At 39.6% G+C, this 65,663-nt stretch overlaps 2 protein-coding genes and 1 long non-coding RNA gene across 4 annotated transcripts; 1 reads left to right on the forward strand and 2 right to left on the reverse strand.

The window, feature by feature from the left end:
- On the reverse strand, positions 2,224 to 3,233 carry LOC109821757. The gene is made up of 3 exons (XM_020387917.1): positions 3,141 to 3,233; positions 2,828 to 3,056; positions 2,224 to 2,741 (listed from the first exon to the last, which is right to left on the reverse strand). Exons 1-3 carry the CDS (start codon positions 3,231 to 3,233, stop codon positions 2,224 to 2,226), a joined length of 840 nt encoding a protein of 279 aa, XP_020243506.1.
- LOC109819949 (pleiotropic drug resistance protein 3-like) lies at positions 15,938 to 49,950 on the forward strand. Its single transcript, XM_020385956.1, has 24 exons — positions 15,938 to 16,883; positions 19,049 to 19,172; positions 19,553 to 19,638; positions 26,012 to 26,096; positions 27,808 to 27,967; positions 28,060 to 28,136; positions 28,248 to 28,301; positions 28,415 to 28,505; positions 28,652 to 28,953; positions 29,037 to 29,318; positions 29,410 to 29,723; positions 29,822 to 29,982; positions 30,216 to 30,319; positions 30,403 to 30,556; positions 30,719 to 30,859; positions 30,948 to 31,021; positions 31,108 to 31,440; positions 31,592 to 31,882; positions 38,263 to 38,346; positions 40,772 to 40,905; positions 41,079 to 41,306; positions 42,589 to 42,760; positions 42,852 to 43,106; positions 48,928 to 49,950. Exons 1-24 carry the CDS (start codon positions 16,525 to 16,527, stop codon positions 49,192 to 49,194), a joined length of 4,332 nt encoding a protein of 1,443 aa, XP_020241545.1. The 5' UTR covers positions 15,938 to 16,524; the 3' UTR covers positions 49,195 to 49,950.
- Positions 16,767 to 41,133, reverse strand: LOC109819950. 2 transcript variants are annotated; one of them, XR_002241668.1, is made up of 4 exons: positions 41,050 to 41,133; positions 39,682 to 39,847; positions 18,502 to 18,757; positions 16,767 to 16,854 (listed from the first exon to the last, which is right to left on the reverse strand). It is a non-coding gene; the product is annotated as an uncharacterized LOC109819950 (long non-coding RNA). The 2 variants fall into 2 exon arrangements; XR_002241667.1 differs by lacking the exons at positions 39,682 to 39,847; positions 41,050 to 41,133 and adding an exon at positions 24,913 to 25,966.

Genomic DNA, 65,663 nt, shown 5'->3' on the forward strand with positions numbered 1-65,663 from the left:
GCTCCAAACAACATAGTAAAAAACACAAGAGCAAGGAGCTACACAAGCTCCAAATAACAGCCACAAATCCAAACTCAATGAGCTACACAAGCTCAAAACAAAACCTTATATAATCCAAAGGCAAGGAGCTACACAAGCTCAAAACAAAACCTCATATAACCCAAAGGCAATGAGCTACACAAGCTCAAAACAAAACAGCAACAAACCCAAAGAGATTGAGGAGCTACACAAGCTCCAAATAACAGCCATAAACCCAAAGGCAAGGAACTACACAAGCTCCACGAACCTGATGGCAAAAAAACCCAAAGCCAAAGAGCTAAAAAAGCAAAAGAGCAACAACATATACGCGTGCACCTGACAACCAAAAACCCACGGCAAAAGGAGCAACAAATTAGCTTCACCTGTCATCAAAAGCAAAGGAGCAACATTAAGAACTCATTGGTCATGCCTATCCATACTTACCTGCATCAAAAGTTAAAAAGTACCAATTCATTAATTACATGACGTCATAGCATTTTCATAATAAGAAGTATTGCAACATTAATAGTTTGCAAATAACAAAACGATATATGTGCAACAACATATACGCGTGCACAACAAAATGCTTCATCAACATGTAATCCAAACCGAACAAATTAGTTAACAAACCAACCTTGGTCGTTAATCAGGTTGGTAATGTACCTCTGCTGACCTTCCTTGCCTTTTATGAAAAACCTTCTAGCTTCACGTTCATTGTCATATAAGTGATCTAAAATCCTACCTAGAAATTCATCAGAATATTCATTCCTATGTTCCTTCAACGCTGCAGCCAACTGCTCAGTCCAATGAACAATGTGTTGATTTCTCATGGACTGAGACATTGAGTCAACAAAGGCACATAACATTTCCTCTTCACGATTTTATTTTTTAGGTTTCTTGTTAGAAGATGAATTCATGTTATCTTTACTCTTAGACTTACATCTAGTCGATTGTTGTTGGTTACAAGCATCAGATTTTGGTGTAGTTTTACTCTCCTCTGGAATTTTACTATCATCTTCAGGAATAGGTATGGAGCTACTAGACCCAATGTTAGCATACACAGGCCTAAGAAATTTACCCTTAGCTTGGTCATCACCCATGGTAGTTTGTAAATTTTTGAAGTGAGGTAGGGGTTTGTTTATGTATGCTTTGAACTTAGATTTGGATTTGTCCTGCAATAACAAATAATCATAAGTTGTGAACCAAATGTATTAATTATTAATGACAATATAGATGCTGAATGTTATACCTGAGACCACGATTTCAAGGTTTCGTCATCCAGTATAATCATTTTATTTATTTTATCCCACCCAGCTCCACTTATATCAAGGCAAGCCTTCATGTCATTGAATTTGTTTCTCAAACATTTCAAGTGGTTAATGACATGTATATGAGTGAAATCAGTCCTGAATTGCATGTTGATTTTCATCGCTGCTATTTTATAAGCTTCTGCCTTGAAGTTCTTGTCTGGTTTTAGCCTATCTAATGCTAATTCTGCAAGATAAGGAATAAGAACGTCATCGTGCTCTGGAAGCCAAAACTTATTAGTCATACCTCTTGAGTTCAACCTTGTCCCCAGGACCAATTTCTTATGAGCTAATTTTTTTCTCTTTTTTCATTGGTGAAGTGTGCTCCTCACCATCAACGTCATGAATAACCTTCTCTGCTGAATCACCAGTGTTTGGTGAAAATTGATTAGGTCCACTACTTTGAGAACTAGCTGTGGGAAATAGCAAACCTTATGGACTGCTTAACATGCTCATGTATGACATTGGTTGCTGTGTCATTCCATCATAATTGACATCGTATAGTAAGAATGGTGAGAATGTATGACGGGGTGAAGAGAAAGGTTGTGATTAAACAAGCGTGAAGTTCATGTTTATGTTAGCAGTTGGATTTGGCGGGGCATTAGAATGAGAAGGCAGGGGCTGCTTATCTGCCTGATTGTTAGCCATACCTAATATATATTGAACAAATAGACATTATTATTAAAGAAATCTAAATCAATATATAATATACATGTATTTAGCAATTTGAGTTAGAAAAGGAATATATGAAACGCCTACATGTATAGAAACAACATGAAAAGAGAGAAGATGATAATCGTAGTAATGTTTAGTACATGCTAAGAAACATTAAAATGGATATTTGCGAACAGTAAGAAAATAATACAAGTTATTACATCGAGATAGAACAAACATCACATTAAGCTAATCCACTTTCTATTGTGTTACCACCATTATACTTTGCACAATAATCCACCAACATCACCCAAGCAATTTGATCTCGTAGCTCATTCCATTCATTTCTTTCATCTTGATCCTCTCTCTGTGTCCTAGTTTGAGTATAATCCACCACACTTGAGTCATCTTCATTTGTCACTTCCCCATTATCTTCATCAATTTCTACATTTTCATTTAAAATATCATTATCTGGATCTTCTATAGCAATAAAATTGTGTAACACGGTACACGCTAGTACAATGTCCACTTGAGTGGGAAATGGATAATTTGGCTTCACTGATAGTATTTTAAACTGGTTCTTCAATATACCAAATGTGCATTCAATTTTTGATCTTAAACTGGAATACCTTAAATTGAACAACTCTTTTCTATTCTTTGGTGTCCTACCAGTGTGCTCTTTTAAATGATATCGTACACCGCGATATGGGGATATGAAGCCTGACATTGTGGTGTATCTAGCGTCACATAGGTAATATTTACCTACATTAAATAGAACAATATCTTCATATCACACTATTGACAAGTATTTAATTTTTTTTTAGTTGTGAACAAGTAAGAATTAATACCATCATAAACTCGAAGCCCGTAAGGCTGTGGTCTCGACAAAGCGTCTTGTAATATCCTATAGTCATTTGCTGCTCCCTCCCACCCAGCTAGGACATAGGTGAATAGTTTATTAGGGGTGCATGCTGCTAGGACGTTTTGTGTCACACCTTTTCTCCCTCTAAAACGGGCAACTAGGTTACTGGGTAATACTGCGTCAACGTGTGTGCCATCTATCATACCAATATAATCCTATAAAAAAATATAAGTTATAAAATATTCAATAAAATACATATTCACTTAAAACAGATGTTGAGGTGTATGTATTATTTTTACCTTGAAGTAAGGAAAATAATTTGGGTTGTTTGCAATCTCTGCAGGAACTTCATTTGGAGCTTGCTTCATATAGCGATCACGTAACCCATTCATTGCTTGTAGGACTTTATTAAAATACCTACTCACTGTTTCTCCCGATCTTATGAACTCAGTCCTTATTATTCTATTTTTAGTTTTATGCCCCACTATACTTAGAAACATAGCGAGTTGTTTTTCGACTTGAACATGTCTGGAATCCTCTAATAAACCGTTTTCTTTCATTACTTCAGCAAGTTTAAAAAAGGCACTCGGTCTCATTCTAATGTAAGACCGACAACTATCACTATAGCCTTCCAATACACGTTTGAAGTGAGCTTCTCGGCAATAATTTTTTTTAATTTTTTCCTCCTTCGTACAAGATGAAATTATCTTGCGCTTAGCACGCATTCTCAGAATACATGTTATTATTGTGACCACCGTAGACACAGTTGTATTAGCACACATCCTCTTCAATTGTTCTTCATCTACGTTATCCATCTAAATCCATTGTAAAATTAGCATATATTTACAACTTAACAGTAATAATGTTTGGAAACTAAAGATAATTAAATAACTAATAAAAATATTAAAATCGTAAAACCATATATCTACATATCCACAAATATATATCAAGTAGTGAAACAACTATTTAACCCAAAGGCAAGGAACTACACAAGCTCCATGAACCTAAAGGCAAGGACTGCAATAACAAAAATTCCAGAGAACCGAAAATCAATAATCAACTATATACCAAAACCCTTGTTTCATGAGAGATTAGACATGTAGATGCTAAGCAGTTGCGAATGAAACCCCACCGACAAATAATTCTACTAAAATCAATAATCAACTATATACTAAATGAAACCCCACCGAACAATACCCTTGTTTCAATAATTAAACATATACCAAAATCAATAATTCCACTACCAATGTTAATTTCCTCAGAGCAAGCACAATGAAACGATCACATTAAAAGGGATAAAATAATTTATACCTGCAGATGCCAAGCAGTTGCGAATGGAATAATTAAGAAATTGATATCGTTGCCAACAAACCCCACCGGACGGAACAACCAGCAAACCCCACCGACAAATAAGCACTGTGCCTCGTCTTCGAAAAAGAAATCGAAGAGATGAGGTGGGATAAAGGGTCGCGGGAGAAGCCGAAGCCAAAATTTAGGGCAAATCCACCAACCGAACCCAAGAACAATATCGAAGAACAGCGGGAGAGGAGGCGCGAAGAAGCTTGGGGAGAGGCGGGAGAAGAAATGAGGAGTTGCGATTCCAGATCTAGGGTTCGAAGTCGAGAGGATTAGGAATCAGAAAACAAAGATGAAGAACGATGTCAGAATTCTCGCCCAAATCCTCTCAAAAACCTCCGATTTGGGTTTCTATAAAAAAACTCTTACTGTTGCACTTTATGGATTTTGTAATCCATAATTTTTTTTCCCAGCCAAACTCTAGAATAGGATTGATAAAGAATCCAAATATTACACTTTTGCCACAGTCAGATCCAAATACCAATTCTTTTCTATAAATTGGCTGAAACAAACACCCCCTAAACTAATCCACGGATAGGAAAATATTCTCGTTGCGGTACGGACACACTTAACGAGGGAGATGTAAAGCGGTTAGATATGATTGATTGCACATTAACTATCTTAAAATAAAATTTCAAAGGATTTAAATATATATTTTTAACCATGTAGTATGTATTTTTGAAACAGACGTTCCTGAATCCTTGTAGAGTTGCTTAGGGGCTGTTTGGTTGGTTTCCTAAAAGCCAAAAAAGGAAATTGGTACTAGGAAATCAATAAAATAATATTTTTATCCATTTCTATCCCTAAAACTCACCCACAACATCCAATAAAATATTCTTTTTATCCTCCAACTCATCTCATTTCATCTCCTTTCTTACCTTTAAAAATAAACCAAACACAAGAAACGTGTCACATCATCCAACTCATCACATCTCATCTTATCCCATTTTTAAAAATCACATACATCATCCAATAATATTGTGACAACTCATCTCATCTCATTAAACCTTCCTTTCCATTCATTTCCTCAAAAAAAAAAAAAACAAGAAATTGATTTCCTTAAGTATGTGTCACATCATCCAATAATATACCTCCAACTCATCTCATCTTATCTATTTTCTTATTTTTAAAAATGAACCAAACACAAACAACCTCAAAACACCATCCAATAATATACATCCAATTCATTTCCTTATTTTTTTTAACCAACCAAACAACCTCAAAACAAGTTTTTTTAAAAAATCACTCACATCATCCAATAATAAGGTGACAACTCATCTCATCTCCTATTCTATAATTTCCTTCTTTTTTAACCCAACCAAACAACCTCTAAACAATTATTATAGGAAATAGGTTTCCTATTCTTTAATTTCCAAGTTTTTTTTGCGAAACTAACGGACCCTTAATTTATTACGCATTGATATATGCATAAAAACATATTGAAATCATTGGGATTTTTATTTCTGGGAGGTCTGCGATCTACGTCACATCCAATAGCATGAATTTTCAATTCAAAAATTCTAATTTTAGATTCGCCTAAATAATATCTACACTTTGAATACCATGAATAATACACTAGCTTATATGACTGGTGTTTTATATGCGTGTGCGTACGCAGGGGCCGGTGCATGTTATCAACCAGTGAGGCACCTGCACCCCTTGATACGGGTGTATCTTCTCTTCGGGAGCTTAGCGATCCTCTTAGGAGCTTGAGGATAGATGATTCTCATGGTATCTTGAGAATAGAGTAGAGGAGTCGTGGACGAGGCCTTTGGAAGCAACGAAGTCGAAAGGATTCATCAAAACTGCAGAAATTACAGTTGGACTCTGTCCGGTCGACCGGCGTGGTCACGGCGGTCGACCGCATCGTGCACGGACCCCAACTGTGTCTCGGGACTGAGATCGGTCGACCGATGGTGGCACTGCGGTCGACCGGAGAACCCTGTAATCGATTTTCCAGATTTCGTCGTTCTGACCGGTCGACCGACTTGGGCACTGCGGTCGACCGCGTCGCGGATCCGGGCCTGGGTCTGTTTCCTGCTCCAGTTGGGATTTCTGTTTAGTATAAATAGAAACACGACTTTTCTAGGGTTTAGAACTCAGTTTGTAATCAGAAAAGAGATCAGGGAGGTTGTTCTTTGATCTAGAGAGATTGTGAGAGAGAGATTTGTAAAATCCAATTGATTCTCATAATCTAGAGAAGGTATTTTCCTTCGCCCTAATTCAACTCTTGTGTTCTTCTGTCGTTCTTCTTCTTTACCCACTCTTGATAATTCCGCGATCAAGAGTGCTCGCACGGCAACTCGTATCAAGTTGGTATCAGAGCACCTAGATCCTGTGAAGGGGGAACCTGTGTATGGTCCTTACTCGCTCACAGTACAAGAAGCTTGGCGAGATCCTTATTTCTTTGGAGAGAGTCCAGAAATTAAGGAAGGAGAAGATGACTGAAGCAGATAATTCAGCGAGACTTGATGCCATGGAGAGACAGATTGAGACGATCGGGACGACTCTTACCCAACTCGTGGGTCTAATCAACGGAGGTGACAAAAAGGAGGAATCTTCTTCGAAGGGCAAGAAGAAACTCGTCGAATCCGACGAGGAACACGAGGAATCTGATTCAGAGGGGGAGACTGAGATTGTCAAGACTGCCGGACATCAAAGGAGTAAGAACAATTACCAAAATCTGAAGATTGACTTCAAGGTTGAGATTCCTGTTTATGATGGGAGTATCAACGTGGAGAAGCTTGATGATTGGATCGAACGTATGGAGATGTACTTCACTCTCTACGGATATTCGTCCAAGGAGAAGATAGTGTTCGCGACACTGAAGCTTTCCGGGCACGCGTTGACGTGGTGGAAATCCTATTGCAAACAGGAGAGGAAAGTGGCGTCGTGGAACAAGTTCAAGGAACTACTTTGTAAACAGTTCTATCCAGTAGGGTTCCTTGAGGAGCATTGGTACAAGTGGTATGGCTTGCGCCAAAAGTTTAATCAGACCGTTCAGGAGTATACGACGGAGTTCCAACAGCAGGCGATGGTTCTAAACATCGTAACAGACAAGTATCCCATCTTTATGAAGTACATGGCGGGTCTGAATGAATACATCCGGAAGGAGATGAAGTTGTTTTCAGTGGAGACAATCGCAGAGGCGAGCGTGAAGGCCATTGCCATTGAGGGCAGGCAGAAGAAGGGCAATGAGACAAAGGGGGATTCCAAACCATCGGGGAGCAAGACGGGTGGCTCTCAGTCTAAGGATGAGAAGAAGAAGGTTGACTCGGGGAAAGCAGGATTGACATGCAATCACTGCAAGCAGACAGGGCATGTGGCCGATCGTTGCTGGGATAAGTATCCTCATCTGAAGCCAAAAGGATTGAAGAAGAAGGAGGAGAAGAAGGCGTACGTGATAGCACAGGGTCCGAAGGAGGTTCCCGGGATGACCGAACCCAATAGCAGTCTCAACCTTATGGCGGGGAAGCAGGCTACCAAGGAAGATGACGACCCGAGGGAGCAGCTCTTTGTTCTGAAATTGCAGGTCAAGACCAGCTTAGTGGATGCTATTGTAGATCCAGGGAGTCAGAAAAATCTGATATCTGAGGCATTAGTACAGAAGCTGGGATTGAAGATGGTGAAGCATCCAAAGCCCTATCCATTAGGGTGGATTCAGAAGGAGGCGAGATTGAGTGTAGTGAACCAGTGTTCATTCAAATTTGCACTCCACGAGTCGTATATTGACGAGGTCACATGCGGCGTGGTTCCGTTAGATGTTTGCCAAGTTATTTTGGGCAATCCTTATTTGTGGGATAGATACGCAGTATATGATCGGCGAGCCCAAAAGTATACGTTCACCAAGGATGGCGAGCAATTCGTTTTTTGTTCGGCGTCTCTTCCACAGGAGACGAGCTTGGTGACGGTGACTCAGGCTAAGAGGTTGGTGAATGCGGGCAGGAAGTTCGTTTTATTGTTCATTCGACCGTATGAAGAGCAGCTGAGTAGGATGTGCTTGTCCGCCTTGAGTAAGCTTCAGGAGGGAGATCTTGAAAGGTTAAAAGCAAAGTATGCGGACTTGTTTTCGGAGATCACGGGACTACCACCACGTCGAGGTGTAGAGCATGAGATTATGTTGACAGGGGAGAGTTCCTTACCTAACATAGGCCTATACCGCACATCAGTACTAGAGTCCGAGGAGATCAAGAAGCAAGTTCAGGAGCTCTTGGAGACAGGAGTGATTGTGCCAAGTTGTTCGCCTTGCGGGTCACCAGTGTTGTTGGTGCCCAAAAAGGATGGAGGTTGGCGCATGTGCGTAGATTATCGGGCACTCAACAAGATCACAATCAAGAATCGCTACCCATTACCGCGGATCGATGATCTTATGGACCAGTTGGAGGGAGCGAGGTTTTTCACGAAGCTGGATTTGAAGTCTGGTTACCATCAGGTGAGGATTCGGGAGGAAGACACTTGGAAGACTGCGTTCAAGACCAAGCAAGGCCTGTTCGAGTGGTTGGTGATGCCGTTTGGACTGTGCAATGCTCCGGCTACCTTTATGAGGCTTATGAATGATTTGTTGCGACCCTTTATAGAGGATTTTGTGATAGTTTACCTTGATGATATCTTGGTGTACAGCAGGACTTGGGAGGAGCATCTCGTTCATCTTGAGAAGGTATTTGAAGTATTGCAGGACGGACAGCTGAAGCTCAACGGGAAAAAGTGCGAGTTCGGGAAGGACGAGTTGGTGTATCTCGGCTTCATCGTAGGGAAGGGCCAGCGGAGGATAGATCCAGGCAAGGTGGAGGTGATCACAAAGTGGCCGACGCCGAAGACATAGATTATCGGGCACTCAACAAGATCACAATCAAGAATCGCTACCCATTACCGCGGATCGATGATCTTATGGACCAGTTGGAGGGAGCGAGGTTTTTCACGAAGCTGGATTTGAAGTCTGGTTACCATCAGGTGAGGATTCGGGAGGAAGACACTTGGAAGACTGCGTTCAAGACCAAGCAAGGCCTGTTCGAGTGGTTGGTGATGCCGTTTGGACTGTGCAATGCTCCGGCTACCTTTATGAGGCTTATGAATGATTTGTTGCGACCCTTTATAGAGGATTTTGTGATAGTTTACCTTGATGATATCTTGGTGTACAGCAGGACCTGGGAGGAGCATCTTGTTCATGTTGAGAAGGTATTTGAAGTGTTGCAGGACGGACAGCTGAAGCTCAACGGGAAAAAGTGCGAGTTCGGGAAGGACGAGTTGGTGTATCTCGGCTTCATCGTAGGGAAGGGCCAGCGGAGGATAGATCCAGGCAAGGTGGAGGTGATCACAAAGTGGCCGACGCCGAAGACAGTGACTGAGGTGAGGAGCTTCATGGGGGCTTGCCAGTATTTGCGCAAGTTCATTCGACATTTTTCGACTTATGCGGCACCGTTACATGGCCTCACAAAGGCTAAAGTTCAGTTTGAGTGGGGAAAGACGCATGAGGAGGCTTTTCAGTTGCTAAAAAGGAAGATCTCGGAGGCACCAGTGTTGGCGTTGCCGAATTTGCAGCGAACTTTCGAGGTAGAGACCGACGCGTCTAATTATACGATGGGCGCGGTGTTGACTCAGGATGGGAAACCGGTGGAATACCATTCTGAAAAGTTTTCGGGTGCTGTTGCGAACTACCCAACCTACGACAAGGAGTTCTATGCGCTATATCAAGCAATTAAGCATTGGAGGGTGTACTTGTTAGGGAAGGAGGTGGTCGTGCATTCGGATCATAAGCCGTTGGAGTTCTTACATGCCCAGACGAAGCTACAGCAGGCGCGGCACATGAAGTGGATGTCTTATTTGATGGCTTTCAACATCATTATTAGGTACAAGAAGGGGGCGACGAACAAGTTGGCCGATATGTTATCTCGCCCACCGATAAGGTCGTTGTTGGTGGCGACGCGTATTCAGCCCTTGGTTCCTTTTGAGTATGTTCAGTTGTATGCATCCAGTAGAGACTTCGGTAGTGTGTTTGAGCAGGCGAAGGCTGGTCGACGGGGGGAGTATGCACTTGGAGATGATGGCTTATTGTATTGTGGGGCATCACTATACATTCCGGAGGATGGTGATAGGTTGCAGTGGATTTGGGAAGCACATACCTCGCGTGTGCAAGGGCATTTTGGCATTCAGAAAACGCTTCTCAATCTACGGCGACATGTGTTTTGGCCACGGATGCTTGATGATGTGACCAAGTATGTTGGAGGGTGTAAGTTATGTTGTATTTCGAAGCCTTCTAACAGAAAGAGGGGATTGTACCTACCATTACCGGTTCCTTCTAGGCCGCGGGAGAGCATTTCTATGGATTTTCTAGGAGGGTTGCCAACTACGAAGCGCGGGCATGACTATTTGTACGTTGTGGTGGACTGGTTCAGCAAGATGGTGATATTGATTCCTTGTAAGAAGACCGTGACGGGAGCGGGTGCAGCACAATTGTTCTTTGAGCATGTGTGGAAGCACTTTGGGTTGCCGAGTTCGATTATTTCGGATCGGGATAGCCGTTTTCTCGGGCATTTTTGGGATTCTTTGTGGAGTTTGATGGACACCAAATTGAAGAAGAGCACGGCATTTCACCCACAAACAGACGGACAAACGGAGGTAGTCAACCGGACTATGGTGCACATGTTGCGGGGGTATAATTCTAGGCATCCTAAGACTTGGGATGAGAGTTTACCATATTTGCAGTTTGCTTTCAATCGGGCGATTCATGGATCTTCAGGGAAGTCACCGTTTGAGACTTGTTATGGATTTTTACCGCCGAGCCCGTTCGATCTTGTGTTTTCAAGTGAAGCCACAGTGGACGGCAAGGAGGGGAGTGAGAGACAACGTGCTCAGCGATTTCTTGAGAAGATTGCAAATATTCATGCCACGGTTGAAGCTCAATTGAAGAAATCGCAAGCTAAGTACAAGTCGCGAGTTCCCTCAGCTGAAGTTCTAACTTGAATGGGACTTCAAGTTCCTAAAGGGGGGACCCATGATACGGGTGTATCTTCTCTTCGGGAGCTTAGCGATCCTCTTGGGAGCTTGAGGATAGATGATTCTCATGGTATCTTGAGAATAGAGTAGATGAGTCGTGGACGAGGCCATTGGAAGCAACGAAGTCGAAAGGATTCATCAAAACTGCAGAAATTACAGTTGGACTCTGTCCGGTCGACCGGCGTGGTCACGGCGGTCGACCGCATCGTGCACAGACCCCAACTGTGTCTCGGGACTGAGATCGGTCGACCGATGGTGGCACTGCGGTCGACCGGAGAACCCTGTAATCGATTTTTCAGATTTCGTCGTTCTGACCGGTCGACCGACTTGGGCACTGCGGTCGACCGCGTCGCGGATCCGGGCCTGGGTCTGTTTCCTGCTCCAGTTGGGATTTCTGTTTAGTATAAATAGAAACACGACTTTTCTAGGGTGGAGAACTGAGTTTTGTAATCAGAAAAGAGATCAGGGAGGTTGTTCTTTGATCTAGAGAGATTGTGAGAGAGAGATTTGTAAAATCCAATTGATTCTCATAATCTAGAGAAGGTATTTTCCTTCGCCCTAATTCAACTCTTGTGTTCTTCTATCGTTCTTCTTCTTTACCCACTCTTGATAATTCCGCGATCAAGAGTGCTCGCACGGCAACTCGTATCACCCCTAGCAAATTTGGAAGTCGCAATTGAAAAAACTTCTAAAATTACAGTCTAGCCCCATGCATGCTTTTAAAAAATTACACCCAACCCTTACTTTTATAACCACTAGTTCTTGTGCAAGTGCAATGCAGGTGGTTAGATATCAAATTTATTTATTTATTTATTTATTTATTTATTTTCTTACTATAAAATAACTCAGATTCATTTTGAATTAAAATCTATAAACATGGATTATTACTTTTATCATAAATTTTATTTAAACATTTAAAAAAAATTATGAAATAGATTTGTGTGTAAAACTGGGATCAATATACTTTTATATATTTACATACATAACATTATTTTTTTAAATTTGTATATATCAAACTTCATGTAATATATTTGTTTATCGGATTAAATCATCGATGTCCAATTTGTTTATCCTAGTCATTAATGTAGTGTTAAGTTTAAAAAATACAATAATATATTGTTGATGTGTTAATAAAAATATAACCAGATATTTAATATTAAGATAACTCGTATAAGCTCAGCACAGAGCACATACTTTTCACAAGACTAGAAGACATCTTAATTATTGATAAACTTAAAATAAATAAAATAAATACTAAAGAATAATTGTGACTCCAGTATAATTTTACATGACAAAATCATAACATATTAAAAATTTTGCATGAAAATCCCTTCTAAATGTTCCTAATTTTACTCAGAAATTAAGTTTTACTATAAAATATTCAAAAAAAATATTATCCTTTATTCATTCTTTTTTCATATTTAATTGAGCAGAGATTAATCATTCTCTACCTTTATCTTTTTCCTATGCAATTCTACAGTAGTGCCTTCATCATCTACATCAATTGTGATATCATGTTGGTATATAATAAAGAGCAAAAGATAAGACAAGAGTCTAGAAATATATTAGGATATACTTGGATCAATCAAATTATATTATTACTCATAATTGATATGCATCCTAGACAAAATGTGTTGATAGTGTTAAACTATACAACAGACTATTTGGGCCCTCTAACATAACTTATTTAAATCAAGCAACCATCAAGCTTAATTTTAAAAATCTATTGGGGCCAAAACACTAACAAGTTTGCAGTAGAAGATAAGAGAACATAATACATTCTTAAGAATTATTAATTTTTACTTAATTTGTTTATAATGACAGGATCACATTATTAACTAACTACAAGACCTAGTACATTATTTTTTTATTGGGTACTGTTCAAGGTAGGCAGAGGACCCAAGTGAGTCCTCATCGCAATGAATGTTATACAATTTAAGTGTAAAGAAAAAGGAGGGTTGATCAATGGTGTAGTTTGTGAGGGAAAAACTCCAGCATCTTAATTTGGGTATGTGGAAATATTATAAATAGAGATGGAGAATGGTGGTTTTGAAAACAGTGATGTCTGGGGGTAATTAATATGGTTTTTGTTTGTGTGGTTTTCTTCGCTCATTTTTGAGATATTTATGGTCCTGTGGATATGTTTATATAGCTATAGTATAGCTACTCTCTTTTGGTTTTATGGAAGAGTTTGGATGCAAAAAAAAAATTAAATTATCTAATCCGGTTAAAGTAGGATCATATAAGTTAAGCCTATACATAAAATTTATTTTAACCAACACTCATATGTAAGTATTACAATTGGCATTGAGATCTAAGATACGTGTGAGATTCTCTTTGATTTTATACAAACAATATCTATTTAAATAATAATAGTATAATTAAACTTTGTGAACTGAAAAGAAAGATCAAATATATAATATAATTAATTATTTTAAAATAATCTAATCTAATCTAATAAGAAGAAAATAGATGAAAGTGATGTGAAAATTGTTGCAATTTTATAGTTCATAATTTTTAAACAATCTAATATTATCTAATAAGAAGAAAATAGCAAAGGCATATACCTGTTGAAGGAGATGAAAATGATATGAAAAATTATTGTAATTTCTGATCTGAAAAAAGATCAAACATATATATAGTTAATTGCTTTAAAATATATGAAAAATTATTGTAATTTCTGATCTGAAAAAAGATCAAACATATATATAGTTAATTGCTTTAAAATAATCTAATCTAATCTAATAAGAAGAAAATAGATGAAAGTGTAATGAAAATTATTGCTATTTTATAATTCATAATATTTAAACAATCTAATTTAATCAAATAAGAAGAAACTAACAAAGGTACACACCTATAGAAGGGGATGAAAGTGCTATGAAAATTGTTGTAATTTTTTGGCTTATATATATTGGTATGCGATGTTGCATGTGAAAAGATAACATTGTAAATAGGGTTCTATTTAAATAATAATAGTATAATTAAACTTTAAAACTAATTATACAGTACTATAAACTACTTAAATTTTTGTCGGTGAGAGATCGTCACGTTGTGTCCTTAGATCGTAGCTGTTTGTTTTAATTTTCCTTTTTTATAATTTTGAGAACAACTTTTGTCTCTTTAATTTGTTTGGTGGATTTTGCAAATATTCCATCCACACTATGTACATTTGTAGGTCTGTGCTATTTCTGGATTCGACCTTTAGGGCAAACATTATTTATCTCATTAATTTGTTTAGTTTTTGCATATACGCCCTTCATCTTGTATACATTTGTAAATTTGATATTCAATAATTTCATTAAGGTTTACATTTCAATTTAAATTATATCCTTATCTTCATACTATGTATATCCAATAAGAAATCATCAATTTATCAACTTACTATTACTTAATAGAAGGGTATTTTTGTCTACCGATTTTTCTGAACTCGTGTTTTTAAAGGGAGTATGACTAAACAAGTCTGGAGCCACATTTGCATTTAGCTCATTTGAATTTTTAAACAATTGGCTCATATAGATACTTGTTGTTCGCCCCCTAAAAAAGTTTTCGTTGATCCTCTATTGGGCGAACGTCAGCACGTGTGTGCGTGTTCGTGTGCATCTATATCTATACACATGCACACATGCACAAACAAAATATGTGCAATTTAATTATTATGAGTTGACGTCTTATTTTATTGAATGAGCTGCTAAAAATAAAGATTTGTGAGATTCATCCATCTTATTTAATTATGGCAACATGATCTTATTACAGGTCTATTTCTTCATAGGTCATTAGCAAAACGATTTCTAATGGGCATATTGGATCCAGAATTTCAAAAAACTGGCATCGGCATAATATTTTGAAATCTTAATGAAAAAAAAAGTATATAATCACATTATTGGTAACACTATCTGAAAACTAATTTTAATAGGTAAGGACTAATTCCAAAATATAAAATATGTAAGGGACTACTATAGAAAAAATTTATAAAGAGAACTCATTTACCCTTCAGGCAGTCTCTCTCCGCCTAGGTAAACTATGATATATCCAAATGGATCTCAATCTCACGTGAGGCCCAGTTCCCCCCCCCCCCTCTCCCCTCTTTATGCTGCGACTGAATTGGCGACAAATAATTATGTTTGAAGGGCTAGTACGCTTCATTATCTTGTGTGGGCCTTACAACCCAAGGAAACTGCCACTTGACACGCGGTTCCCAAGGGTGGATCTGCCCATGCTAACGGGTCGGGTGCACATGAACACTCATTAGGAGATGAGGGAGAGAATTAAGCCCAGTAGAGCCCATCTGAGTCGCACTAATCTCTCTCGTTAACTATCCTTCCTCTCTCTCTCTCTCTCATCCCTAATGACTAATGAGTGTTTGTGGGCACCCGTTAAAAGAATCCTTAAAAAATGAGTTGTCAACTTACACACGTTGTCTCCGGTATACGTATGAGGGCAATTAATTATGATATAAGTCTCTAGCAAGATACATGCTCATCCATTAAAAACCAACAAAAAGTGTAATTTCTGAGGGCATGTATGGCTGCAAATATTTAGAAGGAAAAGGCTGGAAATCGTCAATTTGTGGATTTCACACTTAAGAAGGAAACATGAAACATGCCAATGTGTTACTGATAACTGATCCCCCACCCAAAATCTACTTCAACAAAGTGGACTTCGCAAGAACTTGCAAGAAAGAAATTTAAAAAAAAATTGAAAATCAACGCAGGAAAAACTCAAAAGGAAAAAATGATGATGTGGCACGTGTACCTTTCAATATTGTGTTATACATCCCCAGCTTTGAATAAAAACACCCAAACAGGCCCAATTACCAAACCTACACAATTTATAATAAAATTTATAAATAAACAGGCGCTGGCATCTCAACTACTACTTTAGTTTATACACACAACACATCAAGACCCAGATTCCTCGGCAATCACAACAGACTCAATGGTTAACATCTTCGCCAGTAAACAACTATCCCTGTCAATATTTAACAACTCTTGTCCCCAGTTGTATCCCTGATTCACTGATTACTTGCTCCGCAAAAAAGAGACTGAGCTCCCAATGCTTAATATTTAACAAGTACCCAGGAATTTAAATATACCATCCAATCTTCGAAGTCAGATTTCATGACACAGATATATTCTTAATAACAGCATCCAGTCGTGGACCAGCTTTAAACAAAACAGGAGTTCGCCTGAAATTTAGATCTCCATCGCCGCTCCAGCTATTTTTCAAATGCAGTGACGAAAGCGCTGACGCAATTGTGTCGGTTCTTAATAGTCCAAGAACACACACTAGATATAGCTTTTAGCTTCGTCTTCTCCTTATGCACCAGCGAAAAATATGGCCAAGGAGCAAGCTGAGATGTCGGTGTTTGAGCTAGAGGAGCTAGGAAGAAGCTCAAGGTCTTCATTCCGTCTCCATGGCTCTATGTCTCGGAGAAATTCCAGCATTGGGTCAGCAAGGGAGGGAGATGATGAGTATGAGCTCCAGTGGGCAGCGATCGAGAGATTAGAAACCTTTGAACGAGTGAGAAAGTCTGTCGTTGATGGAGATAGCAGTGAGAATCAGAAAGAGAAAAAGGTGGCTGATGTCACCAAGCTCGGGGCTCCGGAGAGGCGTCTGCTCATCGAGAAGCTCATCAAGAACATTGAGAATGATAACCTCCGGCTGCTGCAGAAACAAAGAGTGAGAATAGACAGGTAACCTTTTAGCTGTTCTCACTGTGAATTAAATCACGTGTTTGTATGTAGTGCTAATGTTTATTGGCTACCATATACTAAAATGATTAATCAAGCTAGCTGAATCCATGTCTTGTCTGGTATCTGATAGTGAAACAGCTTCCCCATACACATACCAATGCAACATAAGATTTGAATTAGATCATCTCCGTGAATAAAAAACAGATAAAAGGAGGTTATTAATCAGTACAGGACCTATGGAGACTCGAAATACAGGGTCTTCAATAAAAAGGAGACCCCTCACATAAAACTACAAACAATAACAAAAAGATACCAGAAGTTCAAAAACATAATAGCCCACAACCTTTATTACCCTTCGTTCCGGCAAAACTTGATAAGAAACTAGTCAAGCTAGAAAGATGTAAAACTGTTTCCCAGAATTTGGATTTTTTTTTTCCATCCAAAAAATCCACCACGTGGCACAATTAGGTAATCCGCTGATATTGAAGTTTCTTTTCCAAGAGATGTGGAGTCACACAAGGGTATAATGAAGGGAAGACTATCCTCATGATTACAGAAGACATATTGGGAACCTCTCTCGACTCCTCTTCTGCCACTCTCTTTGATCAAAAAAATCCCAACTTGAATAAGAACCCACGTATGGATTTTGAGTCTTTTGACCCTAACAGGCTTTGGTTTCAATACACCCCTAGAATCAACTCTTGCTTCTCTATTTCAAATATCCATATAAAGAAAAACCTAGCCTTTATCCCAAAATTTCAAAATTATAGTTCTGATACATGAATCTTTTTCTTCATGTCAGTTCTCCTATGGATCACTTCAGTTAATTTGTCATCATATATCCTCCATCTAATTTCATAATAGGCGACCTCTAGTCCTCACTAATCAGTGAACTCGGCCCTATTGTTTCTCCTATGTGGTGCACCTAGAGGCCTATGTCGTACGTATCTGTAATAAACTAATTCCCAGTCATTTTATCCTCAACATTAAGGAAAAACCAATGGTTTCTTATGCATGTACTCATCATTATCGCTTAGTGACTAGTCCCTCGTCGATTTTATCATCCTTATTTTAGTAGTCATTTTTTGAAAAAGTTTCTTAACTGATCTATCTTTATTCCGCAGACCCTTAGTGGTGTCATAGCGATTCAAAGAACTTTTCTGCAATTTCATATGTATTCTATAATCATAGCAAACTCACAGAACTATTGTTTTATAATCCGGCTTTGACACTATGTACTTCACCATCTTACTCAGTGAAATGGTAATGGTTGGCGAGATATTTGTCCACCACCAATCAGTACTAGACTGTCATTCTTTCAAGCAAAGTCGGCAAAGTTAAATATCATATGTTATTTTCTAGCTGTTGTATTTATTCTAATCTTTAAATTCTAAAATTTCTTTTCATCTTTCTAATTTGAAAATTACCTTTTCTCTAGTCTCATCTATTAATACTATTTATGCAACATGTGCATTCTGTGTAACTCTAGTTAGTTCACATATCCAATACTTATTAAATTAATCCATAAAATATTTTGGCTGAGAAATGAAATTAGAAAAGAGAATTTTTTCAAATCTTGGCAAACCAACAATCAGATTTTTTTCTAAAAAAAATATACCTTTTCCCAGTAAACTTTTCTTATTTGAACAGACAAGGTGCTGAAGCATCATTATGTTCCCATTCATTAGATGATCTGCCAACATTCCTAGCCAGTTGATTCTCTTTCATCATCCGTTGATCTTCATTCTTGGTACAGATCTTGGTTGAACTCATCTTCATTCTTGGTAGAGATCTTGGTTGAACTTGACCAGCGACCTCTTCTTCCCATTACCATTGCTTCTATTTCCTGTGTCTCCAAAATCCAAAACAACCAACTAAAACAAAACGAGTCCTACTTTCAGGTAATGTTCCATATACAAACACCATCCATATTAATCTATTGTATAAATTCTTGTAAATGTAGACTGGGAAAATATCGTATGTAAGCATGAACTCTAAAATTTATAGACACGTCTAACAATTCTATAGCATTGTGACAGAATGCACTGTTTCTTTCCTCAATGAAAGAGAGTACAATTTCATCAATATTTTCCCACTGTGATGGTGTACTACATGTGTTACATTGTATCAGACCCTAGTTTGCATTGAGAGACGTGTTTTTGCAGAGTAAATGTGGAAGTTCCCACTATTGAAGTGCGATATAAGAACTTGTCTGTTGAAGCCGAGTGTGAAGTAGTTAAAGGGAAGCCTCTACCGACTTTATGGAATGCTGTCAAAGGAATTTTTTCGGTGAGATGCGTACTCAACATCCAACTCTAGTTATATACATAAATCCTTTATTGAACCAGTGGTTTCTTTTCTGGTTTCTACATAATTATATCTTCAGATTATTCCTTACATTCAATAACAAAACATCAGAGAAGTGTTTGTAACTTTCCAGAGACAAAATGTTTTGTCGGATTGCATCAAACTGGTTTACTGATACCTTACCTTACGCAAAATAAGAAAAACTTAGAAAGAGATTACCATCAAAAGCTGGTTTTCTCCTATTATTTGAACTGGTATTTCATATGTAAACCAAAAATCAAGTAACTTTAACCCCTAAGTGCAGCATTTGATTGATCACTTTCAAAAACTACTCTTAGATAGTCTATATTTTATTGAAACAGGGTCTTGCAAAGGTGCCTGGTTTGAAGAGTGAAGAAGCAAAGATAACGATCCTAAGTGATGTCAGTGGCATTATCAAGCCTTCCAGGAAAGTATTTAGGATTATTATTCTAATAGGTTACAACAGACTTGTTTTATAAACTGGTCACAAGCACAGTCCACTTCTTAATCAAAGATGCTCGCTACAAAAAGTAAAGAAAGCCATAACAATCGCTGTAACTCCTGAAGCAAACTTTATTTTGGGTGAATTGCACATAACCCCCCTTCCCCCCCAACCCCAAAAAAAAAAAATAAAAAGAACCCCACAAAACACAAAGACACCCCAAAAAAAATCATGAGAAAGAGGGGTGCTAGTTGGAGTTTATCTTTCTACGAATTGCTAAGTTAACCAAATCACATTCATTAGAAGTAAGCCTTGTTGAAGATGGGTGTAGACCCATACCTGTCAACGGCAAACTTGAGGCCGACGGCGAGCTCAGGCGAGGTCGAACAGCGAAGGCGAAGTCGTGGATCTTGCTGCAGGCGAGCTCGTGGCGCGGAGGGCTACAGGCGATCTCTTGGGCAGTCGGGCGAACTCGAGCAGGCGGATTTGAAAAGCTTCTGGCGAGTTCGGAGAAGCCCCGCTTGCGAGATCCCCTTGCAGGCGAGCTTTGGAGTTGGTCTTACAGGCGAGATTGAAGTTGACGATTCCAGGTGAATTCGAAGACTACAAGCGAGCTCGAATCTGAGTGCGGAACAGCTGGCTACAGGCGAGCTCGAGAGAAGATCTTGCAGGCGAGATTTGAATGAGGGTTGAGCAGGCGATTTCCGAGTTCGCCTCCCCCTTTGGGTGTTTCTTCGCCTGCGGAGTTCTCCTATAAAAGAAGAACTGTGCACGAGAAGAAAAGTGAGAAGAATCTCAGAGTGATTTTTAAGAGCTGGGTGGCGGCGTTCTTTTCGAGCGCCTTCTTCTCCTCCCCGATCTTTTGAGCACGAGATTTCAAGTGAAAATCTCAGTTATTAAAGAGAGTTCCTGTAGCAGATTTATTGAGGAGAGAGGAGATTTTCAAGTTGGAAAATCTCAGCGCCTTTTGTTTGAACAACAGATAGTTTCTGTTGGTTCTTTTTCTTGAGATATCTCAAGTTTTGAGATCTGTTCTTTACAAGCTTTGTAATCTTTTTTAATATAAAGGAAATTATTTGTGTGGCTCCCGAGGACGTAGGCAAGTTGTCGAACCTCGTTAAATTCGGTGTTCTTTGTTCTTGTTATTTTGATTTGTTGTGATTTCTTCTTTTTTTTTCATTGCTTAACACAAAATCCGGTAGGACAAATTCCGCAGAACGGGTGTCAGAACGTATCTGTTATTTCCCCAAGAACTGGTATCAGAGCCCTTGTTCAGATTTGTGTGTGTAAGAAATGGCAGAAGAAGGCAAATCTAAAATTAAAAAGTTTGACGGGTCAAACTTCGCCTACTGAAAGTCACAGATGGAGGACTATCTGTACCAGAAGGATCTTTACCGTCCGTTGATGGGTAAAGCAAGAGGAAAGAAGAAAGAAGAATCCGACGAGGACTCGGAAATATTGGATCGAAAAGCCTTGGGGCAGATCCGATTAGCCCTCGCAAAATCTGTAGCACACAATATATTAAAGGAGAAGACGACGGTGGGGCTTATGGAAGCGCTCGCAACGATGTACGAGCAACCGTCAGTAGCAAATAAGATGCATCTCGTCAAGACGCTATTCAACCTCAAGATGGTAGAAGGATGTTCCTTCACGATGCATCTCAGCGAGTTCAACACGATTGTTGATCAACTTATCTCACTCGACATCAAGTTTGATGACGAAATGCAGGCTCTATTGATACTATCACAGTTGCCAGATAGTTGGACAGGTTACGTGACCGTAATCAGCAACTCGGCGAGAAAGGAGAAGTTGAAGCTGAAGGAGGTGGTAACTATGATTCTATCCGAGGAGGTTAGAAGAAAATCGAATGAATCAGAAGGTTCAGTCCTAAGTCTCGAGCAGAGAGGCAGAAGCCATAATAGGAGGAACCAAAACAGGAATCGATCAAAGTCGAAGAAGAAAAGATCGAACTCGAAGGTGAGACCTATCAAGGAAAAATATTGGAACTGCGGCCAGGAGGACCACATGTCTTCTACCTGTAAAGCACTGAAGAAAAATGAGCAGGAGGCTCATATTGTGCAAGATGCGCTGATTCTCGCTATGGATAGCGATTCCGATTCATGGGTTATTGATTCAGGAACCTCATTTCACGCCACTGCTAATAGAAGGCTATTTAAGAATTATGTAACAGGGGACTTTGGGAAGATATACTTAGGGGATAATGAACCCTGTAGTGTCATTGAAAGGGACGACGTGCAAATACAGCTGAAGGGCTTTAAGTGGTCTCTAAAGAATGTCAGACACATACAGAAGTTGAAGAGGAATCTTATTTCGGTAGGTCAGCTTGGAGCAGAAGGCTATGTTACAATATTTACCGAAGATTCGTGAAAAATCTCTAATGGTACAATGGTGGTTGCCCGAGGCAACAAGACGGGTACACTCTACCTAACTTCATACGCGAATGACACCCTCGCGATTGTTGCAGCAAAGAGAGTGCAGGTCTGTGGCACAATAGGCTGGGACACATGAGTGAGAAGGGTATGAAGATTCTTCACTTAGAAGGGAAGCTAACCGGTATCGATTCAGTGAAAGTCGGTGTTTGTGAAGATTGTATCTTCGGGAAGCAGAAGAGAGTTAGTTTTCTGAAGGGTGAAAAGCCACCTAAAGCTCACAAGCTAGAGCTTGTTCATACAGATGTATGAGGTCCAGCTAGCGTGTTTTCTCTTGGCGGTCCGGCATACTACGTCACCTTTATCGACGATCACTCGAGGAAGGTGTGGGTATACTTCATGAAACACAAGTCAGAGGTATTTAACATTTTTAAGAAGTGGAAAGCCATGGTGGAGAATGAGACAAATCTGAAAGTAAAGTGTCTGAGATCAGACAATGGTGGAGAATATGAACTGGAGGAGTTCAAGAAGTTCTGTGCTCTGAACAAGATTCGTTTGGAGAGGACTACTCCAGGGATGTCACAACAGAACGACGTAGCAAAAAGAATGAACAGAACGCTGACAGAGCATGCGAGGAGCATGCGTCTACATGCAGGTCTACCAAAAACTTTTTGGGTGGACGCGATGCATATAGCAGCGTACCTGATAAATCACGAGCTATCAGTTCCATTAAACTTTGGGATTCCGAAAGAGATTTGGAGTGATAAGAAGGTTAATCTCTCACACTTGAGAGTCTTTGGGTGCGTGACATATGTCCACATCAGTGACCATGTCAGGGACAAGCTAGAAGCTAAGTCACTGAAGTGTACATTCATTGGATACGGTATTGATGAGTTCGGGTATCGTCTGTGGGATGAGAAGAACAGGAAAATCATCAGGAGCCGAGACGTCATATTCAATGAGGAAGTGATGTACAAGGACATGAACAATGCCAAGGCGAGCCAAAGCAGTGGGAGCAGCACTACGGATGCAGACGCATCTGAGTATATGGGTTTGGAGGAACTTCCAGATGAGGGAGACAACGTTAATTCTGACCAAAAAACGGAGGAGACTCCAGGTGAAGAACCGACTACCCAGGACAAGGAGCTTAGGAGGTCATCCAGGATACCCAAACCGAATTTCAGGTATCTCTCATCACTAGACTACCTACTTCTGACAGATAGCGAAGAACCAGAATGTTATGAGGAAGCTATGCAAGTGAGCGAATCTCAGCAGTAGGAGCATGCAATGTAAGAAAAGATAGATTCCCTCCACTCGAACGAGACATGAGAGTTAGCCCAGCTATCTGCACAGAAGAAGGCCTTACATAACAAGTGAGTTTACCGAGTCAAGCAGGAGAGTGATGGAAGGAAGAGATACAAGACCAGATTAGTCGTGAAGGGGTTCCAACAGCGGGAATGAGTAGATTATATGTAGATATTTTCTCCCGTTGTGAAGCTCACAACCATCAGGATGGTGTTGAGCTTGGTAGCTGCTGAAAATCTCTACCTTGAGCAGTTAGATGTGAAGACTGTCTTTCTTCATGACGACTTGGATGAAGAAATCTTCATGAAGCAACCTATTGGCTTCATTGAGGAAGGAAAGGAAGAGATGGTATGTAGGCTAAAAAAGAGCTTATACGGATTGAAACAGGCTCCACGGCAGTGGTATAAGAAGTTAGATAACTTCATGTAAAGCAATGGCTATGGCAGATGTAATTCAGATCATTGCTGTTACTTCAAGAGGTTCGAGTCCAGCTATATCATGTTATTGCTATATATCGATGACATGTTAGTTACAGGACCGTATTTACAGGAGATAAACAAGCTGAAGAAGCAGTTAGCAAAGGAATTTACCATAAAGGATCTGGGTGTAGCGAAGCAGATTCTTGGGATGCGGCTGAGGGGACGTTGAAGTTGAGACAGTCTGAATACATTGAGAAGGTACTTCAAAGATTCAACATGCAGAATGCTAAGGTTGTTAGCACGTCCTTTGGAAGTCAGTTCAAGTTATCTGGTGAACAATCACGCAAAACTGATACAGAGAAGGAGCACATGAGGAAGGTGTCGTATTCATCAGTCATTGATAGTTTGATGTACGCAATGGTTTGCACGAAGCCGGATATTACCCATGCAGTAGGAGTTATGAGCAGGTTTGTAAGCAATCCAGAGAAGCAGTATTGGGAGGCCGTGAAGTGGATATTGCGATATCTAAGAGGGACTACGAATATGCCACTGTGTTTCGGGAGAAAGGAGTCGGTACTGTAGGGATACGTGGATGCAGATTTTACCGGTGATCATGATACAAGACGAAGCACCACGGGGTATGTTTATACCTTAGGGTCGACAGCAGTGAGCTGAGTCTCACGTTTGCAGAAGATTGTGACGTTGTCCATAACTGAGGCAGAGTATGTGGCAGTGACAGAAGCGAGCAAGGAGATGATTTGATTAACCGGGTGTCTGGAAGAGTTGGGTTTGAAGCGGGGGAACAGTGTTCTTTATTGTATAGCCAGAGTGCTATACACCTTGCCAAGAACCCAGTATTTCATGCCAGAACGAAGCACATCGAGTTACGTTACCACTTCATACGTTCGATGATTGAGGACGGGAAGTTACAGTTAAAAAGGATTTTAGGGAGTCAAAATCCTGCAGATATGTTGACTAAAGCAGTCACCATTCAGAAACTGGAGTTATGCGCAACTTCAGTTGACCTTCATATGTAGAGATGAGGGCGGAGCCACATGTTGAGAAGATGCTTGTTAAGAGAGAGCTTGCTGATAGCGGTATGGTCTCCAAGTGAGAGATTGTTGAAGATAGGTGTAGACCCATACCTGTCAGCGGCAAACTTGAGGCCGACGGCGAGCTCAGGCGAGGTCGAACAGCTCAGGCGAAGTCGCGAATCTTGCTGCAGGCGAGCTCGTGGCGCGGAGGGCTACAGGCGATCTCTTGGGCAGTCGGGCGAACTCGAGCAGGCGGATTTGAAAAGCTTCTGGCGAGTTCGGAGAAGCCCCGCTAGCGAGATCCCCTTGCAGGCGAGCTTTGGAGTTGGTCTTACAGGCGAGATTGAAGTCGACGATTCCAGGTGAATTCGAAGACTACAGGCGAGCTCGAATCTGAGTGCGGAACAGCTGGCTACAGGCGAGCTCGAGAGAAGATCTTGCAGGCGAGATTTGAATGAGGGTTGAGCAGGCGATTTCCAAGTTCGCCTCCCTCTTTGGGTGTTTCTTCGCCTGCGGCTGGTGGGGAACAGCTGGACACAGCTGTTCTGGCCCTAGGGTTCTCCTATAAAAGAAGAACTGTGCACGAGAAGAAAAGTGAGAAGAATCTCAGAGCGATTTTTGAGAGCTGGGTGGCGGCGTTCTTTTCGAGCGCCTTCTTCTCCTCCCCGATCTTTTGAGCACGAGATTTCAAGTGAAAATCTCGGTTATTAAAGAGAGTTCCTATAGCAGATTTATTGAGGAGAGAGGGGATTTTCAAGTTGGAAAATCTCAGCGCCTTTTGTTTGAACAACAGATAGTTTCTGTTGGTTTTTTTTCTTGAGAGATCTCAAGTTTTGAGATCTGCTCTTTACAAGCTTTGTAATCTTCTTTAATATAAAGGAAATTATTTGTGTGGCTCCCGAGGACGTAGGCAAGTTGCCGAACCTCATTAAATTCGGTGTTCTTTGTTCTTGTTATTTTAATTTGTTGTGATTTCTTTTTTTTTCATTGCTTAACACAAGATCCGGTAGGGCAAATTCCGCAGAACGGGTGTCAGAGCGTATCTGTTATTTCCCCAACAAGCCTCCCTTAATTCATGAGATATAGATGCAATTTACCCAACTTTTCATAGGTCACACTTGAATAGAATGGACACTTGCTTAACTACGAGAATATTTCACTTTCTTATATACATGGAAGCTTCTTCATGGAGAATCTGTCTGGATTGCAGGATGACTCTCTTACTTGGACCTCCAGGATGCGGAAAAACTACTTTGTTCCTATCACTTGCAGGGCAGTTAGACAAGAATCTCAAGGTTTTTGGCCTTTCTACCTACTCCTAGAAGGCATATTCATAACAACTATACTGTTTCTATCTATTTTTGTTTCCCTGTAAATACTCTTTTAACAAAACCTAAAACGTATCCCGCGACTCATAACTCATGAAATAAGATTCCATAACAACATTAATTATCTTATGTAGTGTCTCAAAAAGTGAAAAAAGTTACATTTTGATCCAAATTTTCTACTACTTTTAATTTGGATGTTTCCATATGTATGAAGCTTATTTAAAATGATTGGTTCAATAATATGCGCTATTTTCAGCTACATCAGAGGGACAGTATAAATTTAGCCTATTGAGTGTTATATCTTGCAGCTTCTGATAATAGCTTGAACACACTATACAAGTTACCACACAAATACACGGGCGCGCACACAAACACACACACCCCACTCCTAGTGCACACACATGTGGTCGCATGCACACACACAACACACACACAAAACACACACACACATACACACACATTTATCCCGTTACATTTCACCAAGAACACCAGGTGCAATGTATCTTTTAAAAATGATTTTTTTCAAGTGCAATTTGCATTATCGGTGTACTTTCCTAACAAGATATATTCAATTGAACACATAATGTTGACTATATAGCATGCAGCATCTACTTAAAGATAATCAAGAGGAATTATAATCAATATATCTGTCTCATTTCTATTGTATGCTACAACATAAATAATCAATTATGGCATGGAGCAATTTGCGTCAGTCTGTAAAATGGAAGAAAAGATGCTAACAGATCAGGTCTATTCTATGTAATTAGTAAAGAATATTGGGACAGAATAGTAAAAATGTTTGATGAACTAAATTGGAATAATCAAGAGGAATTATAATCAAGATATCCCTCTCATTTCTATTGTATGCTACAACATAAATAAATAGTTATGGCATGGAGCAATTTGTGCCATTTTGTAAAATGGAAGAAAAGATGCTAACATATCAGGTCTATTCTATCATTCTATGTAATTAGCAAAGAATAGTGAGATGCAATAGTACAAACATTCGACGAACTAAAATGCGAGAAATATCAAGTATTAGCCCACATGTTTTAGTAGTATAAAAATGTCTTCTATATCTGTACCTTTTCCTCTCAAATGTTCAAATTTGCTTCTTCGGTAGCTTATATCAACATGTTTATCCTTCCTTGTTCTTTCCATTAAAGGTTTATCCTCTTCTTTGTCCTTGGTGATCAGTTTATAAAGCTTAAGCTTAAGATGATGAGTGATGGGTAAACAATTTCTTCACAACACAACTTCCAACATCATGAACATCATCTACAATTTTCATAGAACAACATACAAGGACGTCCTGATGCTCCACTTGAATTGTGTGCTCATGATATAATGTCAATGCACTACTGTTCTAGTTCTACTGCATAGTTTTTACTTGTTAAGTTTTGGATGAACAACATCAGAGTATATGCCCACTACAAATAGCAATTGATGATTCACACAACTTCTCATTCTTTACTAGTTTATAAATTTCCATTAATACTATATCTGTTCCTTTTGCTCTCATTCTTAACTATTTTATAAATCTCCTACTCAACAGCATGCTATCAGCAATTACTGGATTCCACCAAAACAAATATTATTTCCAAGTAATTTGACAAGTGTTGTGGGTTAGTTTCAATATAAAATTTCAACCTTTTGTGAAGGATTTTATATCACACAGGTAACAGGAGAAATTTCATATAATGGCTTCAGATTGGAAGAGTTTGTGCCGGAGAAAACAGCAGCTTATGTAAGCCAATATGATCTGCACATTCCTGAGATGACAGTGAGGGAGATTTTGGATTTTTCCGCACGCTTTCAAGGTGTTGGAAGTAGAGCTGGTAAAGTCTTCTCATTATTAAAATCATTGTCTAGATACCTAACATCCATCTCAAAATATTATCCTAAATTCAAACTGTTTTTACCCATAAAGAAATTATGAAGGAAGTCAGTAGAAGGGAGAAGCAGGCTGGAATTATCCCTGAACCTGACATAGATACATACATGAAGGTATCCTTTGCCTCTTTTCATGCTATTTCTTCTTGAACCAGGAATACTAGATTATCCTCACGTTGTGTCCTGCACTACAAATGAACTGAAGAAAGGATTTGTTGAATGTAGGCAATTTCTGTGGAGGGATTAGAACGAAGTCTCCAAACAGACTATATACTGAAGGTAATTGTCCCCTCCTCAACGAAAGGAAAAGCAGAAACTAAAATTTTGCATAGCATACCCAGAAGCTAGTTGATATCAGAATAATTTCACTTACACAAATGTTTGGTTAGCAGATAATGGGACTGGATATATGTGCAGATACAATGATTGGAGATGTCATGAGAAGAGGGATCTCGGGTGGCCAAAAGAAAAGATTGACAACAGGTAATGTGAAAAAGGAAAGGAAACATGCTTCAACAATTCTTCTCTGCTTATTATTATTATTTCGTTCTAGATAACAACATGATATACTACAACTTCAATTTCTTATGTTCAGTGATACTAACTGCTTCTGTATGCAAACTGACTAGCTGAGATTATTGTTGGACCGACAAAAGCTCTATTTATGGATGAAATATCAACCGGATTAGACAGCTCCACAACATACCAAATTGTTTCTTGTTTTCAACAGTTGGCTCACATCACAGAAACTACTATCGTAGTTTCACTTCTCCAGCCTGCTCCTGAGACCTATGATCTCTTTGACGATGTCATCCTAATGGCTGAAGGGAAGATTGTATATCATGGTCCTCGTAATGAAATTCTTAATTTTTTTCAAGAATGTGGTTTCAAATGCCCAAAGAGGAAAGGAGAAGCTGAGTTTTTGCAGGAGGTAACAAGAATGATGTCATAATTTACATATCTCTTGTTCTTACAGATCCTCAAAACTGGTTCTTTTTTTAAATACATGTTCAGGTATTGTCCAGAAAAGATCAAGAACAATATTGGTCTCATCCACAAGAACCATATCATTATGTCTCAGTAAATCAGTTTCGCGAGAAATTTAAGGCATCCATTGTTGGACATAAACTTGAAGAGGATCTATCAAAGCCCTATGACAAGTCTCAGTGTCATGAGAGTGCTTTATCTTTCAGCATTTATTCACTAGCAAAGTGGGAACTATTCAAAGCCTGCATGGCGAGGGAACTTCTTCTGATGAAGAGGAATTCCTTCGTGTACATATTCAAAACAACTCAGGTATATACTACTCTCCAGGGTTAATTTTTTTTCTTTTGGTCATACGAAAAATAAGCATTCAGCTGAAACAGTTATACACCCCTTCTTGCAGCTCTCCCTTACTGCAATCATCACAATGACTGTTTTCCTACGCACACGTTTGGGTGTTGATGTTTTTCATGCCAATAGCTACCTCGGAGCACTGTTTTACACACTAATCATCAATATGGTCAATGGATTTCCAGAGTTGGCTATGACTGTTTCAAGACTACCGGTGCTCTACAAGCAGCGAGATTTTTACTTCTATCCTGCATGGGCTTACGCAATTCCCGCTTTTCTCTTAAAATTCCCTATCTCTTTGATAGAGTCTTTAGTATGGACATCTATTACTTATTATGGAATTGGATACAGCCCAGAGGCAGTAAGGTAGCTTCTGGAGTTTTCGAACTGTTTCAACTCTAACGTTGAGAGAGATGCGTACATATCTGATATCTCTAATCAGCTTTCCTCTCATGTCTTATTAGGTTTTTCCGTCAATTTCTTCTACTTTTGGTTGTGCACCAGATGTCACTTTCTCTATTTCGTTTTCTTGCCTCATATTTTCAGACAGTAGTGGCTTCTTCGGTTAGTGGTACCTTGTCTTTACTAGTTCTCCTGGTATTTGGGGGTTTCATTCTCCCACATCGTAAGTCCATTCCTTACATATGCTAAACTTGTGATTCCTTCCGTATTTCAACCAACCAGTTTACACTTACCACTAGTCTAACCAGGAAAAGCCCAATTACCCCAGAGTATAAAAGCATACACACATAGAGATAAAGGGACATAATGTGCATATCAATACATACAAATAAAAAAAAAGTCAAATGAAATAACGTTACCAAGTGAAAATAAAATGGATGTAATTTTCCATTGCAGACTCTATGCCTGGCTGGTTAAAATGGGGATTTTGGTGTTCCCCGTTATCATATGCAGAGATAGGCTTGGCAGTAAATGAGTTTCTTGCACCACGGTGGGGAAAGGTGATGCAACAACCAATTACAAGCTTCTCACATTGAATGTCTCCCAAACTCCCAAACTTTCTGAATAATTTCCTATTTCACAGATTTCATCAGCAAATACAACTATAGGAAAGCAAGTTTTGACAAGCCGAGGACTGGACTTCAATGGCTATTTTTACTGGATATCAGTGGGTGCCTTGGTCGGATATATTTTACTTCTCAATGTGGGATTTACTTTGGCGATAACTCTCAGAAAACGTAAGCCATGTTAACTAATTGTAATGGAAAAGAAAATATTTCGTTACCACTCTCAAGTTTACTATTTAAATGATGATTAATATTCTTGGGCTGGGAGAGATATTGAATTCTATTGTATTTTCTTACAAGAAAAAGCAACTGACAAGAAGATACTAATTTCAGCACCAGTGGCATCTCGAGCGATCATCTCCCGCGAGAAACTTTCTCAAATAAAGAGAGAAGAAGGCTCCAGTAATGCAATGGACTTAAAGAATATATCCAAAGATGCATCTTCTGGAACTTCCGCAGAAAATAGGAGAACAGGTAAGGCTGCCTTGTTCCTTTCACCATTGCATCAAGAAAACTTAAAAGAAACAAGGTAGACTAAAATTTAAGGAAAACATTGCTGCAGGTAGAATGGTTTTACCATTTGTTCCTCTCACAGTAGCCTTTCGAGATATTCAATACTATGTCGAAACTCCTCTGGTAATCACGTTAAATGGTTACTATATGCTAAGACTAATGCATAAGGAAATTTGCTTTAATGATGCTCATATTAACCTAAACACCAGGAAATGAGAGAACAAGGCCATGCAGAAAAGAGACTACAGCTCCTCCACAATATTACAGGTGCATTCCGTCCTGGAATTCTGTCAGCGCTGATGGGTGTCAGTGGTGCAGGAAAGACCACACTATTGGATGTTCTCGCTGGAAGAAAAACAGGGGGTACTATTGAAGGGGGCATAACAATTGGAGGATATCCTAAGGTACAACAAACATTTGCCAGGATATCAGGTTACTGTGAGCAGAGCGACATACATTCTCCACATATTACTGTAGAAGAGTCAGTAATATATTCAGCTTGGCTGAGGCTTCCATCTCAAGTTGATCGAACAACTAGATCGGTGAGTTTTTTTGCATAAAGTAGTATCATAATTCTCATACAATCACGCATCTAAACAAGCTAGGACAATAATACTGCTTGTTCAAGTTTAGATATAACTCTTGCCTGTAAACGGGTGGACTGAACATAAAACTGTTATGTTTGATCATCAGGATTTCGTTGATGAAGTCCTTGAAACAATTGAGCTTGATGGAATCAAAGACTCTTTAGTGGGGATACCTGGTATCACTGGATTATCTACTGAACAGCGGAAAAGACTGACAATTGCCGTAGAGCTTGTTGCAAATCCCTCCATTATATTCATGGATGAACCAACGTCAGGTTTGGATGCTAGAGCAGCAGCAATTGTTATGCGTGCCGTAAAAAATGTTGTTGGGACAGGAAGAACAGTGGTCTGCACTATTCACCAACCTAGTACTGATATATTTGAGGCATTTGATGAGGTAATAATTGATTATCTTGCAAAAAATAGAAACTACCACAGCTTAAACACAGCAAAACAGAAACATGATTTACAAGGCAGATGAAATTGTAACCTGAAAGGTTTATAACCAAAGTGCATCTTTGCATTCCACTGACTTGACTAACACGGTGCCGTGAAAAGTATTGGACATTGTTTTCATTCTAAATTCATGTGATGATTTTTATTTGCCAATTAAACCTAAATTGTGACAGTTGACGGACATAATTCTCACTAAACCGTGTAAGAATATAAAATTAATAAATATCAACTGTCACCAAAATCTCACCACAACTCTGGGGTAGTGGTGTAGTGGAAGATGCCTTTGACAAACAGAGGAAAAACTATGGAAAATGATAGGGGCACACCCCCAACCACATCCCAAACCACACCCCCTCTCATATGCTACAGTGCACCAGGCCCCACATGAGATTTTAAAATTTTAAAATCTTATGTGGGGCCCGGTGTACTGTAGCATATGAGAGAGGGGTGGTTTGAGATGTGGTTGGGGGTGTGCCCCTAGTGCCACCCAAAAACTATTTCATCAGCAGATGAAAACCATCTACATGATCAGGAAGTTATACAATTTCCCTGTTTTGACTATACATTTGCAGAATGCATACAGGTCAATGTAGCAAAGGATATTATTGAGAAATTAGGGCTTCAAGTTATCCTTCATTGATAGAATTGTTGGCTTATATAGCCTTACACACACTTACACAAAAGCCCTCTAACACTCTTTAATTACATTACATTCTCAACACTCCTCCTCAAGATGGGCGAAAGATATCTATTAAGCTCATCTTGTTATACTCTCTAGCTAGATCTACTGAGCTAAGCCCTTTAGTCAAGCAGTCTGCAGCCTGCTCCTTAGTTGGAACATGGCCGAACTCCAGTAGCCCACTGTTCAGCTTCTCCTTGATAAAAAATCTATCAATCTCGATGTGCTTAGTTCTGTCAAGCTGAACTGGGTTATTGGCAATGCTGATAGCTGACTTGTTGTCGCACCACAAACTCATCTTGGCCCCTTGGTCAAGGTTCAGCTCCACCAGCATGTTCTTCAGCCACATCAACTCTGCAACCTCTAAGGCCATGGCTCTGTACTCTGCTTCAGCTGTTGATCTCGCCAACACAGATTGCTTCTTGCTTTTCCAGGAGACTAAGTTACCTCCTACAAATATGCAATACCCTGAGGTAGACCTCCGATCATCTCCACAGCTAGCCCAATCTGAGTCATAGTAGCCCTCAATATTCACATGGTCACTCCTCCTGAATCTTTGTCCTTTGCCAGGGGCACCCTTTAGATACCTCAGTATCTGATATACTGCATCCATATAACCCTTCCTCGGATCATGCATGTAGCGACTCACCACGCTTACCACAAATGAGATGTCTGGACGTGTATGACTAAGGTAGATCAGCCTGCCCACCAATCTCTGATATCTCTCACGATCAACAGGTTCTCCTGCCTCAGCACTCAGCCTGAAACTCTGATCAATCGGTGTAGCAGCAGGCTTGCACCCCAACATACCCGTCTCTGCAAGAAGATCCAGTGCATACTTCCTTTGGGAGAGAACAATCCCCTTAGGTCCATGAGCTATCTCTATCCCAAGAAAGTATCGAAGCTGACCCAGATCCTTCACTTCGAATTCTTTGCTCAATCTTACCTTAAGCTGAACAATCTCCTTCTCATCATCTCTTGTGATGATCATGTCATCCACATACACTGTCAGCATAGTGATGTGACCCCTACTTCTTCTGAAGAATACAGTATGGTCGGCATTGACCTGTCTGTATCCCATACCAAGCATGGCTCTCCTGAACCTATCAAACCATGCTCGAGGGGACTGCTTCAGCCCATACAGAGATTTTTTCAGCCTGCAGACCTTACCCACTGTCTGTCTTGTGCCACATCCAGGTGGTATCTTCATATACACCTCTTCCACTAGATCTTCATGAAGAAACGCATTCTTCACATTCAGTTGGTGTAGTTCCCATCCACCATTTGCTGCCAGAAAAATCAACGTCCGAACAGTACTCATCTTCGTCACTGGTGCAAAAGTCTCATCGTAGTCAATATCGTATGTCTGACTATACCCTTTTACCACTAGCCGTACCTTGTATCGTTCAACCTTCCCTTCTGGGTTCTGCTTCACGGTAAATACCCACTTGCATCCCACTGCTATTTTCCTTGCTGGCAGTGTCGCTAACTCCTACGTGTGGTTCTTCTCAAGAGCCCCCAGCTCCTCATGCATAGCTGTCTTCCACTTTGGGTCCTTCTTAGCATCCTGCCAGTTGTTAGGTATAATAACAGAATCTAATGATACAATGAATGCTTCGTGTGAAGGGAATATGTGAGAATAAGAAACAAATTGAGCTAGATCTCAACCATATCTCTCAGGAGGATTTCCCGCATTACTACGAGTAGTCCTCCTTACTGACATTGGAGTGGGAAGAGTAGTAGGAGTATGAATGGTATTACCTGAAGTGGAGGGTAGTGTAGGTGTCTCAGGAGTTGGAGCAGAGCTGGACGAGGGACTAGGCACTGGCACTGGCACTGTAGGGACTGTAGGCACCTCTGGCTCCTTACCCCTCCTACTATATGTAAGCAACTCCCCCTGAGCTGTAGGCCTAACACCCCTTGTCTCCTTCTCCTCCTCTTCGTCTTCATCCTCCTTCTCCTCTGAGTATGGAATCGAAATTGGGATTGACCTCCTTGAGCTCTCATCATTCTCCCCTTCTCGCCTCATACCTCTAGTATCGGGCAAGTCGTCAAAAGGTGAAGTAACCCCCACTGTGTAGTACAGCTTGAGCTCCTGAAACCGCACATCCATGCTGACAAACAGCCTTTTCTCCACCGAGCTTTAGCAGACATACCCTTTCTGAGTGTCATTGTATCCCACGAATATACACTTCACAGCCCTAAGGTCTAACTTCCCAACCGATGGTTTGTTGTCCTTCACAAAGCACACAGCCAAATACCTTCAATGGTAGAGCTCCCCCGTTATCTCCCTTCAGTGTCTCACGAGGTGACTTTCACTCCAACACACTCGAAGACATCCTGTTGATTAAGTGAGCAGCAGTCAAGACTGCTTGTCCCCACAACATCTTTGGGATATTCATCGTCGTCATCATACTCCTAGCAACTTCTAGGAGCTGTCTGTTCTTCCTCTCTGCTACCCCATTCTGAGCTGGAGTGTATGGACATGTAGTCTGGTGTAGAATCCCCTGAGCTGACGATACTCCCTAAGTGTTCTGTTGGTGTACTCTGTCCCATTATCCGACCTCAACACCTTTACTACTGCACAATACTGAGTCTGGATGTGCTTATGAAAATCCTTGAAACAGCCAATTACATCACTCTTGTTTTTTATAAGATACACCCAAGTGACTCTAGAAAAGCAATCAATAAATGTAACAAAAAACTTACATCCATTTATAGAGTTTACTGGGCAGGGTCACCATACATCAGAGTGTATTACTTCAAACTTATAAAAACTCCTACTACCCGAACTAACATAAGAGCTTCTAGTAAGCTTTCCAAACTCACAAGCATCACACTGAAGCTTTTGCTTATTTACTTTTTCAAACAGAGTTAGATACATTTTTCCCAAAATACCGAATGACGGATGTCCCATTGGTTGATGATAGAATATCAACTCATCTTCTGCACACACTTTAGCTCCTCTTGTTCCCGTCCTCTCAACCACAGATGTCAGAGCTGAGTCTATCCCTTTCCGGTCTAGGTACCAAGCCCGTTACGCCATGTCCCAGTCCTAAGTCTTCGTCCTGTTCCCTTCTCCTGGAAGATCACCTTGGGAATGTTAAAAAAAATAATACAATTTAATTGGAGGATAATGACACTAATGGATAACAGGCTAACAGGAAATGAAGAAGCATGCAGAATATTAGATAAAGTTATAGAACTTGTACAACTAACGGTGTCCTTACCAACCACAGCCTGTGCTGTACCATCAGCGATCTGGATACTCTCTACTTCTGCCAAGTGAGTGTAAGATGAGAACTCACTTGCATTGTCTGTCACATGTCTGGATGCTCTAGAATCCATTATCCAGGCGGTGGATCTTCCCTCGTTTGGGTGTGCGTGAAGGGCGTAATTAGCATAGTCTCCTATAGAGAAAAGTAGTTGATGTCCCCTCAGACACATCACCTACTGCTCTCTGCTTCCTCCTCAGTGCTGTCAAGAGTGCTCGATCCTCATCAGTGAAGATCATCTCAGCTTCTTCTTTCTTTTCTGCCACCGTCAAGTTTGCCCGGTGGCCTCCTCTTCCACCTCGCCTGCCTCCACGGCTACGACCACGGCCTCCAGCCTGACCACGTCTACCCCAGTCCCTCTCCTTGGATGGCTTAGGACACATCTGTCTCAGATACTCTACCTCTCCGCAGTTAAAGCACTGTCTAGTCTCCCCTCTGAATCCAGTGTTACATGGGTTGAAGACCACCAGTGCAGACTTCTCCCCTGTAAGTTCACCTGTCCCAGCCAGTAGCCTGATATGGCTCTTCTCCTGTATCATGACCAAGACTGCCTCCTCCAGTGGTGGGATCTTTGTTTGGATTAGTAGTAATGCCGTCCTCTGCTCATACGCTGGAGCTAAGCCTCGGAGGAATAACATGGTCCTCTTCTACAAAGAGGTTTCGCGCTCCTTGCACTCCGGCTCCTTGCAGCTTGTTAGGAGCGAAAAATGATCGTGATCGAACCACAAGCGCTCCAGCTCTGTGGCGTACTCCTGTACAGTCCTCTCTCTCTGGACTGTAGCGCTGATTTCCTTCTCCCACTGTGGCAGCAATAGGCTGGACTACAGAATTCAAAAACCAGATGTACACCAAAATATGAGTGGACTTCCACTCATCTATTTCTACGGAGCCCTCAGTCGGTTCAGTCTTCTTCCTTGTTAGATATCCCTCCAGGCTCCTCCCGACAAGGGTATATTTCACCCGTCGCGACCAACTTAGATATATCGCGGGTCCATCGAGCTTTACATCGATAGGTGAAAACTCCACCTTCTTGGGTGGTGGCTTTGTCGAGCCCTCACCCTTCAACAACCTCATCAGTTGCATCAGTGTTGAGATCTCATCAGGATTCAACTTTTTGATGATCTCCTCCATCGGATTTTTGCCGGTCTCCGTCATCGATCCAACTTGTATTCTTGTGATGCGTAGCGAAAAATCCGGCAACACTTCGACAGCACAACAAGAAAGTTAGATCAATAAGAATTCTTATTTTACTAAGAAAACAAGAACCAAAAGCAAAATATCTCAACAAGGTGAGATATCAGCTCTTCCTCTCATCAGTTCGAGGACTGGCCTGTCGAGGGAACCTAAACAAGCTATTACAATTCGAGAAGGAAAAGGAGTCATCTAATACGGATTACAGATTTTTTTTCTTGGTTCTAATCAGCACAACAGACAAATCTCCCTTTTTTCTTCTCTAAAAAATAAACTCCCCACGACAAACAAATCCCTTTTTTTTCTTCTTCTTCTTCCCCTACTCCGGCATGGGCCACCTAATCCTAATCCTCGAGCTCGCCAAGCTCTTCGTCACTGACTGTTTCTCTGTCGTCGCCCTGGTCGACTCCCCGTTCTCTCTCCCCCCCACCAGCTCGTCCTTCATCGCCGCATTCTCATTGGCCCACCCCTCGATCTCCTTCCACCTCCTCCTGCTCGATTAAGGACAGAATCCTTCACAACGCCATGGGAGATCGGAACAAAGGGGTCGGCATCGACGAGAGAACCAAGCCTTCTTCAACGACGTGTCCTTTGCGAGATCTCCGGCTAAGGCACCAGCGAAAGCTTCGGCAAAGTGTCCGACGAAGAAGGCTGCACCGACGAAGAAGGCTGCACCGACAAAGGAGCAGATTTGGGTCTGCTGGCGTTGGAGATAGGTTTGGTCGGGACTTCGGCTGACGTCGTCTTCGTTGTCGACGAACTTGGGAATGTCGGGAAAGAAATCGTCGGGTTCACCAGACAAACGGAGAGGCGGCTAGGTTAGATAGCTCTGATACCATATTGAGAAATTAGGGCTTCAAGTTATCCTTCATTGATAGAATTGTTGGCTTATATAGCCTTACACACATTTACACAAAAGCCCTCTAACACTCTTTAATTACATTACATTCTCAACAGATATTTATACTCTAAAATTCTTAAAGAGCCCTAATTACTTATACATTAAACTGATTATTTGAATAAATTGATTATTTGAACTATAGTCAATGGAGAGTTCTTCTTCCTATACCTTGAGTTCTTGCTACGGCCATTAAATGAATGACTTCTTTTGTTTGGATTACTTTTTCTCCGCCATTTGATTCAGTTTTTTCCGGATTTTTTTTCATCTTCATGCAGCTAATTCTCATGAAAAGGGGAGGTGAATTGATATATGCTGGGCCATTGGGTCAGCATTCAACTAAAGTTATTGAGTACTTCGAGGTAAGTTTTTCATATGCATGATCTTCTCAGGATACAAAGTTTACTTATAAGATGGGTTGAGATATCTAAGAGGCTTCTTTCTTTAGTCTATTGTAGAATGCATAGATTAAACTGATCTTAAGATTCTGCCTACAGTATGTGTCTCCTTACAACATGCACAAAGGAAGCAACTTAATGTTTGCCTTCGCCAAAATCATCAAATTCATTGTTATCAATCATCACATTGCAAGATCTTATGAATATCACATATACAGAAACCACAATTCCAATAGTTTATCGGTTACAAATACCTGCTATAAAACTGCCTAGATTAATTAAGGAATACTAACCTTAATTTATCAAATAAGTTACTCAAGTATCAAAGAAGTGATGAATTGTGAGTGTCAAGTTAATAGTACCAACTTTGGGGAAGCACCATGCGCCAGACAAAAGAAAGGATAATTATCCTGAGAAAAGTAAGTCAGAAAATAGGATGTTGTACTTTTGAAAGATGAGATATGCACGATATGATTATGCACCAAATTAGTTTCTTAAACAGATCATAAACAGGCAATAGACAATAGCTATTTAGTATAATATGGTACACGTAGTAGCTTGGTAACAAAAACAATATATCCAGTTACCCTTGAAATGCCAAAAAATGTGATCAATATAAATCATAGTTGATGCATTAAGAACTCAGCACACTTCATTTTGATTGAGGAAACTTAAGGAAATGGAACTATTATTTCCATAAAGAGCGGTGTTAGAGGCACACCATGAGGCACACCTCCGGTCACACTCCCCCACCTGCTACAGTGCAGGGGGCCCCACAGGAGATTTTTTTAAAAATCTCCTGTGGGGCCCCCTGCACTGTAGCAGGTGGGGGCGTGTGACCGGAGGTGTGCCTCATGGTGTGCCTCTAACATTTCTTTTCCATAAATCATAAAACAAAACAGTATGGGAAAGGAGGGAGAAAGCATATATTTTATGGGAACAAATGAACTCTAAGCAGCGGTAAGGTAACAGCTAAGAGCACATCAATAGCAGATGAAGCCTTGCATTCAATGCATATAAATATGAAGGCTCAAACAGTGAAAACATACATGTTAGTTATTTGGTTAACCAGTATAACTAATAAGTTACTATTTGAACTTGTGATGCATAGATAAAAGGTAGGAAATGCAATAACTTTGGGTTTTTACATTTTAGAATTTGTGCCTTTAATATCCAATAGCGATATATGATGTTCAACAATGAAATTGATGTTGCAAGTATGAGAACAACGCAAAATTAAGAAAACACTAAGAGAGAATGTTTTTAACTGCATCTAGAAAGATTTCAACATAGTTTTACCTGAAGGGTATCCAAACATAATGCCAAACAAGATCAAGATTTCTTAGCCATAACATGTACAGCTCATTTGTAAGAGAGACACATCACTTGAGTTTGGATACTATAAAACAATTCTTCATCTCAGTAAAACTATAAATTTGGCATCCTCATCCCGTTTACTTGCTTCCTGCACATAAAGATGGGTACATTAAAAAAAAAAGAAATGAACAAAAATGAAGCGATATTTAAAACAAACCCTGAAATATATGTGTCAAATATCCAAAAAATCTAGAAAATCAAGGAACCAAATAGACACTTAGCAATCAACTACACAGATGCAACTACTTGGATTACACCAAAAAAAAGGTAAAAGAAAATAAAATTAGAGGCAGACTGATATTTAACGAGGAAAGATAAAATGAACTAATATCAGAATGAACCCAAGTAGACACTAGTCATCAACTATGACATATGGTACATTAAAAGTTTTTCAAAGTAAGGGAAAATGAATTAGGTCAATAAGGAAATAAGAAATGAAGAAAAGCAGGTAGCAAGGAATTTGACTGGTTGCTTGTCCCAGGCTTATAACTTGACTTCATGGACTTGGCCGTTTAAGAACAGAGCACTGAATAAGCTACATAGGTAAGTACTAAGAAGTGAAAGAATGCACAAAATACTAATGAATGGCATAGCAAACTAGACAGACTATCTGCTGATTGAGTTTAATTGCATATTTAATCTAAAAGAAAGAGCTGCATGAAGTAACAAACAAATATATGTTCTGAATCCTTCAGAATAGTTAACCAATAAACAAATAGATGTTCATGAGGTAGAAGGATGTAGCAAGAGGAACACGATCATGATTGACAATGAATTATTCATGTAGTTAGGATATGAGTCATTTGAACCAAACGACAGACACAATATTCGGTCTAGTACACTTGACTGTTATCCGGTTTCAATATGCTTGTGGACGAAAATATAGCAGGTAAGTTTATATTGTATTTAAGCGAAGTCATAGTATAATAATATATCACATTTCAGGTCTATACACAATATACATTATAGTAATTACATTAAACTGAAGGATCTTACTTTCTTACTGAATCAGGGTATTGCTGGAATACCAAGGATAAGGAATAATTATAATCCAGCAACATGGATGTTGGAAGTTACCTCTACATCTGTTGAAGCGCAACTTAATGTAGATTTTGCACAAATATACAAAAGTTCGTCACTCTACAGGTGAGTTAATAACTGATGGCTAGATGCTTAAATTAATCTGTCCATGCTAAGATGTATATATAAGTGATCGTTGATATCAAACATGACCAAGTAATCACAACAAATTTTTAAAAAAAAATTTATTTAGGTCATTGTGATTGTTACCTTGTTTTCCAATCTTACTGAATTTTCAGGGATAACCAAGAGCTAGTCAAACAACTGAGCAAACCAGCACCAGACTCAGCTGAGCTACATTTCCCCACCCGTTTTCCGCAAAACGGTTGGGCTCAGTTCAAAGCTTGCTTATGGAAGCAGTACCTGTCATACTGGAGAAGTCCTTCATATAACTTAGTGCGCTTGATATTTATAACTATTTCTTCAACGGTATTTGCAGTTTTGTTCTGGAAGCATGGGAACACAATGTAAGTCATCATATTTATTCAGGCGCCTTAACTTTGAATATTCTAATAACTCTTCTAACTGAAATTTGTTTACCGTCAATTGCAGCTAGAAATACATTTTGCAGATTGCATTTCCAATTGCAGTTGCAATTTTTAGTGAACCAACCATCTTCTACATGATAATAAATCTTCAGTCAGATTCACCGAAAAGAGAAAATCTAGAAAATGCAATAATGCCACAAAGGCGAGATCCAAAACACAATCACATAGCTAGCAGATCGTTTATCAGATGCAATATTTCCCATGGTCAGATGAGACATAGGAGACCATGATTCTTGTTAAACGAACAAAAGTGACATAGGAAGGGAATTGCTAGATTTCTTGCATGATAGTCTATTACAGAGGCAAAGCTTTATTTCATTATAATAAGTAGCTTTGTGACCTTTGTCTCTATCCTATTGAAATGAATAGATAATATATCGGAAAGAAAAGGTCATACACATTGCAGAGTCTTCATTTAGAATACAAGTACAGGTTGACTATGTCTGCTAAAGCTGAATTTACGCTATTCAAGTATTAAAACTACAAGGTAAGAACCTTAACAGACATGGATGTAAATAAAAAGAAAGTTTAAGGTAAAAAATTCTTTGTTAGCGTCTGTTAATCTCATTCTGAGTTATTGACCATTGTAAGTTAATGGCGGGTAATGTTCTTTACTTTCGTTTCACCCATCAGGAGATGATGTTTCTGGAACTTGTGAACAATCAACTTCTGAAAAGCTAAGCTTTATTGATAAGTGAATTATAGATGACGAAAATATCACATTACTTGCATATCATTCTTGAGAAAATGAATATAGAATTAAATCAGGCTTGAACTTTTGAAGTGATAAATTACACAATATAACCCAAATTTTTGGTCTCTGGAAGGAAATTTACAATTATTATCTTCCTTAGAGGCAAGCATGATCCAGAAAAAAAATAAAAATAAAACTAATTTTCAAATACAAGCTGAGTTTTGTGTGCTACCTAATCAGACAGTCAAGACAAATAAGAAACGAAAGAATATTGTAAAATGTTAATCAGTGCTTTGACTTGGGCATAACTCCTCTCATATCTAGACTTGAGGAGTCATCTAATATAGGTATATAAACAATAATGTCAAGAACTAAAGCAGTCCTGATAATAATTCTCTGCATTGAACATATTTCACAGAACAACAACATATTAAAAACTGGATTCTATTTTCAAAAAAATAATACAGAAGGTACTGATGATGTCACTGTTTGTTTTGTTTGTTGAAGAAACAACCAACAAGATCTGTTCAACATATTTGGATTGTTGTATATTACTACAAATTTCTTCGGCATAAACAATTCGTCATCAGTTTTGACGTTTGTAGCAACTGAACGCACTGTTCTCTACCGTGAAAGATATGCAGGAATGTACTCTCCATGGGCCTACTCATTTGCACAGGTTAATCAGCTCTCTTGATATTTTGTGTGTAAAATACGAATAGCCTACATGAATTTTAAGCAAGTTCTGATGTTTTCCCTATTTTCTGCAGATGGTTATTGAGATTCCTTATGTATTCATCCAAGTAGGACTGTTCATGGTCATCATATATCCAGCAATTGGGTTTTATTGGTCGGCTTATAAGTTCTTATGGTTCTTCTTCACAATGTTCTGCACATTGCTCTATTTTGTTTACCTAGGAATGTTGATTGTTTCTTTGACCCCTAATGTTCAAGTCGCTTCAATATTGCAATCTCCCTGCTATGCCCTTTTAAATCTCTTCTCAGGCTTTATGGTCCCAAGCCCAGTAAGTGTTCCTTCACTTCTCTTAACTATTAACATGGAAGTCATTCTGTCAAGTGTCAATCCTGCTGCTAGATATTTGTTCTCAAGAACTTTTCAGTAACATACTAGTCTACTATAAATCGACTGCCAAGCTAAACCCAGTTATATTTCTTAGACAGTCTTGGATAGAATCAGTGACACAACATATTTGTAAACTAATTCTAATTCCAAAAAGCTACGTTGATTTTTTGCATGGTTTAGTGGTCAGCAAGGTTTTAAATATCGGTTATCGGGGATTTATCGGACGGTCAAAATCCTTATCGGATAGCGGAAATCGGGGATATATCGGGGATAAGTAGTATTTATCGGAGTGATATAGTGGATGATGTATATATATAATATAATAACTAAAAATGTAATCTAACCATGCTTAATAAAATATAAACATACCAAAATGTAAATAACCATGTTTAGAATCACTAACCAATTGTTGAAAGAGAAACTTGCATCTCGACCGCACGATGAAACCATTCAATTGCATAGCCTTGAAAAAAAAATATAATGTTAGTCAAAATGGAATAATAAACAAGCAAAGGATAAGATAACATCACGAATAAAGAACCATCTAGGCATGTATAATGTTAGTCAAAATGTAATAACAAACAAGCAAAGGATAAGATAACATCATGAACAAAAGCTAATCAACAATCACCCAAGTTCCAAAAACAACAAATAGTTCATAATTCTAAACATTCAAATAGCAAATCCAAAAGAAAGCAAAGCTGCAAAAGCAAAGATAACTAAATTAATCTTCATCGGAGCTAAATGTTGGAATATTATCCATTCCCTCATCTGAATCAGACTCCGAAGATTCCATGTCTTCCTCCTCATCTTCCAAAGGCTCCTTTCCCTTTGATGAAGATTCCCCGAACTTTTTCTTTCTTTTATATTGTTTTGTTCTAACACTCTTCCTCTTTTTAGGATTAGCTCCAATGAGATCTCCATATTGCCTCAAAGTAAAAGATTCCCCCGCAAACACTTCATCATCGCTCAAATCATGATGACCTCCTCTATTCTTTGTAGTCATCAACCACTCGGAGGACCTTTCTTCATCATCAAAGGCTATTAAAGGATCTCTATCCTTGTTGGAATGCTTATTCTTCAACCTTGCATTGAACTTGACGTAGACCAAATCATGCAATTTCCGATGCGTTAGTCTATTTCTCTTTTTTGTATGAATCTACAAATTAGAATCACAAAGGACAAATTAGTTTCAAATGTCATCCAATATGATTTAAAGTTAAAAAGAGCCATTACCATCTCGAATACCCGGATTATTATTAGGCTTTTTTGCTTCTCTCTTTGCAAGTTCTCTCCCGAATGATCCTCTTTGATGCTGATAATCAGAGAGTTGGTCTCCAATCTTGCCAAGCATGTCACCATCATCTGGATAGAATTTGTTCATACAATCAACAAGGCAACTCAAGAAACTTCCATCTCTTTCAATCTCCATAAGATTTGGATAGTAGAAATAAGGATTTAAATAATATCCTGCTTTATGGAGTGGTTCTTTAAGCTTGGCATCAAATCTCTTATCAATAATCTTCTCTATAAGAAGATATTTCTTCTCTTCATCCTGAAAGGCCTCTTTGATCTCCTCCTTAGCCTTCATCATGTCTCCATACACAAACCCCATTGAGGGGATTTTATCACCATCTACTCTCCTTAGAACCTTCACCAAAGGAGAAAAAACTCTAAGGGCAAGATCAACGTTGTCCCAAAACTTGTTGCTATGAATAATCTCAGTAACCTACAAATAGTCAAAAATCATAATAATCAGTAATACAATAGAATTATATATTCTAAAGCAAATGAATATTTTTAGTTATTAGTTACAAACTTTAACTTTTAAATTATATTGTACCTTTTTCCCCGCTTCTTTTGTTGAAAGCTCGCATTCCATCCATTCATTAGAGACAAACATTTGCTTCAACACTTTCTTTTTATCTCTCAATGATTCCAAAGCAAGGAAAGCTGTGGCAAATCGTGTCACCCCGGGTCTAACAAGGTCCCCACGTGCAAATTCTCTCATCACATGAAGAGATCTCGTGTGGCTATAGATGTATATCGACACAGTTCTTCCCATTGCAATTGCACTCCGAATAGGTCTTATTTTGGCTATATCGGCTAACATCAAATTAATAGTGTGTGCCGCACAAGTTGTCCAAAATATATTTGGCTTCTTAATTGCTAAGCTTTTTGCGGCTGCCATGTTATTTGAAGCTCCATCTGTGACAATTTGCACAACATTCTGTGCCCCCAACTCTTCAATTGCTTTCTCCACATAGTTGCATATATAATTTGCATCATGCTTGTCGCCCGATGCATCACATGAACCCAAAAATGCTGTTCCTCCATCTGAATGCACAACTATATTCATAATACTTCTCATCTTTCGATCACTCCAAGCATCGGTCAGTATGGAGCACCCGTTAAGTGCGCAACTCTTCTTAAATTTTTCAATGATCTCCCTTGTCTCATCCACCTCTCTCTGCAGAATAGTCTCCCTCAATTCATATGGTGTCGGAGCATCCAAGAAGGCTCCAAACTTTCCAATAGCCTGCACCATTTGTAAGAAAGAAGGAATACTTGCGGTATTAAAAGGGATGCCGGCTTCATAGAACCATCTCCCAATGTACCTGTTCACATCATCTCTTGCCTTCTTCCTATACTTGCTGTCCATCACTGGTTGTTTCATTTTTAATACTAGTTCGGCCGACTCCTCATGAGAGCGGCTCGCAAAAGCGTCCATTGGCCCTTTCGTCTTGAAGGAGGAGGATGATGAGCTTCTCTGACTCTGAGTAGATGCGGTCACACTCCCTTCATATCCCTCTTCCTCCCCTATATGAACGTCATCGAGTAAATTCTGCATTTTCAACTCCTTTGCACCCTTATTCTTCTTAGCACTATCAATGATTTCATTTACTTTTTTCTTCACATCTTCGGGGACCTTCTCACACGGCAAACAATTCCCTTTGATTCCAGCCAAGTGTTGTTTGAACCGGCTTATGCCTCCACACATAGACTGCCCACAAAACTTGCACCGAACCTTTAAAGCATCATTACCAACCCGCTCAGCATATGCCCAACAAGAATCTTTACCGGCTGGCTTTGGTGGTTTATTAGATGCTTGGCCTTCAGAAGACATTCTCCTGTCAACATGAGATAGTAAACCATAAACACAAGTTTGAAAATAAAATAGCAACACAATTACACAATTGTATATTTATTTTATTTATTTCACCACGTCATAAAATTTTATGCCTAACACTGACTTGTTCTATTTTGTTGCAGACTTGAGATCAAAATGACATCAAGATTTTAAGGAATGAAGTAAGCAACTGAGGAAGACAACTTAAAATAGCAATTGTAAACTATTTGCAAATCCAAGTTGTATATTTATTTAAGTTGTAAATTAATTGTAATTACAACTAAATTTTCTTATACAGTCTCACAAGTATTTTCTTAAAATTAATTGCAATTATTCTATAAACAACAAACAAGTCTCACAACAGAATAAGTCTCACAACAATACTCAAAATTAATTGCTCAAGTAAAAACCAATTGCTCAAAATTAATTGAAATTACAATTAAATTTGCTTATAAAGTAATTTCTTAAAATTAATTAAGAGATATTTTCTATAAACAATAAGTCTCACAACAGATTACAATCTCACAACAATTAATTATAGATTTACAGTCTCACAACAATTAATCCCACAACAATTAATTACAGATTTGCAGTCTCCACAATTAATCCCAGTAAATCAGTAATACAAGTCTGAGAAGTCTCACAACAGAAATTCTATAAGATTAAAAAGAAAAAAAATTCCTATTTGAGTAGATAATTCAACAGTCAACAGTCAGTCAGTCCTCACAAGTAGATAATATCTGTTCAAATCAAAAATCAACTTAAAAAATAGAAAACCACAGCCAGAGACGAAGGCTAGAAGAGAACGACAAAATTAAACTTAGGAAACAGCAGCAGAGAGAGAGACGAAGGCCAGAAGTGAACGAAAATGAACTTCGAAGGTGAGAAGAGATGAATGATACCTGTTCGAAGTCGAGGCGAGCGTGAAGAGGCGAGGTTCTCTGGAATTCGCGAAGGCGAGAGAGGCAGTTTAGGGTTCGCCGGAGATTCACGAAGTCGACGCGAGAGAGGAGGATTCACGAAGTCGCTGCTCGCTGGAGATTCACGAAGTCGCTGACTCGCTGCTCGCTGGAGATTCACGAAGTCGTGGTTGGCTGCTCGCTGGAGATTCACGAAGTCGCTGCTCACTGGAGAGTGGAGATTGACGAAGGCGAGAGGGGAAGAACAGCCGCCAGAGAGGAAGTCTTGGGTTTTCAGAGACGAAGTCGTGGTTAGGGCTTACCTTTTCTTTTCATTGCGAAGTCGGGTCGGGTCGGGTTTCACATCTCAAACTCAAAAACCCAGTGCTGCTCTTAGCCGATAAACCCGATAAAAATCACAGAGTTATCGGGCGATAATCTCCTTTATCGGCGGTTTATCGCCGATAATGTGCCAAAAACGATAACCGATTACAATTTCACGTTATCCTCGCGGCCAGCCCAAAAATCCGATATATCGCCGATAATACCCGATATATCGCCGATATTTAAAACACTGGTCAGAATAACTCCCTTTGAAGGATCTTTTATATTCAATCATATGCATCAGAATTCATAGGTAGTTGACTGTCTTTCAAGATTGTCATAATCAGGCAATGCTTCGCATGCTAGATGGGATCAGTTGCGTAGCTTTTTGTTAATTTCTTGCTATGGATCAATATTTTTGAGATTTCTTGACTCTCGAGTCCTAGTTGCGCAATTCTCTGGAACCCCTCAAACCGTCATACAGTCCCTAAGAAATGATTCCCGGTACATTTGTGAACCAATTCCCTTCGATGCACGAATTGGTTTCCCAAAATTGGCGTACCGCTTATAAGTATGCGGGGCGCAAAGTCATTTTAACTATACATGCAAAAGACACAATACATTATGCGCAATCGAGTAAAGAGAGGCGCACAATAGAATATATGACTTTACTATAACTAAATATCTATGTTAATAGAATGTGAAATGAAACCATGATCCTGACACAAACTATGTGAAAGGAAAAACAGAACAAAAAATAAACTCCATAAAGAAGAAGCATTTAAGCAAATTAGCTTTCTAGTTTCTAGTTGTCAACTATGGAAAAAGATAACCGCGCCCAAAAAAGAGTTACTACATGCTACTGGACCAAAGTTGGCATACCAAAGCAAGCTACCGCTACCGCCCGACCCCCCCCCAACAACAAAAAAAAAAAATCAAATCCAAATTTTCTAAATGGCAAATTGTGTACCCGAAATCGTAGCACAACCCGCTAGGTACCATGTACTGCGTAACTATGCTTTGAGGCACCTTCAGCGACCAACTTACAAGGAAAAAGGCTAAGAAGGAGAATAAAATGATGATACAACTATACAGCAAGCCAGCTTCGAGTCAAGTAAAGGCACATAACATGTTAAATATTGATTTTCCTGCTAATGATCAAAAGAATGTAATCGCTTTTCAAATTACCCTTGACTTGCATATTTTTTAATACCTTGAAGCATATATATGATAATTATGTACAATGAAATTACCAATGACGCATATGTATACCTAGAAGTTAGACATCATATTTAAAATATAATACTATTTTTTGGGTAAAGAAGCCTTAAGGATTCCTAAATCAACTTCATGCATTTTAATTTGTAGATATATAATTTTCAAATTTTTTTCTTGATGGTTCCTTGCAGCAAATTCCGAAGTGGTGGATTTGGTTTTACTATATCAACCCCATGGCCTGGACAATAAATAGCCTCTTAACTTCACAATATGGAGACGTAGACAAAGAGATAATGGTGTTCGGAGAAGTGAAATCAATTTCCTCTTTTATAAAGGATTACTTTGGGTACCACCATGATCATCAGGGATTTGTGGCTGTTATTCTCATCGCCTATCCTCTCATCTTTGGTTGTCTTTTTGCATATTGTATAGAAAAGCTAAATTTTCAAAGAAGATGAACAAGAAGCTTCTGTACCAGAAAATAAACATTTGAAATATAAAAGTAGCATGGACTTCTTACCATTTAATAGTTGTATATGCAAAATTTCATACCAAACTGCATGCATGGTTGAGCATGGTATATATATTATATATCATGCAATGCAAATATCCTACCATATATGTGATGGAAGTAATTCTCCTGTTAATGGATGCACACACACACACACTGAAGAAGAAGAAAATCTGATTTTGGTGACTTCACCACGCACCACAACTTTACTGATATATATATATATAAGAAACTGAATACAAGAACGTGCAAACGTGCAGACGTGCACAAGAAACCTGAAAAGAAAAAACAACTAACTGGAAACTATCCAACTAAATAACCAACTTAACATATTGTTGTTTTTTGTTGGCCCAATAAGTTGGCCCGTTACTCTATAGGCCCAGCTCCCCAAGACTTTTGCCCTAGCCCCTCTTATTTTCTTCTCCTACCCGATATCTCTAAATCCCCTCCGATCTCTGTGATTTGATGGCCGCCGCTTGTGAGCTCCCATCCGTAGGCCGGCTCACTCCTTCGTTTTCTTCCCTAGCTCCTCTCCCTTGTCGGCTGCCCCCATCCCTATATATGGGTAATGGGTTGGTAGTAGCTCTGGAGAGGGATGAAGAGGAAATAGAGACGGTGATGAGATTAGAGCTTGGTGCTCCTCCCCTTTGTGCGATCTCCTTTCCGGAGAGCTTTGTGCTCCTGTGAGCTTTGTGCGAACCCTCCCTTTCACCGCTGTGGGTCTCTTGAGGGCCAGACCCGTACCCGAGCTTCCCTTGGTTTCTTGGTGGTGCACTGGAGAGAGAACAGTGACTGATTTGTGCAGACTTCTGAGCCAACAACTTGAGCTCTCCTCTACTGTGTGCGATCTCCCTCCTTCTGTGAGTTTTGTGCTCCTGAGAGCTTTGTGCTCTCACCCCCTTTGTGCGACCCCCTTTGTGAGTAACTGGTGAAGGAGATCGGCGATCTCCCCTTTTGGTCCTTGGTGGTGCACGAGAGAGGAGAACGAGGACTGGTTGAGCAGGTTTCTGAGCTAATAGATAACGCAGATCCTCAACACATATGAAATAGATAAAGCTATCTTAACAAGATTAATCCAGCATTCACCCCCTTAATCTTGTTGTATTTTCTTCACATCCTTCAGACATATCTTCTCACGCAGCTCAATAAATCTTTGCCGACCAAGTGGCTTCGTCAGAACGTCGGCCAATTGATCCTCAGTCTTCACATACTCCACTTCAATTTCTTCCTTTTGAACATAGTCACGAATAAAATGATACTTGATATCAATGTGCTTGCTTCTGTCATGATGCACAGGGTTATTCGTGAGAGCAATGGCTGATTTGTTGTCTACATTGAGAACTGCTTTGACAGGTTCACCTCCCTTTATTTCACTCAACAATCGCCCAAGCCAAATACCCTGACATGCTGCTGCTGTAGCGGCCACGTATTCAGCTTCACATGAGGAGAGTGCCACCACTCTCTGCTTCTGTGATAGCCAAGTGACTAGATTTCCACCAAGGAAGTAGATAACCCTCTCACCAGCCAAGTCACTGTCGCTGTACCCAGTCAAGTGTTCCCCCAAATGCTTCTTCCTGTCATAACAACACCCAAAGTTTAGAGTGCTATGCACATACCTTAGTATTTGCTTCACGACAGTCATGTGAATCGTTGTAGGCGCTTCCATGTATCGGCTGACAACTCCAAATGAGTAAGCTAAATCAGGTCTTGTGTTAACTAGGTATCTCAGACTCCCTATGACACTTCTATACAGAAATGCATCAACTGGGGGACTAACATTCACTTTACTCATTTTAAGTCTCGGCTCCATGGGGATTTGACAGGGATTGTATTCGGCCATCCCAAGCTTCTCAAGTATCTTTAGCGCATATACTAACTGAGACAGTGTGATGGAATGTGCATTTTGCTTCACTTCAATGCCCAGGTAGTAGCTTAATAATCCAAGATCACTCATGTCAAACAGCTTCTTCATCTGTTCTTTGAACTTCGCAATGTGTTCGACACTTGACCCAGTGATAATAAGGTCATCTACATAAACACCAATCACTTGAATTTCACCCCCCAGTTCTTTCTTGTACACAGCATGCTCCATAGGACACTTGATAAACCTCAATGACTGTAAGCACTTATCAAGCTTCGAATTCCATGCTCGAGGTGCTTGACACAGTCCATATAATGCCTTCTTCAGCCTCAACACTTGTCCCTCATGTCCTTTGGCTTCAAATCCCACTGGTTGTGCTACGTACACCTCTTCCTCTAGCTCGTCGTTCAAAAATGCAGATTTTACATCCATGTGATGTACTTGCTAGTTCTCCTGTGCTGCCAATGCAATTAGGAGCCTTACAGTTTCTAACCGTGCAACTGGAGCAAACACTTCATTGAAATCTACTCCCAGTTTCTGTACATACCCCTTTGCCACAAGTCGAGCTTTATGTTTTACTATCTCTCCTTCAGGATTTTTCTTCACCTTATACACTCATTTCAAGCCAATAGCACGGTGCCCTTTTGGTAATTCTGCGAATTCCCATGTATTATTCCTCTCAATTGCTGCAATTTCTTCTGCCATGGCCTGCCTCCAATTTTCATTACTTGCTGCCTCTTCATAACTTGCTGGCTCATCAATGGACAAAAAACATAGCCCTGCTTCTTCATCCACATCAACTGTATCATTGTACACTTCTTGTAAAGAACGATACTTACGTAGTCTCTCTGAGCTTGCTGAATGATCTGCTGCCTCTTGTAACTGATCATATCCCGATGAGGAGTGAGATGCTGCCGCACCCCCAGAGGTTTGCACACCAACTAGTGTATTCTCAGTTGTATGATCAACTGTGTCTTGTACACTCCCAGTTGGCTCAGATTCATAGTGTATAGTGAACATGTCACGTGAGTGAGCTCCAAAGCTCCCTTCTCCTTGTACACAATGTTTTAAATGTCGGATATCGGGTTTATGTCGGTCGGTCAAAATTCATGTCGGATAGCGGAAATCGGGGATATATCAGGGGACATGAAAAAAATATCGGATTGCCATATCGGATAGGTTGATATAATATCATAAATGGAATTTTCACATACTTGATAATTATATTATCTAAACATATGAAAAAATACATAACTTATTGATGTTAGGATCACTAACCAATTGTAGACACCTGATTTCCGAGTCGGGTTTTTTAAACTTGACCCAATAAGCTTAAAACCGCTTTTTCTGAAATTTGGCCTATATTTCTTGGCCGCAATGGCGCCCGACATACCCGATATTTTCCGATATGTCCCGACATGACCTCAGAAACGCAATACGCATTGAAATGAAGGATATCGTGGCGGCTAGGGGATAAAACCGGACGACGCTGCTGCACCTCCAGAAGAATTCGCTGCTGCACCTCCAGAATTCGCTGCTGCACCTCCAGAAGATTTCATAGATACTGGTGTATTTTCAACATTCTCACCTGCATGATCAACCATGTTTTGTACACTCCCAGCCGGCTCATGTTCATAGTGTACGGTGAACACGTCATGTGAGTGAGCTCCAAAATATCGGCCGTCATGTCCGACATGACGGTCGATATTTAAAACACTGCTTGTATAGACTCCCAATTCCACTCCTTATCTTCCTCAAATATTGTGTCCTTGCTTACACACAATTTCTTTGCATTAGGATCATAGACCATGTATGCTTTTGAACCTGTTTCATATCCCAAGAACACCATTGGCACACTCCTATCATCCAGTTTCTTCGTGTGTGGTTTTACAGTCTTTATGTGCACTAAACTACCAAACATCCTCATGTGATGTACCTTGGGTTTGTGGCCAGTCCATTTCTCGTAAGGTGTTGCACCTTCCACACTTTTTGTCGATGTTCTGTTGAGTATATACACTGATGTCTTCACTGCTTCAGCCCAGAATTCCGATGGAACATGTTTGCTCTTTAGTAAGCTTCGAGCCATGTTCACAACAGTTTGATTTCTACGCTCGACGACACCATTTTGCTGAGGGGAATATGGTGTTGTGAGGTACCTTTTGATGCCCAGTTGCTCACAATATTCATTGAATATAATATTTGTAAACTCACCTCCCCTATCTGTCAGTAGAGCTCTGAGTTTTGAATTTGATTCCAGTTCTGCTCTTGCTTTTATCTTCTTGAAAGCAGCAAATGCTTCATCCTTGCTTCTCAAAATCTCAACCCACATGTATCTGCTGTAGTCATCTACAATCAGCATGAAATACTTATTTCCTCCTAGTGTCATTGGAGAAATTAGATCACACAGGTCACAATGCACAAGTTGAAGTGGTTTTTCAGCCCGAAAGCTTGAGTTATGGGAAAATGGTGTGCGATGTTGTTTTCCCACCACACACCCATCAAATACTTGCATTACATGATCAATGACAAGCATTCCTATCATCATTCCCTTCTTGGTCATGTTTCTTAACGCCTGGAAATTTAAACGGCCATAACGGGCATGCCACAGCCATTCAACTTCTGTTAGTTTCCCCATTAAGCACACTAAGTAAGTTGTTTTCAAATTTAGGATGTACAATCTATTTCTTGATCCTCTTACTTTCGCCAGCAACTTTCTAGCTTTATCATACACCAACAAACTTCCATCTTCTATTACAGTTTTGCATCCATTCTCATCCAGTTAGCCTAGACTCACTATATTGCTACGTAGTTTAGGTATGAAATAAACACTGGTAAAGAGTCGATGCTCACTATTATGACACTGAAAACATTACAGTGTCTTTTCCTCGAATGTTCACAACAGAGCCATCACCAAACTTGACTTTGCCAGTTACAGTTTCATCCAATTCTGAGAACCACTCCTTGCAGCCTGTCATGTGGTTGCTTGCTCCAGTGTCGAGGAACCAGCCAGAGTTGTCGTGCACCGCTTCTTCTCCTTCATTCAACTTTGGCTTCACTTTCTCCTCATAGAGCATCACTTCCTCCGTTGTCAGTTCCCTATGATTCTCACACTCACAAACTTTCATCGTCAAAAGTGCTAGTTCATCATCATCCTCTTGTGCCTCCACAAAGTGAGCCCTTTCATCCTTCTTCTTAGATCGACATTCCGAGGCAAAATGCCCATAATTTTGACAATTGTAGCACTTCACCTTGGTCTTGTGGAACTTTCTCTCACGATGATTGGACTCATTCCAGCGACCACCTTCACCGTGCCCGCGACCACGACCACGGCCACACCCACGGCCGCGGCCATGTCCACTACTATTTTCTCGTCCTTTATATGAATTGGACGAGCTCTCTCCTTCTCCTTTCGCTTGTTTTCCTTTCCACTTTGCACTCGTCAACAGGACGTGTTCTTCCTCATTGTCACCATAGCCCCGCAATCGTTCTTCATGTGTCTTAAGCGATCCGATGACCTCCTCAACTGTCATCATGTTGAGGTTGCCAAACTGTTCAATGGTGGATGCAATCTGAAGGAACTTGGAGGGGACTGCACGGAGAAGTTTCTTAACGACATAGGCCTCATCTATCTTGTCGCCCAATGCACGAATCTTGTTGACAATAGTTGTCAGCTTTGCAGCAAAATCATCCACTGTCTCCGCTTCACGCATGCGAAGACCCTCGAACTCACTTCTTATAGTTTGAATTTTTGCCTCCTTGACGCGCTCAGCGCCCATGTGCATTGTTTTCAACATCTCCCACGCCTCCTTGCCCGTCTCCTTCTCAGCCAACACGAGAAGAGTTTCCTCATTGATGGCTTGATAGATGGCTGCGAGAGCTATCTGATCTTTCCGCGTCTCTACCTCATCATTGAGGTCAGTGGGCTCAATAGCTGATACGAGTTGCCGTGCGAGCACCTTTGATCGCGGAATTATCAAATGTGGGTTGAGAAGAGGATGACAGAAACACAAGCACAATTCAGTATATGACGAAAAAAAATATCTTCTCTAGATTATGAGTATGAAAAGATTACAATCCCTCTCTCACAATCTCACTAGAATCGAGAACAAACTCTCAATTCTCACTAAACCCTAATACAATGATTAGAATCTCTATTAATTACCTCTCTGATTGTTTAGAAACCTTAAAACAATCATTTATATAGGTGTATAAACGTGGATGGCAATTTGGTAAATAACCAGACCCAAAACCAATAGGAATTCGTGTGAACAGAAACCCAAACGAACCAGAAAATCATCGATGCGTTGACTCATGACTGAGATGAGTCGTCTCGTCCGAAACTGAACAAAACTCAAAAACCAGCGATGAGTCGACTCATGACAGTCATGAGTCGACTCAACCTGGTGAGTCGACTCATGACTGTTATGAGTCGACTCACAGGCTGAAAACTGGATACTTCGATTCTTCTGCTCGTCGTCTCGTTCCACGCTTTCTCCTGCGTTCCATTGTACCGTTTGACACCTCTATTCTTATGTTATCATAAGAATCATCTATCCTCAAGCTCACATGAGGATCGCTAAGTTCCGAAGAGAAGATACACCCGTATCATGGATCCCCTCTTTAAGAACTTGAAGTCTCATTCAAGTTAGAACCTTGCTGAAGAAACTCTCGAGCTCCTCCATCTTTTCTGCACCACCTGGTCTTGCTAGGAATCCGGTCTCGACGTCCTATCGGAAACAACTCATTCGTCCCGCATCTCGTCATACTATTCGCTCTAAGTTACAATTCTTTGTCGATGGCTTTTCTGGAAGTCTAATGCACAGCGAGACAAACTTCTTGCTTGCATTCACTAATCTCTTCGATCGTGTCACCGTTCCCAAGCTTGTCTCCTTCAGAAGAGATGCCGAACGAAATATGAATTTTTCACCATCCTTAGTGAAGGTGTACTTCTGAGCCCGCCTCTCGTAGATCGCATAACTATCTCATAAGTACGGATTGCCCAGTATAATCTGACAAACATCCAATGGAACGACGTCGCATGTGACCTTGTCAATATACGACTCGTGGAGCATAAATCTGACAGTGTATTGATCAACTACACTCAGTTTCTCCTCCTTCTGAATCCATCCCAATAGATAGGGCTTCGGATGCTTGACCGTCTTCAAATCCAGCTTCTGTACCAATGTCTCGGATATCAAATTCTTTTCGCTACCCGAATCAACAATGGCATCAACCAAACTGGTCTTTACTTGCAACTTAAGAACAAAGAGTTGCTCTATCGGGTCGTCGTCCTCTTTTGTGGTCTGCTTCCCCGTCATAAGGTTAAGATTGTTGTTGGGCTCTGTCATCCCCGGGACTTCTTTCGGACCTTGAGCTATCATGTATGTCTTTTTCTTCTCCTTCTTCTTTAACCCTCTTGGCTTGAGATGAGGATACTTCTCTCAGCACCGATCAGCTGTGTGTCATGTCTTCTCGTAGTGACTACAAATCAGCCTTGCCTTCCCTGGATCACCCTTCTTCTTCTCCTCCTTAGATTGAGAACCACTAGACTCGTCTCTCGTCTGTTTGGAGTCTCCCTTAGCCTCGTTGTCCTTCTTTTGCTTGCCCTCGAGGGCAATAGCCTTCACGCCTTCTTTTGCTTGCCCTCGAGGGCAATAGCCTTCACGCTCGCCTCTGCAATTGATTCCATCGTGAATAGCTTCATCTCCTTTCGCACGCTCGCCTCTGCAATTGATTCCATCGTGAATAGCTTCATCTCCTTTCGGATGTAATCGCTCAATCCTGCCATATACTTCATAAACACGAAATATTCCTCTGTCGTAATGTTGAGGACCATCGCCTGCTGCTGAAACTCCGTAGTGTATTCTTGAACGGTTTGATTGACCCTTTAGCGTAAGTCATACCACTTGTATTAACGTTCTTCAAGGAATCCCACCGGGTAGAACTGCTTCCTCAGTAACTCCTTGAACTTGTTCCACGACACCGCTTTTTTCTTCTGCTTACAGTAGGATTTCTACCACGTCAACGCGTGCCCTGAAAGCTTTAAAGTCGCGAACACAATCTTCTCTTTCGACGAATAGCCATAAAGAGTAAAATACGTCTCCATCCGTTCGATCCAGTTATCAAGTCTCTCGACGTCAACACTCCCATCATAAACAGGAATCTCCACCTTGAAGTTAATCTTCAGGTTCTGATAAGAATTCTTACCCCCATTGATGCAATACAGTCTTAACAGTCTCCTTCTCCTCGTCGGAATCTGAATCTACTCTCCATATCGGACTCAATAATTTTTTTCGAAGAAGATTCACTTTGTTTGCCACCTCCATGGATAAGACTGACGAGTTGTGTAAGAGTCGAACCTATCGTCTCGATCTGCTTCTCCAATGCATCAATCCTCGCTGAATTATCTCCTTCAACCATTTTCTTCTTCCTTAAAACCTGAACTCCTTCCAATAAAATAAGGATCTCACCAAGCTTCTTGTATTAGGATCGAGTAAGGATCATACACAGGATGCCCCTTCACCGGATCTGATGCTTTGATACCAACTTGTTACGAGTTACCGTGCGAGCACCTTTGATCGCGGAATTATCAAAAGTGGGTTGAGAAGAGGATGACAGAAACACAAGCACAATTCAGTATATGACGAAGGAAAATACCTTCTCTAGATTATGAGTATGAAAAGATTACAATCCCTCTCTCACAATCTCACTAGAATCGAGAACAAACTCTCAATTCTCACTAAACTCTAATACAATGATTAGAATCTCTCTTAATTACCTCACTGATTGTTTAGAAACCCTAAAACAATCCTTTATATAAGTGTACAAATGTGGATGACAATTTGGTAAATAACCAGACCCAAAACCAACAAGAATTCGTGTGAACAGAAACTCAAACGAATCAGAAAACCATCGATGAGTCGACTCATGACTGAGATGAGTCGACTCGTCCGAAACTGGACAAAACTTAAAAACCAGCGATGAGTCGACTCATGACAGTCATGAGTCGACTCAACCTGATGAGTCGACTCATGACTGTTATGAGTCGACTCACAGGCTAAAAACTGGATACTTTGATTCTTCTGCTCGTCGTCTCGTTCCACGCTTTCTCCTACGTTCCCTTGTACTATTTGACATCTCTATTCTCATGTTATCATAAGAAGTATCTATCCTCAAGCTCCCATGAGGATCACTAAGTTCCGAAGAGAAGATACACCCGTATCAATAGCGTCTCATACGCCTTGTGCACGCATATACGCCTTCATCTTGAGCGCTCATGCTGAGTAGTTGCTCTTCGTGAGCAGCGGATACTGAAGAGAAACTGACCCGTCTCTTCCATTTGTCTTCAATGTCACTGTACTGCCGGTTCCGCTGCTCGATGGTGATGCATCCGCCGGCATAATCTTTGGCATCCAATCCTAACCTTGCTCTGATACCAAATGATGGAAGTAATTCTCCTGTTAATGGATGCACACACACACACACAGAAGAAGAAGAAAATCTGATTTTGGTGACTTCACCACGCACCACAACTTTACTGATATATATATATATAACAAAATGAATACAAGAACGTGCAAACGTGCAGACGTGCACAAGAAACCTGAAAAGAAAAAATAACTAACTTGAAACTAACCAACTAAATAACCAACTAACTTAACATATGAAATAGATAAAGCTATCTTAACAAGATTAATCCAGCAATATGAATGATACACAAGCTATTTTCCAAAGGATACATGTCCTCCATCTTATCACATAAGAAAAGCATACCCAACTGTACATCTGGATATAACTAACAACGTTGTGATTGCTCGCGATATCTAGTCATAGATGCATAAAATGAGAAATGTTTGATCTTGCACCTTTGTATGTCGGACATACTACCTTAAGTCTGCCAACTAAATCAGCCTTCTTCTCGATTTGAATGATGCACCATCTAGATATCACAGTACCAAAATGGCCCCAAGGAACACCATCCCGAAACTCACTGAAGCATGATTAGAGTAATTTGAAGTTTGAAGCTACTCTATACTGAAAAAAATAAAGAGACTTACAACAATGGCTAAGTCAACTATCAATAAAACAAATCATCCGTACAATCCCGATCGAGGATGATTATCACTGATTCAGTGTCTTCACCGGCAAGTTATGCCTTAGACCATATGTTGACTTACTTCGGTTTTCAGAAAATTGTATAACCCATAAGTGGGCTGCATTTTGTTACTAATCAGGGTCTGGAGAACAAATTCAGATGAATCTTCCCCCTCTCCTAGGGGAGACGCAATTCAAACTTCAAACTGTAACAATGATGGCAACGCACAATCGAACATAAAAACGAACCGTGTTAATGGAATCTTTAAACATTTTTTTACCCTTTCCCCTTCCCTAGTGGTGACACAATTCGAACTTCAAACTATAACAATGTTTTGGGGGGGGAAACCCCTTGAAAAATAGGGCTTTTTTAAACATACATACAACGTGACAACAGAATGAGAATGAGGAGTAAAAATTGCAGTATGATGGTAAGATAGAGAAATAAACAAGAGGTTTTGCACGATCAAGGAAAGAATTTACCACGGTAGGTCATTGGGTGAGAGAAATTGAAAAGGCCCTCGCTATTACAAAGCAACGAGGGGGTGGAAAGTTCAGAGGAGATCATAGAACGAGCACAGTCTTGGGGCATAGTCCCACATCGGTTAAAATGAGGAGATCGTGGAGGTGCTAGTCCATATAAAAGCTAGCCTTGACTTCGTTGAAAATCACGCAGCTGCGCGGTGAGCTCAGAGCGAACTATTCTTTCGCCTTTTACTAAAGAATACCGTGCGCCCTCCGCATCAAAGCAGCATACGCCTCTTTTTGGAGGGCTGTCCTTTTTTCACAAAATAGGACCCCAACAATTCAAAGTTTAAATTCTTAAAAGCGTTACTTTGATATTTGAACGAAATGTTTTTATTCTCCCACCTTCTACTTTATGCTACCTTTGGTTACAACTTTATAATTAATGAATATAGGTATTGACAATATTTTATATCTTCCATCTTGTTATTCATGGTTATATTCATTTTTCAAAAAAAAAATCATTAAGAATAAATGATTATATTCAATTTTTATTTAAAAAATCACTGGAAATAGATGTTGGCATCAAAATTTCCCTATATTTTCTGGGATTAATTAAGTTTGAGTTGGACTAGATTAATAGTAAGTATCTAGCACGTGGATACTATCAACCCAATTTAGTTTAAACTCAAATTTGTTTTTTAAACCAAAAACTTGTTTAAAATCAAAACTCAAACCCTCTTTTTTCTGAACCTAATGATCATCTGTTTCCTTCAATTCACTTTCCATGAGAGAGAGGAACATTTATAATCTTGGAAGAGAATGATTAAATTGGGGTTAAAACGGATAGAGGGGCTAATTGGAGTAATTTATACAAATTGAGGACCAAATAGCAATTTTAACTATTGAGAACTAATTGGAAAACATAGAATTTGGTTATCTATATCATTCAATGGTGGTTAATGCATTAGATATCATTCAATGGTGGTTAATGCATTAGTTTGGGAATTGTGGATATTCTATTAATGGTGTAGATCACTCCACTCCTATAGAAATTGTTATGATAGGTCCTTATTTCTTGGTTATGAAGAAGGATTCTATCAAAACACTACATATAATGAGGTGATCTATATCATTAAGGGTGATTGGTGGGTTAGTTTGGGAATTGTGGCTACTCTATCAATGGTGTAGATCACTTCATTTCTACATGGATGGTTCTGATAAGATCCCTACAGGAATGCGGTGATCACTCCACTCCTATAATGGTGTAGATCACTTCATTTCTATAGAGATAGTTCTTGTAGTATCCCTACTCTATAAAATGGAGTGATCTATGTCATTTAGGGATGATTAGATGGTTAGGTTGAAAATTGTGGCTCTCTATAATTGGTGTAGATCACTTCACTCCTATAGGGGTAGTTCTTATAGGATCCCTATCGATTGGTTATGAATAAACTTTTATTTTGCTACATTTATATACCCTTAGATGTATAAAATTAGCACTTTGCTGCTATCACGCATTATCAAAGTTAAAAAAATATGTTCGAAAATTCTCATATGACACATATTATCAATTAGCATGTGGATGTCATATTAGAACATTCAGATAAAAAAATTTCACACCTGCATAAATTGGGGATAACTGTCACGCCCCGAAACTGCAGCGGAATATCATAAAATACGGGGTGTGCGACAGCAGCGACCAGTGCTTAAGACAAGTCTTATGCACGGGTCAAGCCTGTCACTTCATATCACATAGTTTATTTCAAAATATTCATAAACCTGCTGATGATAGAAGTCAGAGCAACTATATATATGATTGGTACTTACAGCCCACAAGCTCATCGTTATAAGCATTTTCACAAAACAAAATAAAATGTGCTGAATGTAACATCAAAATGAAGAGGCTCTCCATTTAACGCCTCTCAGCCAAAAGTTCAACCCAAAAGTCGGCTAGTATGAAGCTATGCCGGATCTGGAAAAAAAAATAGGGTGAGCTAGCGCTCAGTGAGAACATTTTCCACTAGAGTTCCTAGATAACTAACAAAATAGTAATAAGCATAATTCTTAGAAATAATGAATTATAAACTTTGCATGAGAAATTCAAAGATAGCAAAATACGATCCAAACATCATGATATTGTCTGTTTTCAAGAAAGAATGCAACAATTTTATTTTTTTTCTTACGTGCAACTGAAGATACTGTGAAGTTTCTTGGAATCAAACCCTTTTTGAATCAAGATAAACATTAAGACGAAAAAGAACTAGTAATTTGTACAAATCAGAGAATTATTATTTTCTCAATTTCACAGTCAATTATCAAAATCGTAATTCTCGATGAGTTATTTATGAATGTAAAAGTCACCCCATAGGTCACACTAAGGCTATGAATTACAGCCCAGTAGCAAGGGAATGCGTAACCGCATCACATAACAGATAGTTCCCGGGAATCGAATGCACCTAACACTGTCATAGGTTACTGGCCAAATACAGATGGCCAGAACAAATTTCAGAAGGGACAATACAGAAAGGCCAATACAGAAGGGCCAAATAAAGGTGCATTCAACATATGACAGTCAGAAACAATCCATAGTGGACTACTTGAGGGTTTGAAAACATCGAGATCACATGTCAAATGAGTAATACTTTGCATATCAGAATTTACAGATATTTTCAAATGAAGTTGACAAGGTAAAGTTTCTCATTTCAGTTAAAACAGTTTACGGATATTTATTTTTTCTTTTATCAGATAATAACTCATGGAAAATCTTTGAATCCGTTAAACTGTTGAAATATATTCCAAATACTTCATCAAAAACTTTCAGATAAAACGATGCCCACAATTATTTAAAAATTACACGAGAGCCAAATTCATTTTTCATATTTTATATAGAAATCAAATTTGCTTTTCATATATTGTACGAGGCTAACATCGTATTATAGGATAGACCACAACAGAAATAGGTCAAATCTTTATATACATGAAAATGACATATTATTTATTTTTCGATCACAAGATAAATCAAATATAATACTCGTGCAATTTTATATTATAAAATACTAGTGAGAAATGAACTCGCCTCTAGTGGACACGATTATCCAAAAATATTAGTCCCTTTGATATCAACCAGATCCTATAATATAAGATATAAGACTAATTATTAACTCAAGATAAACATATATTATAGGTAAATCAATTCATAATCTAGAGCCTAATAATTTCAGATATAATCAATAATAATTAAATTCTGCAGTATATATGAGTTTATTAACCTTAACAATGTATCAAAATTTTATAACTCTCGTATACTATCTTTTGGACTTCCTAGTCATTTATGATAATGCAGGGGGTTATAGGGAATTTTATCAAGTCTAAAAGTTATTGTTTATTCCTCAGATTAGATTTGTTTGCAACTAAACAAAAGACAGGGGCCTAATAGATATTTTCCAGTCCTTTTTCAACCATAACTTATTACTATAAGGTTTGTTTCAAAATTTTCCATGTTCAGGGGCTTAAAGAAAATTTTCCTCTCTTATATTATTACAACAGATCATCTTCCTCCTCCCTTCTTCGTTTCCTCTTTTTTTTTTCTTTTTTTCCCCGTTCCTCTTTCTCTTCATCTGCTCTTTTTTGCGGTTTTCTCTCTCTCTCTCTCTCTCTCTCTCTCTCTCTCTCTCCGCCATGGAGGTAGGACGGCGACGAGGAGCCGCCGACGACAAGGAGAGGCCGACGGCAAGAACCCACCAAATCTAGGTTAGTCTTTTTTTTCTTTTTTTTCAGTTTGTTTTCATGCATCCTAAACACAGAAAAACTCCTTTGCAAACCCTAAATTCTTTATTCCATATTCATAACAAGTTAACTTCCTCATTCATTTTATTTTGATTTGATTTACTAAGATCTCTATAACAATTCTACTTTTCTAAACCAAGAAATTTCAGATAATCATGAGGATTGTGTTAGACCTTAATTGATTTTGGACTTGGGTTGTTGATCACGTTGCTTCCTCTTCTTCTTCTTCTTCCCTCTTTTTTTTCCGTGGGTTTTCTTTGGTTTTTTTTCTGTTTCATTCTTCCATCTGCTAAGTTATCGACTTAAAAGAGAAGGTGAGAGTCAGAGGTTAATGGTTTAGGGCTGCTAGGATTTCATAGGGATGGTTTCATGGGTTAACGGAGAAAGAACACGTCACTAATGGGATTCTCCAAGAGGCTCTAAATAAGCCAGCTCAAGCTGAGGTAAACTTCTATCTCTCTGCGAACAGTTTTTTCGCACAGTAACGTGCGAAATTCGTTTTGCTCCGTCGGATTTGAGTGCAACGTTCCCCTCCGTTGGATGAAAGAGGCGTGAACCCCCAGGCGATTTTCTTTCCCAAAACCCCCCTCCTGGCTCTCTTCTCCCTCTCTCTCTCTCTCTAACAATCGGATTCGAGATTCGAGATCATCTCTCCGTCGGATTCGAGATCTGTTAGACCCTAGAGGGGGGTGATTAGGGTCTTATGCTAATCTAATCCGATTAAATACCAATTAAAAATTATTAACAAGTTATCCTAGCAAGAGTGAAATATAACAAGATATGTAAGCTAGGATAAGCAATATGAACAACAAAGAAATATATCCTATTCCTATATGATGAATATATATATATGCAAGGATATATAAACTACACAAGGATAAACAATCTAAACAAGATAGTGGATGATATAGAAATGAGCAATGCACAATGACGATATAAGATATGAACATAAATATGAATGAACGCCAAAGCACACTCAAACAAGCAATATGATCACGGAGTTCGGACCTTCCGTCCTACGTCTCCGCTCCCCACTCCCGGGGAGAAATCCACTAACACAATCCGGTTTGGAAGCCGGAACTTCTTCTACACACTCGGTTTTCTAGCTAACCGAAAACTCTACAACTCACACTCTTGCAATCACACTCTACACCCACTAAGTGTTGGACCTAGCCGTGTCTCCCTCAAGTGCTCGGTTACAACCTCTCCCTAGGCACGTCAACCGACGCCACTCCTCTTAGGACGATCCCCGACTCTCACCACACACTCCTCACTCGGTGTACAAGTGTATTACAAAGTGATTCTCACAATAAGCACAAATATAACAAATGATTGTTCTCAAAACAAGGTGAGAACTCAATTAAGCTCACTCTCAATGTCACAAACCCACAACCCTAAATTATACTATGAATGTAAATACAATAAGCTCAAAAGGTTGTGTGTGAACAAAGAGATATAAATCAAAACTAAACTCAATGTAGTTCTAGCTTAATAACAATGATAATCAAATATATAAAAAAGCTAGAAATAGAGTTTAGAAAACTTCTCAATATATCAAGAGTTGGAGGGAGAATAGTTGAATGCCCAAACACCAATAGATGATCTCCTCAAGCTCTTGTAGAATTGAATCACAAAAACAAACTCTCAATTTGCTTAAAAGCTTTTTAAACACACTTAAATCAAACTAAAACCCTTGTTAAAACTTTCTTAAACTTGTTTTAAAACTCTCTTAGTTAACTTGAAAAGACATCAGCAATGGGGTATATATACCCACTAGAAATCTCAGCAAAAACACCAAAACAAATGACAAAACAGCCCCCAGAAATCTGCTCAGGAAATAGCCGTTAGAAGTCCAACGGCTACATTGTCGGTCGACCGAAAATCCCGTCGGTCGACCGATGAGAGCAAAACCACGAAGAAAACTTTCTGGATCATCGTCGGTCGACCGGTGTGGTCGACCGATGGAGTTTTTCGGTCGACCGGACCGGTCGACCGACAGACTCTCTGTCGCCCAGTGAACATATGAACTCAGGTTCGGTCGACCGGTGCGGTCGACCGAAATCTGACATATTCAAAAACTGTTTTGCTGATTTTAAAACCCTGTTTAAAAATATCAAATAAATTCAGAAAAATGTAAAACTTTGGGGAATGATTGTAGACATGATAATAAACATGCTAAAGTGACTGGTTATCAGAAAGGACTTCCC

The sequence above is a fragment of the Asparagus officinalis genome, chromosome 8 (assembly GCF_001876935.1).
Source record: "Asparagus officinalis chromosome 8, Aspof.V1, whole genome shotgun sequence".
NCBI lineage: Eukaryota > Viridiplantae > Streptophyta > Magnoliopsida > Asparagales > Asparagaceae > Asparagus > Asparagus officinalis.

Coding starts and splice junctions, on each gene's coding strand:
- LOC109819949 (XM_020385956.1), top strand. CDS start 16,525: ATGGCCAAGGAGCAAGCTGAGATGTCGGTGTTTGAGCTAGAGGAGCTA. Junction 31,441..31,591: donor TTGATCGAACAACTAGATCG/GTGAGTTTTTTT, acceptor TTTGATCATCAG/GATTTCGTTGATGAAGTCCT. Junction 40,906..41,078: donor AAAAGTTCGTCACTCTACAG/GTGAGTTAATAA, acceptor CTGAATTTTCAG/GGATAACCAAGAGCTAGTCA.
- LOC109821757 (XM_020387917.1), bottom strand. CDS start 3,233: ATGAATGGGTTACGTGATCGCTATATGAAGCAAGCTCCAAATGAAGTT. Junction 3,057..3,140: donor ATTATTTTCCTTACTTCAAG/GTAAAAATAATA, acceptor ATTTTTTTATAG/GATTATATTGGTATGATAGA. Junction 2,742..2,827: donor CGGGCTTCGAGTTTATGATG/GTATTAATTCTT, acceptor TATTTAATGTAG/GTAAATATTACCTATGTGAC.